The 72,089-nt window shown below is 39.2% G+C and overlaps 1 protein-coding gene across 1 annotated transcript; it reads left to right on the top strand.

The window, feature by feature from the left end:
• The first annotated feature begins 21,114 nt into the window (after positions 1-21,114).
• Positions 21,115-43,570, top strand: LOC128506667 (interferon-induced GTP-binding protein Mx1-like). The gene is made up of 12 exons (XM_053477231.1): positions 21,115-21,387; positions 28,919-29,053; positions 29,745-29,896; positions 30,056-30,194; positions 30,302-30,500; positions 30,713-30,791; positions 30,875-30,997; positions 31,718-31,859; positions 31,975-32,133; positions 36,457-36,533; positions 36,709-36,966; positions 43,147-43,570. Exons 1-12 carry the CDS (start codon positions 21,198-21,200, stop codon positions 43,360-43,362), a joined length of 1,869 nt encoding a protein of 622 aa, XP_053333206.1. The 5' UTR covers positions 21,115-21,197; the 3' UTR covers positions 43,363-43,570.
• The last annotated feature ends 28,519 nt before the right edge of the window (positions 43,571-72,089 follow it).

Raw genomic sequence — 72,089 nt, 5'->3', positions numbered from 1 at the left:
TAAGAGACAATTTTGTCATATGGCTTTCGTAAAGTTACGTGACACTTATTTGAAGCTTGAAATATGGTAAGAATGTGTATTTGTATCTGACAAACCGATTTGTAACATTTCGACTTTTATCTCATAACATTGAGTTTATTCTTGTAGATTTACATATTTTTTTATTTTTAACGTGGCACTAAAGCTCCATCGTACCGTCGTAGTTTTTATACATAGATATATAAATATATATTACTATATATATCACCATTTTTTTCATATTTAGCAGATGTTTTTATCCGAAGGGACTTATAAATGAGGACATTTAAAGGAATTAAAATCAACAAAAGAGCAAAGACATGCAATTGCTATGCCATGTCTCAGTTAGCTTATACACAGTGCTATTAGCAAATGCTGATGATAGAATAGAAAAAGAATAATACATGCTTATGGTGGGCCTCTGTTTTTATTTTTTTAATATATATAATAGCCTAAATAAAATAAAAAATATAGTAAACAAAAAGAACAGGAAAGCTTGTGTTACTGGTTAACATTAGTTTAGTTTTTTTAATGTCACAATTCCTACCCTCCTCCTTTACCCGGGCTTGGGACCGGCAAATGAGACACTTTGGCGGAGTTGTTTTTTTTTTGTTTTTGTTTTTCTGTTTTTTTTTTTTTTTGCTTTTTTTATCTTTATAATCTTATAATCCACTTAGAACCTTAAAACATGAACAGTTTAACCATAACATTGTAACATTTTTTAAATACCATCTACATTAATAATTTAACAGAGCAGTCCAAAATTTTTAGTTTTTGTTTTTTCCAGACCCCCCTCAACACTAACACTAGTTAACACTAGGGGGGGGGGGGACTCCTGCGAGAGAACAGGCCTGTCTGTGAGTGCTTTGGGATGGCGGAGGGGCCGGCGGCGGCAGCTGCTGTGGCAGCTGCTGTGGCAGCTGCTGTGGCAGCTGCTGTGGCAGCTGCTGTGGCAGCTGCTGTGGCAGCTGCTGTGGCAGCTGCTGTGGCAGCTGCTGTGGCAGCTGCTGTGGCAAGTTGAGAAGAGTCAGTACAGACACATCAGAGTCTCCAAAAGTCTCCAGTAACACAAGAAAAAGTCGCCAGATTTGTTGCTAGTCGCTTTTTTAAAAAATTGTCGCTAGGGGGTTTTGAAAAGTCGCCAAATATAGTGACAAAGTCGCTAAGTTGGCAACACTGAATCAGTTATGTGTTGATGAAAACATTCATGAATATCTAGAATTTGTTATTGAACACAATCAATTACAGTGGCAAAAAAATAAAAGGAAGCAGTACAACTTTACTTTACAATGAAGAGAACAGCAGGTCTCTAAACATACACATTTTTAAAAAAGATTGTAGAAACCACCTAAGAACAGGTGCAACCTGAGAAAACCTTACTCAAAAAGAGAACAATGCAGTACACAGAACATATGGAGTAAATTTCACATCATAAGTATTGTAGTCATAAAAATGAAAATGTCAATCATACAATTGAATAATAAATATACATTTAAAAAATATATTTTCATTTACGTTGCCCACTTTCCAAGTTCTTTGCTTCCAATTACAAGAATTACGAAGAGTTTCATCCTGCCTATGGACAGGATTAATGCGTTATTAAAAACTCTCACAGTTGATAAAGTAGCTGTCAGGTTAAAACCAGTGGAGCGAAAATGACTTAAACCTTATCCATGAACTGCATGAAACTCTTTGTAATTCTTCTAATCATAAGTAAAGAATTTTGAAATAAGGACAAATATTTTTTAATTATTGTAGTGTTTTACCGCCGGAAGGATCTTGGAGAGACGAGTTGGCTTGATTGCTTCCCAATGCAAATTGCTGGGAGTAATACTTCACAGCACAGTACAAATACAGCATGAGAAATACATTCATTCGAGAACCAGACCCAATTCAGCCTTAGCATGAACCTGCGTACATTTAACAAGTCACACACACACACACACACTCAACACACAACATGGCCGAAGCCACCAACCTAAATGACACCCAAAAGTAATCCAGCCCCGGCTTCGTGGGTAAATCCGGCTGGGGAAGATGCCCGAACACCAGGTCCACGGCGGTGCGCAGCTCACGTCCAAACATTAAAGCAGCTGGCATTAGCTGCGATGACTCCTGTACTGCTGTGCGGTATGCCCAGAGTATGAGAGGCAAATGTTCCTCTCAGTCCGATCGCTAGTAAGCACGGCGAGTTGTGTGGTGAGAGTCTGATTAAATAGTTCCATGAGGCTGTCACTTTGAGGATGAATGGGCGTGGTGCGGGTCTTTTTCACCCCGAGGCGCTCGCACACCGCCGCAAACATCTCTGCCTTGAAATTTTGCCCCTGGTCGCTGTGTAACTGCTCCGAGGCGCTGAATCGGCTGAACACCTCATCCACCAGCACTCGAGCCATGTGAAGTACTTCGTGAAGTAATCCACGACAACCATCACATAACGATTACCGCGATTGGAAACGGGAAACGGGCCCATATGCTCCATTGGTGCGCCCACCCGCAAGTCCTGCAGCGGTGCCCGCGAGCGCTGGGTGGGGCCCATCTTTGCCATGCAGAGGTGACATCGGTGGACAAAGAGTTCACTGTCTAAATGACAGCCCGGCCAGTAGAACCAAGCGTGCAACTGCCACAGGGTTTTAGTCACCCCGAAGTGTCCCAAACCGGAATGTCTATGCACCAAACCCAAACTTTGCGTCCGCAAAGCCCGTGGCACCAGCAGCTGAAAGCATTTGCCCGCGCCGCACGGCTGTTCCCAGCGGCGATAGAGTAAACCTCCGTGCAACGCTAGGCGAGTAAACTGGGAGTGGAGAGCCTTTACTTCTAGCCCTAGATGAGCGATTACGGTGTAATCCGATCTCAGGTCCGCTTTAACTTAACCCAGTACCTTATGCAGGCCCGGATCCTTCTCCTGCTCGGCAATAAGCTGATCATAGTCCAGCTGTGGCACAGGCGAAGCGACTACGGGTGATGCCTTAGACGACGCAGTAACACGCCTGCATGCCAACGACGTCGCAATCATTTACACACTCCTCAACCCGCACGCAGTAGACGTTAGCGTGTAATTTTCCCGCTTTGTGTTGAACAGTGAAATTGTAGTCCTGTAACCGCTTGAGCAAGCTCGCTAACTGCCCCTTGAGCTCTTTAAAACTGAGCAGCCAAACCAGCGAAGCGTGATCAGTCCGCAGCAAGAAGGGTTGCCCTTTTATATTTGTATAAATACGCTCGGAAATGTTTTAGAGCCGCGACGACCGCTAACAGCAGTAATTCCTCTCAGGTCCAGACAACGTGCGGCTAAAGTAGGCGATAGCACTACTTGCCTTCGAAAACCTGAGACAGGACAGCCCCCACTCCTACATCGCTTGCTTCCGTGTCGAGGATGAACGTGCGAGATGCATCCGGATACTCAAGATATTTTGGAGACGTGACCAAAGCTTCATGCAACCGGGCGAAAGCATGCGCATGCACAATGCCCAAGCAAAACGGCTGGTTCTTTTTTGTTATCCTGTGCAGGCGAAGTCCTTCACAAACCGGCGGTAGAGGCTAACCCGAGAAAGGTGCGTAGCTGCGACACATTTATCGGTTCGGGCCAATTCTGTACCGCAGCGATTTTGGCTGGATCGGTAGCAATCGCTTAAACACTAATTATGTGACCCAGAAAAACAGTCTCTTGCCGCAACAGCTGGCACTTTTTGGGATTTCGCCGGATAGCCAGAAATACCTCTCGTAGATTAGCTAGTGCGCCCTCAAACTCTTCCCCGTGCACCAATAAATCGTCCAGCACTAACTTTTGAGTTACCTTGTTTAACCGCCGGTAATCGACACAAAACTCAAATCGTCCTTTTTAGCATGAGCACAACCGGTGAAGACCATGGTTGTGACGCTGGCTCAATGACGCCCGAGTCGGCCATCTCACACAGCTTCTGCTGGTCCCGCCAACCTGATGTGCTCGCGGAGCTGCGGCGATCTGAGTCTTTGGAGAAATGCGCGACGAGCTAGCTCTTCTTGCTTTTCGTGCTCAAATTCTGGAAAGCCACGGCGCGCGAGGCATCTTAAGTCTATGTGCTCATACAAAAAAAGGACGATTCGAGTTTTGTGGCAAATGGACTGCTCACGGACTGCCAGCTCCTTGCACGCTGCCTCTTTACAGTCACCTGCGCCGAGCCGGAAATCAATCGACTCCCGTAGCTTTGACCAGTCCTTCCACTCATCGGCCCTAAGGTCTTCCAACGCCTGGAGTGTATCGCGCTTCGGCAAGAGTGCTACTCTGACGGCAGTTTCCGCTGGGGACCAGCCCACGAAGTTGGCGGCTTGCTCCACTTGCGCAAGAAATGCGTACGGTTCGGCGGCACCGTTGTAGGAGGAAAGGCGCAGCTGCAGCTCGCCTCGCTGGCACACGGAGCTGTAGCTTGCTCCTTGCTTCTTTTGCAACATGGTCGGAAGTACCTGGGTGGTCGGGGCGGCACGGTGGTGTAGTGGTTAGCGTTGTTGCTTTGCATCTTCAGGGTCTGGGTTCGATTCCCGGGCAGGCTCAATTTCCATCTCTGTGTGCATGGAGTTTGCATGTTCTCCCTGTGCTTGGTGGGTTTTCTCTGGTTTCCTTCCATAGTCCAAAGATATACAGCTTAGGCTAATTGGCATTCCAATTCCCAAATTGACCGTAATATGTGTGTGTGCCCTGCGATGGATTGGCACCCCTGTCCAGGGTGTACCTAAGCTTCACACACAGGCTTAGGTACACCCTAGATAAAGCACATAGAAGATGGATAAAGCGGGATAGAAGATGAGTGAGTGAGTGTATCTACGTACAGCGTCATTAAAAAGGCACCACAAAGTATGATGAGGTAGGATCCAAGGATCATACACAGGTAATGCTAGTCAGACTACTAAGTTCAAACCACTGATAACACTAACCTCTACAACATTTCCTGGCGATGGTTCCACATCACTAAAGATAAAAAACAAACAGATGTAATCAGATGTTTATCACACTTAAGCACTGATATACAGTATCCCATTGTTCTGTTATATTTGTTCTGTTTTAATAATGATCATAAATCATAACAAGATTAAAAACAGCTTACATTTTATTATTAATACATTAATTTGGTGTGCTTGTATGCTCAAATTCAAATTCTAATTTTATTTGTCACATACACAGTCATACACAGTACAATATGCACGAATTTGTTGTTTTAACCACAAATGCAGAGACATCAAAGCCAGCAGTAGTTTTCAAAAGTTTTTTCCAAGATGAGTCTGCATTGGGCGGATACATGTGTCTGGAGCTCAAATCTCCAAAAACACTGGGGCAATTTTTTAAATAGACGATATTATTAATAACTGATAGAGGTTTTAAGCTGTACACACATGCATTCTACAACCCAACAATGTGTTTTCAGAAACAACCCAGCATTTTTAGGGTGTACTGCATAAATATCATTTAATACAAAAAAAAATCTGAAAAAAATAAAATAATTTGAAACATTTACACAAATGTAAGACAATTAATTTTGAGTTATTCTTATATCCTATTCTGAAAGTCTATTTTTCCAGGTATTTTATATTTAAAGTTTGATGTCTTTAAATATTTTCTTTTAAAATAGTAACAATAAAAAGTTACAACCAGAGAAGGCTATATTCATTTATTTGTACAAACATAGTTCATTCTTTTTACAAATAATAATAATATTTTTAGCTAATGTGAAGCGCAGCCACATAAAAGGTTTATATATATATATATATATATATATATAGGAGTTTAAAGATTTTCAGATTGTCATCGGCGGATATCCTTTACAGTTGGATTATCACCCCTGGTTTGCTTTACCACTTTGCTCCTGCTCCAAGATTGTGCTGCCAGATTATTAACAACACTTCCCGTGAGGCTGATCCATCTCTTCCACCGCTCTGTACTACATTAAAAAAAAAAAAACGGATTTTGGACAATCATTTTAATCACTTACACACCATTGCTGTTTGTATATATTTTGTAAATATTGTAATTATTAGTTTTGTTGTTTTTTTGTGCACCTCTTTTGTTTATTTATTGTTTAATACACTTTGGGTTACTGGTTACATTGGCTGTGTGTGTCTTTTCTTGTCCTGAGCAGCTAACACTTCACCAAAGCGTAGATTAAAGTTCTCACATTAGTGTAACCAGGTTATTAAATAATTCGAGCATTACTCGAATAAACAAGTAAACTTGATTGTCTGTCTAAACAAAATTTAACCAATGTTAAACAATGTTTACGTTTTTTTTTGTTGTTTTTTTTACTCATTATTGTACAGTAAACATCAATAGCTCTGGTTCAGATTTTTCATGTTTGTTATATAAAGTACTCAGATGTGTAAATTACCATCGCTGTAGTATTTCTTCTATACAGCATGTTATTACTTTTTATGACTTAAGCTTTAAATCACATAAAAAATAAAAAAAAAATCACGAATTAATTTAAAATGTGACTGATTTATTTTGCCCACTGCCATTTTGCCAAATGGGCATTCTGGTTAATCACCAACTAAATACATGGCGCCCACAACAAACAGAACAATCAATGGCTAGAGATGCTCAGGTATGGCCTAGACCTGTGTTTCATAGGTTTTTTGTCTAACTCTACAGCGCAGCCTGTTAAACAGCATATACCAGACTTGACTACAAAAGCCAATTTTGGCCTACCATCAGCTCCTGTGCCCATCATAATCTACATGGATACCAGCAACAAGGGCCTTGTGCAGTTTTGGTCAAAGTACAAGAGGGCAAAGGGCATGTGATAACTTATGCCAGCCGAAGGTTGTGTGCCCAAGTTCTAGGTGCCAAGAGGTCTGGAAGAGCTGTCATGAAGCTGCTGCCCATGCTGGTGTGAAGACTTTAACATGAATTCGACGAAGATTCTACTAGCCAGGCATGGAGGAAGAAGTACGTCATTGTCAAAAGGGTTGTGTGTTTTATAGATTGCAGAGAGTTAAGCCTAAAGTCTCCTTGCACATTATTGCTGTATCACATTCCCCATGTAACGGGTTCGACCCTTGTGCACGGGTGGCACCACAGACACACTGACACAAAGTGAGGTCTTACAGAAAAAAGGGTAATTTTATTGAGGAAAAATAGGGCAGGAAATGATGGAAAGAAATGAGAGGAAAAAAGTGAAAGAGCGCACGTGCAGGTCTGGAGGCAGTGCCCAGCTGGCATGCAGGCACACGGCTAGCGAAAACTGGCAGTGGGCAGAGTGGCAACGCATGAAGCACGCAGAGGCAGCACTGTTCTCTTTGAGAGCAGACACAGATGGAAGTCTCTCCTGTATGTCTGTCCGCTGGACGGCTTTCCTGGCTTTTATCAGGAGCCTTAACGCAGTCCTCTTTAAAGACTTTTTCTTTTTCAGTGCCTGCACCATAAAAATGTACCCTGATGTGTTTATCTGTGCCTTGCCTGTGTTTGGTTCTGGATGGAATCTCGCGAGAGGAAACTGATCACGTGATCCCCTTTAAAAAGTGTATGCAGGGAGAAGAAAAAGTTAATAAAAAATATGGTTGATCAGCGCACTGTTTTTGTCACCAATAACAAACGGAGGATTAACTTGAAAGCTGTAACGACCTGTGAAGGCATTCACCCATAGCATTATATCTCTTTGGATTATCATCAACGGACTCCTTCACAGGACAGCACTCCCTCCGGTCTCGAGCTTTTGGATGTTGTTTACAAACTGATCAGGCCGAGTCTCAGGTGAGCATTTGTAAGCAGCAATATGGTTTTATGCCTAGAAAGAGTACATCAGATGCAGTATTTGCTTTGAGGATGCTGGCGGAGAAGTACAGACAAGGTAACAGGGAGTTGCATTGTGTCTTTGTAGATTTAGAGAAAGCGTATAAGAGGAGCTGTGGTATTGTATGAGAAGGTCTGGAGTGACAGAGAAGTATGTTAGAGTGGTGCAGGACATGTATGAGAGCTGTAAGACAGTGGTGAGATGTGCTGTAGAAGAGTTCAAGGTTGAAATGGGTCTGCATCAAGGATCGTCTCTAAGCCCCTTTTTGTTTGCTCTGGTGATGGACAGGATGACAGATGAGGTAAGATAGGAGTCTCCATGGACTATGATGTTTGCAGATGACATTGTGATTTGTAGCGAGAGCAGGGAACAGGTGGAGGAAAATTTGAAGAGGTGGAGGTATGCTCTGGAAAGCAGAGGAATGAAGTTTAGCCGCAGCAAGACAGAATACATGTGTGCAAATGAGAGGGAACCAAGAGGATCGGTGAGGCTACAGGAAGCAGAGGTAAAGAAGGTGCAGGATTTTAAGTACTTAGGGTCAACTGTCCAAAGCAACGGAGAGTGTTCAAAGGAGGTGAAGAGGTGGTGACAGGCAGGTTGGAATGGGTGGAGAAAAGTGTCAGGTTTGTTGTGCGATAAAAGAGTATCAGCGAGAATAAAAGGAAAGGTGTACAGGTCAGTGGTAAGACCAGCAATGTCTTAGAGACAGTGGTGCTGAAGAAAAGACAGGAGGCAAAGTTGGAGGTATTGAGGTTCTCTTTAGGAGTGACAAGGATGAATAGGATCAAGAATCAGTTTATCAGAGGGGAAACCCACATTAAATGTTTTGGAGATAAAGTCAGAATGGCCAGATTGAGGTGGTTTGGACATGTTTAGAGGAGAGATTGTGAATATATCGGTAGAAGGATGCTGAGGTTGGAACTGCCAGGCAGGAGGCCTAGAGGAAGACCAAAAAGGAGATTTATGGATGCAGTGAGAGAGGACATGAAGTTAGTTGGTGTGAGAGAAGAGAATGCAGAAGATAGGGTTAGATGGAGGCAAATGATTCGCTGTGGCGACCCCTGAAAGGGAACAGCCGAAAGACAAAGAAGAAGTGACTTGGGACTTGTATTTTGACTGGGATTTGCATGTTGAGTTGAACTTGACCTGTAGTTAGACACACCTGTCACTGTGCTAATTGGCTTGTTAATTCATAATGTGGCTGTACGAGGGAGAAGGGGCATGAAGAGTGTTATCAGCTGTACAGCGAGTATCTACAAGATAATGTGGGACACGCAAGAGGGGCACAAAGTAAAGTAAATAGAGAAGCTTGACTGTAAAGGGCGGAGACCCAAGGCAGTGAGTATTGGCATTGGAGGCTTGCCACGAAGGACCAAGGTTCTGTAGACTGTAAAAGCTTGCTATTCAACACAAGTGTCTTTATAAGTAAATTCCTGGCTGTAGAAATCTGGGAGGAGACGCTGGGATGGAATGCAACCAAACAGAATGCAATCCCAGTTCAAATTGGCAGGGCAGTGGGAAGGTTGTCAAATGTCAGTATCTTCCGAATATAGTGCTTTGGATTTGTGTGTGTGTGTGCTCCACGATTATTAGACTAGGGTTATTGATTCCCATGTTTCCCTGTGTTTCTTGGGTGTTGGACCAAGGGCCTTGCTGTGTTTTTTGTCCCCACCATTTTTCCTACTGCATTTTTTTTCCAATAACATAGTTGCAAGTAATAAAGAATCTGTTAAATACCTGTTCCCTTTCAAAGGCTACACTCGATGCTGCGTGAAAACGCTATGGGAACATCTTGTCATGTTGCCGGTTGTGAAGCATGTGTGTACCAAACACGCCAAATTTTTGGCTTTTATAACCTCGGTCAGGTGACGTCATCTGATAGGACGCACCTGCAGGTTATAAATAGGAGTGAACCGGAAACATTCCTCAGATTCTTGTCTTCACCTTGTCTAGTTGTGAGCGTGTTGTGTCTAACCAGCAAAAATAAGTGTTTAACTCACCGATAATGGCAGAGTTTAAACGAGATGTCCCTCCGTGTGTATAATCCATATCGGAGGGCGATCTCTACACTTTACTGCTTCGATTAAGTGCTACGCGCGCGCCTCGCATTCCTTGAGAATCTTCGAGCCGCCGCGCATTCCTGGGGCTTAAACTCGTGCATCCGGCAGAGCAGTGAGAGACGGATTTAAAACTCCTTTCTTTTGCGTTCTCATCGGATCAGGAAATCCCTCTGTCCGCTCGCAAGCGCGCGCCGCGCTTCTTGTGAATGGGCAAGGATAAACATTCTCTCTTGCTTCCGCGGAGATGGTAATAGGCTCTAAGCACTTAAAAATATTAATAAAAAAAAAAAAAAAAACATAGACGGCAGTCTCTGTCGGGTGGCCGGGGGCGGAGCCTCAACGACGCTCTCTCCCCTTTTCTTAGCAATCTCCATATAAGTTAACCCTTTCATGGAGTAAGCTGTATTCATCCCGTGTTTTCCTGCCATCAACTTATTTATTTATTTAAATATAATTGAGGTAGAAACGCGGAGTTATATGATGACACCCAGATAGAAGAGACGCTTCCAGGCTATCTCTCTTCTGGGACATCATCCTTCCTGAAAAGCTATTATTTCCTTTCAAGTTGTGTAGACTTTTTATCTTCCCTGGAGGAAAAAAGCGTTTTCAGGCAGCAGGTCAGGTTGGCGCATTGCACACCATGGCGGTTTTGCACGCCTACCAGGCTGACCTGCTGAGAGACTTGAGTACTGGCGGGGCTCTGCAAGGTAAGGCGTATTGGATTTAGTTTGTATAACAAGCCTTCGGGAAATTCCTTCCCCGCCTTGCTCAAGAGTCGGGACTGTCGGCCACCCAGTCTCGACCGGGTCTGACTGTTGCGAGGCATGAAACCCATATGGAAATGTTTATTAAAAAACACCTGTGATTCTTATATGTTTCAACAAAATATTGTAAGGGACATATATGTTGCAAAAACCACATATGCAAAATGCATAATATTTATGTATTTTCAGTCATATATGTTATCTATGTCCTACACATGACTAAAGCCTTATTGAATTTTATGATGCTAAACAGTGTGCTTTAGTTTTCTAAATTGGATTCTTCTCCACTGGTAAGAAACCTTCACTCTGTCTCTCCTTCCTCTGTGTCTTCCTGCACCCTATCACTCAAAAAAATGAAACATGGCATTTGTTGGTCCAAAGAATGTAATTATGTTTAAATTAATTAATCACATTTCGTTTGTGCATTAAAATTAAATGAGTTGTTTTGGTAGAAATTAAAAGAAGTAATTCTTCAAATTTACACTGCTCAGTTAATTAAAATGAATGCAACAGAGTTGTGTTGCTTCTGCAGTACCGCACATCAGTCAGTAGGGGGAGTAAAATCTGCACATGCGCAGTGGGAAAACACCATTAGAAGGAACGAAGGTGAGCACAACGATTACTTGGCGCCATTTTGAGAGAATTAAAGACGGAAAATTACACTGCAAAACAACAACGTGTTTTCCTCTACGTGAACAGACAGGTGAGATTTTCACTTTTAAAGCATTTATATTGAGACTATGACAACATTTGAATCATTACTTATTTGGAATACCATGTTGTGTATAGTATTGTCACGAGGTTACCATATGCCTCATGTCTTCTTTCACATTATAGTTAGATACGTTTTTGTTTTATGCACTTATGTGAAATTTTATACTTGTTGAACTTTTACATTTATTTTGAGTGATGTACATAAGTGATATTAAATTGCTAGTAAGGAATGGTTACTCCATATTAACCGATTGGTTTGTGCTTGTACAGTAGTTTAATCACCTTCTAATGTCAGTTTTACTAACTTAATTAGTAATCACCACTTTTCAGTTATTTATTTGTAAAAAAAATGTTTGGAATCATTTATGATTTTCGTTCCACTTCTTACGTGTACACCACTTTGTATTGGTCCTTCACGTTGAATTCCAATAAAATTGATTTATGTTTGTGGCTGTAATGTGACAAAATGTGGAAAAGTTAAGGGGGGAATACTTTTGCAAGCCACTGTAAGTGGTTTAAGGCAATGCTTTTCGATGTTGTTTTATGGTAAAGTCAACTATTGGGTTAAGAGTGTAGGTTTTAAAGCATAAGATCATGTCACACAGCCATAGTCTTATCTTTGTATGAGGTTTAAAAAATAAAATTCATTTAATATATTTTTTAAAATTTCTGTTTTATTGTAATTACTTAAAATTAGTCTGCTGACATTCTAGTAATATTTATTCCCTTCTCTCTTCCAGACAGCTGGTATACCAGACTTTGTTCATTTATAGTAAACTAGCCAAACTAATATTTTACCCAAATATGATTTTGTTATTTTTAACTCATCCTTCATTCAATCTTTTTCATACTAAAATTATGGATTAAAAGTTAAACGTGAATTTTAATTCTAAAGCTCCAAATATCATATTTTGTTTTGAAGCATCACTTTCTGCCTCTGTTATACTTTAACAGTGTTTCTTTTTGCAACTACTGTTAGAACAGCTCAGATGTTCAAGACAAATGTGTATCCCATGCAGTGCTTCTAATTTGGGACCAACTGACTTTTGTAAATTAAAGTAGTGGGATAATTTGCGTAATGCTATTTAAATTTAAGACAGCAAAAAGTACTAATTCTCATTTTATTTTGATTAGAGCATCACCATTGACAAAAAGCGTGAATGCATCCTGAAAGCCCTAGTGGTCTACCCAAATGAAGATCCTTCAAACCTAGTAAAGGAGTACATGGTAAGTTATGTACAATTATTATTATTTTTTTTTAAAGAAACCTTTCATATATTTTTTCCAAAACCAGTTCCTATTTTTACCCTTGATCTATTGGTTATTGCTTTATTTTGTACTTAATATTTGTACTTGTCTTTTGTTATTTTTAGGACACTGCACATGATGAAGCCCAAATTTTGATGAGCAAAACCACTCGTGGAATCTATGCCATTCAACGTGAAGGGGCAGATGTCGCAGACCTATACGATGATGTTGGTGTCAACATCAAAGGCATCCAAGTACTTGAAAACTTGGACAATGTAGCAAACTCCAGTTCTTGAAAAATAAACTCTTTTCATAGGCACTGTAACTTGAAACGAGGGTTAAGAGGCAGGACCTGTTTTGGTCAAATTGTTGCACTGGCTATTGTAGCACTTTTTTTTCACTGCTAACCAGGTGTTAATCTTCAATTGATTAACTGCAATGTTGTTTACTACCCCTTTTCATTTAAAGGGTGCATTTTACTTTATAATTTTATTAGTAATTTAATACTATTTTGTTAAGACGGCATGTAGATTTAAAAAAACATTTTTTTGTTGGGAAAACAGTAGTAAGTGTTCATTGTAAAATATGTAAAAAAAAAAAATAAATTTAATAAACAGTGAAACTGAAACTTTTTGCTTCTCATTTTTAACATAACGATATTAATTTGAGTAATTGAACTTAATTAACTAAGATCAATACAAAATAATGAATGTTACATTGATTAAACTAAACAAAATTACATAAAGTTTATGTAATTAACTTAAGTTCACTGAAATTAATATTCTTTCTTAAAGGCAACTTAACTTAGTTACGTGGAACCTGTTGACATAAAAAAGTTAAGTAATGCCAACGTACCATTTTTTTTATATATCATCCCTCCCAGACCCAGACTCCTTCTCCTCTCTACCACTAGAGACTGCGACTGAAACTTTTCTTTCCTCTCTCCTCATCAATAGATCTCCTTTGCCCACTGTCATCTAAACCAAGAAAGACATCTTGTCCTGCTCCTTGGCTATCTGATGTACTGCGCAACATCAGGGAAGAATTAAGAACTGCAGAGAGAAGATGGAAGAAATCGCAACTTCTCATCTCATCTCTTACCAGACTCTTCTCTCCAAATTCTCATATGATGTGACTTCTGCCAAAACCACCTTCTTCAGAGAAAAGCTGGAAGCCTCTGCACATGATCCTGAGAAACTCCACAACATTTTCTCCACACTACTTAACCCACCGACTCCTCCTGCCCCCTTCCTCTCTGACTGCTGACGATTTTGCCACATTCTACGATGGGAAGATTGCAGCAATCCGCCAGTCCTTCGCTCCCAACCAAACTCCTACAGCAGAACCTCAGGACCTTCCCTTCCCTCCCTTAGCAGAATTCTCCAACCTGTTATCTGATGAGGTTCAGCAGATCATCTCGTCATCTAACCCCACCACCTGTTCATTAGACCCAATCCCTTCCACAATGCTCCAGGCCATCTCACAAGACATCCTTCCCTTCACCACAACCATCATTAACCATTCCATATCATCTGGTCATGTTCCTGCTGCTTTTAAGAAGTCAAGGGTTATTCCCATCCTCAAGAAACCCTGCCTGGACCCATCAGAAATTAACAATTATTGCCCGGTATCACTTCTCTCTTTTATTTCCAAAATTCTTGAAAGAACTGTTTATAACCAAATGTCTCTTTATCTCTCACAGAACAACCTTAATGATCCCAACCAATCTGGATTCAAAGTGGCACATTCTACAGAGACTGCCCTTCTGTCAGTCACTGAGAAGCTCCATGCTGCTAGATCTGCTAAACTATCATCTGTCCTCATCCTCCTGGACGTGTCAGCTGCATTTGACACAATGAACCACAAGATTCTATTATCTATTCTTACAAGCCTTGGAATTTGTGAAACAGCGTGGCAATGGTTTGCTTCTTACCTAGAAGATAGGTCATATGAGGTAACATGGAGGGGATCTACATCTGCCCCACGTAGACTCTCTACTGGTGTCCCGCAGGGCTCAGTACTTGGTCCTCTCCCTCTATACCTCTTGGTAAGGTCATATCATCGCATGGATTTTCATACCATTGTTATGCAGATGACACCCAACTTACTCTCTCCTTTCCTCCCTCTGACACTCAGGTTTCCACCCGGATCTCAGCATGTCTGGCAGACATCTCATCCTGGATGGCTGCTCATCAGCTAAAGCTCAATCTCAGTAAAACAGAACTGTTGTTTATCCCTTATGACTCATCCCCATGTCAAGACCTTGTGATATCCCTGGACAACAACCAAATCACTCCTTTAACCACTGCCCGCAATCTTGGGGTAACCGTGGACAATCATCTGTCATTTTCCCCACACATCGCTAACCTTACTTGCTCTTGTAGATTTCTTCTTTACAATATCAGAAGAATTCGCCCATTTCTTTCTTCACAGGCTACTCAGGTGCTTGTTCAGTCCCTTGTTATTTCAAGACTGGACTACTGCAACTCACTCCTGGCAGGCCTGCCTCTGTCCACGATTCGTCCTCTGCAACTGATCCAGAATGCAGCAGCACGTCTCGTTTTTAACCTTCCCAAGTTGTCCCACACCACACCACTCCTCCGCTCCCTGCACTGGCTCTCTGTAGCTGCCCGCATTAAATTCAAAACACTGATGCTTGCCTACAAAGCTAAAAATGGCCCAGCACCCACTTACCTCTCTGCTCTAATCACACCACGCACTGCACCACGTTCCCTCCGATCCTCCAGCACTGCTCGCCTCATTCCACCATCTCTCAGGGATCGAGGGCGGCATTCATCCAGGCTCTTTTCTGTTCTGGCACCTAGGTGGTGGAATGAACTTCCTCTAGATGTTCGTACAGCTGAGACTTTGACTATCTTTAAACGACGACTCAAGACGCATCTGTTTCTCCAGGACTTAAATTAACCCCCCCAAAAAAACCTCTTCCCAGTTGTGTTGGACTAATGGCACTTAGTTATTAACCTAGTTAACCCAGTGTAAGTATGTATCCAATGATGTAAACTTTAAAGCACTTTTTGTACTGTAAGTCGCTCTGTATAAGAGCGTCTGCCAAATGCCTAAATGTAAATGTATTCAGGGTATTTTGTTTTTCCTGGGCAAAGTTCTGTTTGCTATCAAGTTGGAATTGTACTTATGAGGAGTATAAATTGATTGTATGTCACTTTGCTTGAGTTGAAATAAAAGTGGTCCATTGCAAATTTGTATAAGTCATTGACTGAAATCGTATAAAATTAGTATATGCAGACATATCTTAATATTGACTTAAATTATGTATAATAATTATATGTAGATTTATAGTAATTTAATTGCTGTAATATAAGGAATTAGGTGGAATCATATAAAGTTTGAAGAGCAGGCACACAATTTCCCTATTAAAACAATATGAAATCTGTATGAAACATAAACAAAATGTAAATAAATTCTATATGACTTTTATTAGATTAGCATACAATGCAGTATAAGAACTTTACATTATTTGTATATAAATATTAGTAATTTCCTTTATTTTTTACTAATACCATACATATTTGCACACTATTGTCATGTAAAACTCATATAAGACTTCATACAGTATTTATATAAATCCCCTACAAGTTGTATGTGTGCTTTTTAGTATGAAAGTGGCCATAATCGGTCTGATTTTGCATCAGACATGTATTGGGCTTACATGAAACATAGAATGTAATTCTGACCTGTTTAAGTAAGGAATATATATGATTGCTTTATATGAATCATGCAGGTTTTTTTCATATGGGAACACACAAGGAGAGTGTTTTTGAGCTGGGCACCCCGTCGCAAGATTGGGGTGCGTCACGCAATCCACCTCAAAAGAGGTCAGACTATATTGTCTTCACAAAGAAGCCCTGAGGTTCATGTGCCCAGGACCGTGGGGGGTGGCCCCCCAATGGGGAGAGGCACGCAGAATTCCTTTTAAAGAATGAAGTGTTCTCCCTGGCACCCCCAGGAGGTTGGTGTTCTTGCTCCGCCACCACTGGTGTTTCGGGCAACTCCAGTCTCCAATAAAATGTTAGTTCTTCGGGTTTTTCCTGCCGTGTTTCAGGATGCCGAACATCTAACATCCCCCCCCCCCCGTTTAACCAAGCCGCTGAGCTTTGCCCCTTTCTGAGAAACTGGCAGCGTGGAAGCTACTGCCAAGTATATCTCCTTGGGCACTAAGCACTGTACAGAGAAACTACAGGATTCAGTTCTCACATCACCCTCCGCGTTTCAATGGCGTGGTCTCCACTTCCATGAAACCGGAAAGTGCAAGAGGAACGGGGGGCTGCGTCCAATTTTTTAGATTTTGCGGGCTTTACCGCTATCTAAAAATAAATCAATGGAAATATTGCCACAACACAGGAGGTTCCTGAGGTTCGCTTTCGGGGGCGAAGCTTACCAGTATCGGGTCCTTCCATTTGGTCTAGCTTTTTCACCCGCACATACACAAAATACATGGATGTATTTCTGGCTCTTACGACTCCAGAGCATCCGTATTGAATTACATGACTGGCCGGCCCAGTCTCAGTAGCTAGCGCTTCGACATCAGCATGTCGTTCTAGCTAATCTTTGTTTCCTAGGATTGAGATCCAATGCCATGAAAGCATGCTCTTTCCTGTTTAGAGGACAACATTTTTGGGTGTCACATGGAATTTGAGCGTAAGCGGGCACAGCTGTCTCCCGCTCGTGTCGAATCCATTCTCAACACCATCAAGGAAATCAAGCTAGACCAGAAAGTGACCATCACTTTCAGAGATCTTAGCTCTCATGGCAGCTGTATCCACGGTGACACCTTTAGACCTTCTGCACATGAGAGCATTTCAGTTGTGGCTAAGAACCAGGGGATTTTACTCTAGGGCCAATCCCCAATAAGGGCTACGCGCCAGGTGCTTCGTACCCTTCCTATGTGGTTCAGACCCCGGTTTCTGACTCTGGGTCCCACTCTAAGTTCGTCTTGTCGTCGCAGATGCTAATGATAGACGCTTCCCTCATGGGCTGGGGTGCGGTCTTAAATGACCGTCCAGCCCAAGGGAGCTGGAGAGGCCATCTTTTTGCGCGGCACTCAATTGCCTCAAAATCATGGCTCTATTTCAGGCCCTAAAGCACTTCCTCCAGCAGTTGAGACTACCATGTCCTAGTGCGGGTGGACAACACTATGGCAGTCTCGTATATTAATCGCCAGGGCGGACTGTGCTCACGCCGCTAAATAGCTAGCGCACCAGATTCCTGTCCCTCAGGGCGATTTACATTCTTGGAAAATTTCATGTAGCGTAGGTGGACCTCTTTGCCTCGCAAGATCAGCAAATGTCCCCTTTACTACTCTCTGACTCTAAGTCAAGCTGGTCTTCCAGCCAGCGTAATTAAGACTATTCTAAGTGGTGTTACCTCTCTAAGAGGATCGGACAACTATTGCCCTCTCCTATGAGGCGCGTGGGCTCACTTTGCCTCTAGGAATCAGGGCTCATTCAACCAGGGGAATCGCCCCATCAATTGCATTAGCAAGAGGTATTCCCTTGCAGCAAGTATGTGACACGGAGGGTTGGTCCTCTCCACACACATTTGCCAACATGCATCCTATTGTTTTTAAGCCTTCTGTCCTCCGCCTTTACAGCTTCGGAGCAGGAGAGACATCACTTACTGTGTCCAGTACGTGCTCTTCAGATTTACATCCACCGCATTAGCCAGTGGCGTAAGTCAGAGCAGCTTTTACATGTTTGAAGCCGCAAGCTGCGTGAGAGATGCTATTGCCCTCTCCTATGAGGCGCGTGGGTTCACTTCGCCTCTAGGAATCAGGGTTCATTCAACCACGGGAATCGCCTCATCAATTGCACTAGCAAGAGGTATTCCTTTGCAGCAAGTCTGTGATGCGGAGAGTTGGTCCTCTCCGCACACATTTGCCAATATGCATCCTATTGTTTTGAAGCCTTTTGTCCTCGCCTTTACAGCTTCGGAGCAGGAGAGACTTCACTTACTGTGTCCAGTACGTGCTCTTCAGATTTACGTCCACCGCATTAGCCAGTGGCGTAAGTCAGAGCAGTTTTTACATGTTTTGAAGCCGCAAGCTACGTGAGAGATGCTATTGCCCTCTCCTATGAGGCGCGTGGGTTCACTTCGCCTCTAGGAATCAGGGTTCATTCAACCAGGGGAATCGCCTCATTAATTGCACTAGCAAGAGGTATTCCTTTGCAGCAAGTCTGTAATGCGGAGAGTTGGTCCTCTCCGCACACATTTGCCAATATGCATCCTATTGTTTTGAAGCTTTCTGTCCTCCGCCTTTACAGCTTCGGAGCAGGAGAGACTTCACTTACTGTGTCCAGTACGTGCTCTTCAGATTTACGTCCACCGCATTAGCCAGTGGCGTAAGTCAGAGCAGTTTTTACATGTTTTGAAGCCGCAAGCTACGTGAGAGATGCTATTGCCCTCTCTTATGAGGCGCGTGGGTTCACTTCGCCTCTAGGAATCAGGGTTCATTCAACCAGGGGAATCGCCTCATTAATTGCACTAGCAAGAGGTATTCCTTTGCAGCAAGTCTGTAATGCGGAGGGTTGGTCCTCTCCGCACACATTTGCCAATATGCATCCTATTGTTTTGAAGCCTTCTGTCCTCCGCCTTTACAGCTTCGGAGCAGGAGAGACTTCACTTACTGTGCCCAGTACGTGCTCTTCAGATTTATTTCCACCGCATTAGCCAGTGGCGTAAGTCAGAGCAGCTTTTACATGTTTTGAAGCCGCAAGCGGCGTGAGAGATGCTATTGCCCTCTCCTATGAGGCGCGTGGGCTTACTTCGCCTCTAGGAATCAGGGTTCATTCAACCAGGGGAATCGCCTCATCAATTGCACTAGCAAGAGGTATTCCCTTGCAGCAAGACTTCACTTACTTTGTCCAGTACGTGCTCTTTAGATTTACGTCCACCGCATCAGCTAGTGGCGTAAGTCAAAGCAGCTTTTACATGGTCTGGGGCCGCAACGGGGGGTGGCCCCCACTACACTGGGCTTATTGCCCTCTCCTATGAGGCGCGTGGGCTCACTTCGCCTCTAGGAATCAGGGCTCATTCAACCAGGGGGATCACCTCATCTATTGCACTAGCAAGAGGTATTCCCCTGCAGCAAGTGTGTGACACGGAGGGTTGTCCTCTCCGCACACATTAATTACATTTATAGTTTGGATGTTCATGGTACTCCGGGCTCACGGGTCCTCGAGTCAGCTACCCAGTTCTGAGACCTTCTCGGCCTTGTGCGCACACGCTACACAACCTTGGAGTCCAGACACTCGCAGTGCGGCGGCGTTGGCAATCTCGTTCCCATAGCGTTTTCACGCAGCATCGAGTGTAGCCTTTGAAAGGGAACGTCTCGGGTTACTTTGCTGTAACCCTGTTCCCTGAAAAGGCGGGAACGGGATGCTGCGTCCCAATGCCGCACTGCCTAAGTGACCGGACGTCCGTTCAGACAAATCAATCTGAGGAATGTTTCCGGTTCACTCCTATTTATAACCTGCAGGTGCGTCCTATCAGATGACGTCACCTGACCGAGGTTATAAAAGCCAAAAATTTGGCGTGTTTGGTACACACATGCTTCACAACCGGCAACATGACAAGATGTTCCCATAGCGTTTTCACGCAGCATCTCGTTCCCGCCTTTTCAGGGAACAGGGTTACAGCAAAGTAACCCGAGACGTTCTTTTTATTAAAATAGAACTAAATCCTGGAGGTGCAAGGTGACAGTGCTAACCACTAAGCCACCTAAGATACTATTATATAAGTAAAATGGGTGCATGAAGTGCTTGATATTTTCCACACAATGTAAACAATGAAGGCAAAACCCTTTCAACAAGTACTGTATGTCTTTGCTAAAAAAAATCCTCGTAATAAAATCACTATGCAAAGTAAAAACTAGTAGTAAAAAATGCTGAACTGGGTTGCTATGGCTTTAGCAAATTGACATTACAAAAAAAACTTAAAATATACATTTATTAAACTAGACTGTAGTTTACAAGAAGAAAAAATTTAAATGATTGGAATGAAAGGGGAAAGTGGGCCTTGCTACTGATTAAATACTTTCTTGCTCTGTCCTTCCTCTGGGTTAACATTCAATTTCTTAATTAAAAATTGTTGGGTTCAGGGAACAATTCTTTTTTAAATTAGTGTGAATGAAAAATACAATTGTTAGTCCTTGTAAAGTCTACTACTAGATTTATTATTATTATTATTATTATTATTATTATTATTATCATCATCCACATTTTTAAATACATACAATACTTGTATGTAATATAATATGTAATATATTATTTAAAGTTTGTCAAATTTCTAAACTTTGATATTTTGTAAAAGAAACATATTGATGCTTACTTAAGTTTTACTCTTACTGTATATATGAGCTGGCAACATTTTTTTTTCTTTTGTTCGTTTGTGCTTGCCGCTCTTGTGATTGGCTAATCCAAGGAACTATTTGTTAAGAATTTGCATGATGTGTAAAGCATCCTGGTGCACAGGTTTACCTTTTTCAAAAAACACACACAGTAGAAATAATCGAAGCTTCGTAAAGCCACCCTTTAAACGAAAAAATATATATATTACATATTAATAATTGAAGATATATTCGCTGAGTTTATCATCTGTCAGAGATGAGTACTAGGCTAAATGAGCACTATGAGAAGAAGGTGCGTCCGCACATCGACCTTACTGACTCCCTGCACGCTCTTGGTGTGGAGACGGATCTCAAGTTGCCTGCCATTGTGGTAATTGGAGACCAGAGTTCGGGGAAGAGCTCGGTGCTGGAGGCCCTCTCTGGGGTCCCACTGCCATGTGGGAGTGGTGAGTCACCATTCATCAACAATAAAGCAATGTTGATTTATTCCTTACTCCTATATCTTAACTTGTCTCTTTCTCAAATGTTAAAATTCATAAATGAAGAATGAAAGCAGTGTTGTGAAGTTTAGTCCAAGCACAATCAGTTAAAAAAAATACTTACTCGTTGTTCGTGAAGGGTTAAATAACGAAAGAATCGAATGAGAAATATGGTTATAGAGTATTTATTTATTTAGGTTTTTTTTTGGTTTGTTTAAAAATGACACTTTGAAAAAATATTTATGAAATAATTAGTATAATTATAAGTGTAAAAAAAAAAAAAAAAAGTATTATATATTATGATGGTCCACATGTAGAAACAGTTTTTTTTAGGCTGCTGGTTCTCGATTGAATGCCTTTGAAGCATCTGTATGTTGGCAGTCTGGACAGCATTCTGTGTACTGGGTAATTTTAAAGGGGGTCAAGTTTAATGTGTGTGGCTAGCTACAGGGGCAAACATCTATGTTGTCTAGAGAAATCATTTGTTAAGGATTTTCATAATAGGTTAAGCATCCTGGTGCATCCAAGTTTCTGTTTTCCAAAAAACACACAGAGTGGAAACAGTCAAAGTGTGATTGTGACATGCTGTAGTCTGTAGTATACCTGTAGTCATATTTCATTAGTTTTGCTAATCGTTTTTGTAGTTTTAATTGTAATTTACCAGTCCTGTAAATAAACCTAATTATTGTAATTTGTGAGTGTTTTTTTTTGTCTTTGATAACATAGTTGCACCCACCTCATAAATGACCTGTCCTTTTTTTTTTTTTTTGTAGGGTAATTGGCAAATTGCATGTTAAATAAAAATGATTTGATTAAAATATATAATTCAAAGTCTCCCACCTTCATGGCAGTGTCTCACATTGCCTCTTATTTATTAAAAACAATTATTTTTGATGAATAATTTTATATAGATGCTTTTCTTATCTAAATATGTAAAATCATTAAAGCAATAGCATCATCCACTGACTTATTTTAATAACTTGCAAATTAGAGAAGAGAAGAGAAAAAACAGATCGGAGCCAGAGGGTGATAGTCATCATTGTGATGATGTAAATCGTTAAAAGCGCTATACAAATAAAATCGAATTGAATTGAATTCCACGGGCTGCAGACATCTTAGGGACAAATTGTGGTCTACATGCAGCATGTAGATTAATTTTGGGGACAAATTAAATGAGTCTGTAAAAACTTACTCTAGCTGCCTGGCAAATGCTTTAAGTCATGGATGGGTTAACTATCATGAAATAGAAGCACACCAGGCACAAATTGCAATCCACAGGTTGTTTCACTGCAGGGAAGTGGTTGCTTGACTCAGACTGAGCATAGAAAATTTTCTTCACATTGGGTAGTGAGGCAAATAAGCCTCCATTGCAGATTTTCCCACCTTTGTAATCTATGAAAAAAATTACAAAACTTGAGATCAGGTCCTTGGTAGTTCCTCACAACCTCTGATGGTCTAAAGCTATGCCTGTATGCTGCCAGGTTCCAAACTAACAGTATAGGCTGAATTTAAAGCTCTGCATTTATATTAACTTTAACTCAGGATGTGTGGTTCAAAAAGGATATGATACAGATTTTTGTAATAATGTGTTCAGTGCATATAATGTATTTGTGATAAAGTTAAAACATTTATTAATGTCTTTGTTTGCTATTTTCCAGAAAATCTGCCAGTCAGTGGATTGGAAATAGTCCTGGAGTGTGCCTCCTAATTATATTATATACTTCTGAGGATTTTTTTAAAATTTATTTATATTTTTATATATGTCATAAAAACAAATTTAAATTCAAAATAACTTTGGGACCCAGGTTTTATAGGAAAAAAAAGGCTGCATGCTTCCTGCCAATTAATCTGAACAATTAATCTGCACTGTAAGCCCAGACAAGTTGAGTTTACTTTAAAAAAAATTAAGGAAACTGGTTGACCTTAAAATATTAAGTAAGTCAATGTTTAATGAAAACTTAAGTAAGTTTAACTTAAATGCTAAGTTGACTTAACTTAAAAATGTTTGTCATATCAATTGCTTTACCCAATCACACCACTTAATATCTTAAGTTGAAGTGAGAATTTTTTTTCCCATTAAACTTAAATTAGAGCTTCAAACATGAAATTCAAGAACAGGTCATGTCTTATAAACCATTTTTTTCTTTATTATTTAAACAGAGGTTTAATCATAGTCAAGGTGCAGAGCATACATCAGTCCAAAAAGGCCTGAGGCATGTTGGCCAATTTATCCATCACCACACTCCCTTCCAAGATGATGTCCACTCTTGATGGGTTAAGCTGAGGCTTTTCTTGAGGACTCACACTAGTGTTTTACTGTACAAGTCCATATTAGTTATATCCTAACTGAGAAAAAACATTAACAAAGAGAAGATATTGTCATGATGCTGTAGATTTAAAGGACGCAAACGCAGGAATGGTGAAGATACAGCTTTTCAGCTCTCTGTTTATTTTCAAAATATCTCTTCTCTTTAAAGTCAAAGTTTTCAACAAAAAACACACAAAAAGATGAAATCAAAACAAACTAAACAAACGTGCTTCTCCAGAACCTCCCCAGGCTGGGTCTGCAGACGGATACATGCATAAACACAAGAGATTAGTTCCCAAACGGAAATTGACAATCACAAGGGCTTCTTGTGAACATGTGAACATAATTAGTGCTGGGGAGACATACCAACAGTCACACACTAGGGGGGGACAAAGCTGCGGCTCAGTAGTCTGGAGACCCAGATCTTATTCCCCCGGACTGTGGAGGTACAGGCGTGACAGATATACAGTACTGTAATTAAGCAGTTACATAATGCAGTCTTGTCCAACAAAAAGTACCTCTATTTACCTCCACCTATTTATATTTTTCATGTGCATAAAATTAACCATTCTGTAAACCATTAAAGTAAAAGTTAAATACCAAGCAATCCTTAAAAAAATAACCGATTAAAGCGATTAAACTTAAAATTATTAACTTATTTTATTACTATCAAATTGCAAGTACTCTCTATTGTATTACAAATTAGTACAATATACTTACCTATAATAGTAATGCAATCAAACTTAAAATTATTTAGTACATTGTAATCGATTGTTTAATTAGATATTAAATCCGGATTTACAGTGTGTTTACCAGATTTACAATGTCTTTACTTTCAAAACAAGACCATGTGGTCAGGCAAATGTTAGCGTGTTGCGTATATAGACAGCATGTGCAGTTTTAGACAGGCTCTAAAAGCTGCTAGGACTGAGCATTTGCGCCAACTGATAGCAAGAAACAATCCCAGGTTCTTATTTAGTACAGTGGCTCGCCTAACAAAATCTAAGATGCCTGCAGAAAGTATCCCATCACAGTTTAGAAGTAAAGACTTCTTCAATGAAAAAAAACGATAGTATCAGGAAGAGGTTCAACCTCTAATAGTTGCTCATGATCGAGATCAGTCTAAAGCTTTACATTTAGATTTTCAGTGCTTTACAGGTATAGGACAGAAAGAGCTGTATAAATTTATCTCCTTGTCTAAATCAACAACGTGCCTGTTAGATCCAATCCCAACCAGATTTTTGTAAGAAGTGATGCATACTGTTGGAGAGCCACTTCTAAACATTATTAATTCCTCATTATAACTAGGTCATGTCCCTAAACCTTTCAAGTTGGCAGTTATTAAGCCTCTTCCTAAAAAATCAAATATATTAAAAATATTATAAAAAGTAGTATCAGCTAAAATATGCACATTCTTGCAGGAAAACAACATCCTCAAAGAATTTCAGTCAGGTTTTAGGCCCCATCATAGTACAGAAACTGCACTTTTTAATATTGCAAATGATTTGTTTTTAACTTCGGACCATGGCTGCATCTCAATAATAGTCTTAATTGATCTTAGTGCTGCATTCGACACTATAGATCATAATATTCTCATAGATCGCTTACAAAATCACTTAGGTATTCAGGGACAGGCATTAAAATGGTTTAGATCATACCTGTCTGATGAATACCATTTTGTAGATGTCACAGTACGCCAGGTCACGCCCATATCTCAGTCAAGTTCATGATCACCTGCACACTCCTGCTCCACGATCCATCCCGCTCCTTGACTTTCACCACCTCATCCACCGCTCCAAACACACCTGTTCTCATATCCTAATCATCACAGCTCTCTATTAAACATGCCTTCAGACACAGCTCTCTGCCAGATTATTGTGTGCTACCCATGCCCAGTATTCCAGCGTTTCTCCCTGCTTTGAACCTCCGGATCATGACCACGTCTTTGTCTCACGCTACAGATCTTTTGCCCTCACGGATTTACTGTTGCTGAACCTCGGATTTCGACCACAATCTCTGATCACGGACTTTTTGGCTCCTCGTTTTGGACCTCTGCCTTTTTATGGACCTTGAGCTATCATTTCGAATCTAGCGTCCTGCGCGATTCTTCTGCCTCGCTCAGCGGGAGTGTCATCGCCTGCAAACTGCGTGTGTATTTTCCATGTGCGCCAGCTCTGCACTTCCGCATTCCTGCCGCTGAACTCATTGACTCTAAGCGCTGCACATCAGAAATGTGAAGGGGGCATAATGTGTACACATCATGTTCGAGCACTGTTTTTTTTTCCCCTGTGCTTATAGTAACAGTATTGTCCTTGCTGAATTGTGTTGTTAGCTGCATCCAAAGCCTGGAGAAGTGGAATGCACTTTGTCAGACCTCTACTTTCAGACCTGTCCAACTTGGGTGTCCCACTTGAAGACTAAGCTCCTGCTGGTATAGCTCTTAAGGTTACTGAGGCACGCAAACTCCCTGACCACAGTAAGGTGGCAATCCCTCAGGGGGGCAACTGAAAAATAAAAATTAAATAAATAAAACAAAATAAAATAAAATATCCTTAATCCAGATTTTATCAAGCAATGACATAATATTTATTTTAGCTGGATGGTCTAATTCTCAAAAAGTTTAACCTAAAGTCAGACTTTACACCTACCATAACTAGAATATTTACAAAACTGAAAAGTTGAAGCAGATGGGCTATAGAACAGATCATATTATAGTTTTTTTTATTATACTTTTTTGCTATTTTTTATAGTAAATGAACAGCTCTCTTCCCTCCAATCCACTCTACAACAACAGTCTCCTACACGACACTACTTTAGGCTACGTCTTGATTATTTGCAAACGGACAGTGATTGGATGTTTACCGATGACTCAGAGGAGGAGTGTGTGTGTGTGTGTGTGCTTTGTGTGTGTGTGTGTGCGTGCGCTGCAGCCTGTGAATGAATTTTCCGCTCCCGCAGATCATTTTATCAACTTGTAACATATTAATTTTGTGAGCATAAATGTGCTTTCTCAACATTGAACAATCTGAAACATGAAAAATCTGAACCAGAGCTATTAAAATGTACTGTACGATAATGAGTAAAAAAAAAAAAAAACATTGGTTAAATGTTGTTTAGATCAAGTTCACTAGCTTACAATTTTATTTGTACAAAGTATAAATATAGCGTACCTCTGTATCTTTTTATTGTTATTTAAGTTCTGGCTTTAAACAAATTGTTGGGTTGCTTATGTTGGGTAATATGAGATGTAGTGGGTCATTTACAAATGAACACCTGGTTGGGTTATTTTGACCCAACAACTGGTTTATTCATTATTCTTTTGTTTCTCCAAATGGCAGCCTGCAAACTGTTCCAAATATTACTGTTATTGTGTCACAGGTGTAGTTTTAAAAGTTGTTTAGGCAAGAATCCGTGTGTATACATGTACACATATAGCAGTGGATGCACCAAAAATCCCCCTTTTTTTTTTCAACAGTTTTTTCAGCCTGTCACGGCGTGCGCCCAAATCAATATCGCTCCTTGTTTAATAGATTCGTGCACATTTCTTCCTTGTCATCCTCACTTCTTTAAGCTTTTCCTTTCCATTTTTTCCCCGTAAGACCTTGCCTCGAGTCCGTGCAAGCTCGTGCATTACACAGTCCAAATGTGGTCAGCAATATTTAAAAAATGTTTATAACCTGCATTATAGGTAAATTTTTTTATAGTCTAAATAAAAATCCTCTTCTTTAATTTTCTACGTAGTCTAATCAGCGCTTAACCGCATGCAAAATGTTTTCCAGAGCGTGATTTTGTTGTACTAAATAATATTTATGCCGTATAATCAGGGGCTCTTATTCCTATTTATCCTGGGTTGTTGTTCTTTTAGTGTTACTGTGTGTGCTTTACAATGCCAGACAACAAATGCAAATGATTCACCCTCTCCAGGTGTGAATCAGCTGTTCTTACCTATACATTCAGAGAAACTTAAATGCACCTCTCCCCACTTTAAAAACCTCTTGGATCTGAGGCTTTACTTGCATCTGAACTGATCAATATCGCATCATATCAATTTATTCCTACAGATGTACCTGTTTTACATGGAAATTTACAGGCTTGTTACTGAATGATTTACCCTGACCAAGGCGTAAGAACAATGGCAGCTGGAACCCCTAAAACAAATGCAGGATTATTTTTATAATCTAAATAAAAATGCTTTTTTAAACATGGGCTATTGTTATTTCTTTTAAATAATATTTGTTAATTTAATTTAAATGGGGTTTGGGCTCTGGGATGTTGAGCATTGTGATCCTCCTCTTTACTTTCCTACGTAGTCTCAGTGCTTAACCGCACGCATAAAGTTTTGTAAATTCGTTTAATGTTTAACTTGTATTTCATAGGGTTTTGCCAGCAGTGGTACAGCGCAACTGGGTTTAATTATTTACTATTAAAGAAAATTATGATGATCTGTCAAGGCGTGTGCCTGTAATGGGCGTGCGCTCAAATCTACTATCGCTACTCGCTGACTCCGTAGGTTCCCTGAATAAGCGGGAAAGTGACGGAGCCGCCTCTTTTTGCCGGCTGGCGATAATTCCAGAGATGGACCAGCTTCAGCTGGATTCTGCTTTATGATGGTTGGAGCTAACATGCTGCTCCTGTGCTCCCAGTGATCCAGACCCAATCTGCCCTCTGCACCTGCTGACTCGTCCCTGTACTGAACTGGACTTCATGTTAATTTAAAGAAATTCTGTTATATTGCACTTTCACCTGCATAACACAAATGATGTTATATAATTTCTATCTGCTATCACCCAAATGAGAATGGGTTTCCTGTTTAAGTCTGGTTCCTCTCAAAATTTCTTCCTATTGCCATCTCAGGGAGTTTTTCCTTGCCACTGTCGCCGTCACCCTTGGCTTGATCATCAGAGACATTTCATTCATCATTTATTCATTCATCTGATTATTTTCTAAACACATTTTTTTCACACATACATTTAAATTTCTTTCATTTTTGTGAAACTGCTTTGAGACAATGACCGTTGTTAAAAGTTTATTTAATTGAAGAGAAATATACTGTATAAATGCAATTCAGTTCATTCTCAGAAAATCAATACAATTATAGATTTTTAACAACAGAGAGAAAAGTAATTATTTGTTTTTATATTTGTCACCTCATAGGAGTGTCCCTTTATTTCTCTGATATTAACTATGCAGGTATGGTGACAAGATGTCCACTCAAACTCAAGATGAAAAAGAGCAAAAATGAAAGATCGCATGGAAAAATTAGTTACAAGGATATTAAAGAAGAAATACAAAATTCAACAGATGTGGATAAAATAATCAGAAAAGGTGTGTACAGCACCCAAATCACCCTTACAATCATGCTGTTTATCAGGATGGCTCTGATTACATCTCTGCTCTATAAGTACACTATAAAGATAGTAATATCACACAAAATCACATTTCAGACAAAATTTGGGCAATTTTTTTTTTCTTGGTGAATAAACTTCACCAAGTCAAATCTTAGGATTATGCTTGTCCAGGCATTTTATTATTATTATTATTATTATTATTGTTATTATTATTATTATTATTACATTGTGTTATTATTATTATTATTATTATTATTATTATTATCATAAGTAGTAGTAGCAGTAGAAATAGTCTTATTGTTTACAGCATGATTAAGCTAATTTTAATGAGGTCTTGGGTATGTTAAAAAGTACAAAAAAGTTTCCAGCATTCCTTGTCTCTTGACCTGCAGGAACGTTTTATAGTATAACAATATAAAATATAAAAATGAATATAGTTATGACTATATGTAATTTATTTACCTAAGGTAGTCCATAATGTTGAACACGGGGCATTTGTGATAGTATTGAAGTTTGAGTATTCCATTTCATTACTGGGTTATGTTAGCCAAATAGCTTTTAATGCATATATTTTTTAGTCTTTTTTAATGCTTAATTAGCATTGTACAATTTGTATGTAACAGTTATTTTTCAATGTTTTATTTATTATCGCCTGCATGTCATTTTAGCTCAGAATGAAATAGCTGGGGCTGTGGACATCAGTCATGAGCTTATTAGCCTGGAGGTAACATCACCCAACGTTCCTGACCTCACACTCATTGATTTGCCTGGTATTGCCCATGTGCCAATGAAAGGTCAACGAGAGGACATCAGAGAACAGGTCAATTACTTTTACTGATCATTTAATAAATCATATTTGGTATGTGGTTTACTGATTAAATATGACATTATTTATAACACTGTAAACCTAACACAGATATAATATAAACTGACAAAACAAAAACAGCTGATAAAATAAACAGTTCTGGTTTTATTTTAGAGTAAGAGCCTGATTCGAAAGTTCATCACAAATCAAGACACCATCATTCTAGTGGTGATGCCATGTAACCTGGACATTGCCACTACCGAAGCACTAAAGATGGCTCAGGAAGTTGATCCACATGGCACGAGAACCCTTGGTCTGTATTTTAATGTGGAGTAAATTGCAAAATGTAGGTTTTTTATGTTGTCTAGCTTTAACACATGCATAATATGTCTTCCATTACCTCTTGTCTGTTTTAAACAGTCATCCTAACAAAGGCTGACCTGGTGGATAGAGACATGGAGGAGACAGTGATGTCCAACATCAATAATAAGTTACTTTCCCTCAAAAAAGGATACATGATTGTCAGGTACCGAGGACAGCAAGAGATCAACAAAAACATCCCACTACATGAAGCTGTTGAGAAGGAGAAGGACTTCTTTATAAACCACCCACATTTTCGGTGCATATTTTAGCTTAGCTTCATTTTTTTAATTAATTTATTCGGCAGAAATTAGCTAATTTCTTTACTTTTACATTTTAATAAAAAAAAGTGCAGTATGCAGAATTTATATTTTAATACACCAATATTAACTATATTCACTGGTATAAGAGGTTATATTAATCTTTTTGTTGTTGTTTTAAAGTGTAAAATGCAGTTAATATTTTCAACAGGACATTGTATAATGAGGGAAAAGCCACCATTCCTAACTTGGCTGAGAAACTCACGCTCAATCTTGTTGATCACATCAAGGTAAAGTTAGTTCTTTCAGGAAGTCTACACACTGTGTAATAAACTAACGTCCCTACTTAAGTTAAAATGTGTGTTTTTTTTAGCAATCTCTACCACAAATAGATGAGCAAATCCAGATTAAGTTGGTTGAAACTCAGGAGGCAATAGATCGCTATGGGTTAGAATGTCCTACAGATCCAACAGACAAGATGATCTTCTTGACTGATGTAAGTTGCACACAAAAATGAACTAACACCAACTATAAGTATACCGTAGTTCCTGAAATTTAAAATTATATAATTTTACATGACATGGTACAATCATTTTCTAATAATGTTTCTAGATTTGTTCAACAATAGATTTGTTCAATATTGTTCAATTAGTTTGATGATAACCTGCATGTCCAGAATACTCGATGTATTGCTGTAAATATTGCCCACTCTACCTTTAAAAGCGAGTGACATTTACAGAACACTTCAAGCCCAAAACAGTGATGAGATTCTTAGCTTTAGAAAAACATTTGAACAGAGCAAACACCACTAGCACATTATGAGAGCTCAGCAGGGAGTTATTGTCACATCCTCTGTACAGTCCTAAACTATCCATCTGATTATTTTTTTTTATATAATTTTGGTACACATTTACTACAGTTGCCACTCCTGCCATTTATAATACTCAAGTGACAAAGTTTCAATAGCTTTCGTTTACTAAAACACTACATATATTACACTAAGATAACAAAAAAACATTTCATCTAAATTTCAGCAAAATGTTCTGTATAACTCTTTTGTAAATTTATATACTACAAGTAACCATGATAAGACTATAATCTTATCATGGTTACTTGTAGCATATAAATTTACAATTATTTGTTTTATATATAATTATATATAAATAATTGATTGAAGATTTTTTTTAGATTTTAAAGAACATTGTTTCTTTATTAGAAAATAACAGCATTTATTCAAGATGCTATCAGCCTTACAACTGGAGAGGAGCTGAAAAGTCTGCGGCATGTCAACATCTTCTCACGTCTGAGGAAACACTTTGATGAGTGGAAGAAAGAGCTAGATACATCAGGCATGAAATGTTATTATTAAATTTAAATATTTAACAAGGAAATTAATATAGAGGGAGGGAAAAAGGCCCACACTGAAGGTTATGTCATTTGCCTTTATCCTGATACTTTGGTGAAAATATCTAGTTAAGGAGGTCATTGATGAGGAACTACAATTGTATGAGAAAAAATACAGAGGCAGAGAGCTTCCAGGCTTCATCAACTACAACACCTTTGAGATGATGTTTAGAACCCGGATAAAGCAGCTGGAGGAACCTGCTGTTTTGAAGATGAGGGAAATCTCAGGTATATAGCATGGATTTGTTTAAGGATACTACTACTAATAGTACTAAAACTAATACTAATGTTTTTTTTTTTTTTTGAAAGATAAAATCTAAGAGATTCTATATTTTCTGAGAAAAATTCTGCAGGAGCAGTTAATAGCATTGTAGAGGCAGTAGCACTTTTCCTACAAACAAAGTGCAACCCAAAGTGCTTTATAGCATGATAATATACATACAGTTGGTGGACAGGCAGTATGTGACTTTTACCGTCGCGCGCACGCCAACTGCATTTGGGTTTGTGCATTTGCTGGATTTTACCACTAAGTGGCGCTATATAACTACAGACTGACACCTTAGGCCTTTCTCTTTCTCTTCCATTCTCTCCAGGATTTATGAGTCACAGCTCGGCTAGAGTCGCATGTAGTTGCAGATAAAATCAAGGAAACATTGTAATTAAATGGATTCATAATCACAGTATTAACATAACAGTACAAATTTATAATTAAAATTAATTAAAATATTTTTAGGATCGAATTTAAGCAACATAAACGTTAACACTGAGCCTTTAGATTTTATGTGTAATTAGAAAAGTTACACGTGTAGGGTCTTGCGTCATCTTTTATTTTGTGTTCTTTAAATTTGTAGTAGATTTATTAACTGAAATAAATGAAACTAAACGCCCATAAAATTAAAACACTGTCAGATTAATGTGCAAAAACTATATAGTAAAACTGTATAAGTTACATAGCCTTTATAAGACTCAAATTTTATTTAGGTGCGCTCACAATGACGAAAATGATTGTGTATAGAGTGATTACAACCAATACAATTTATGTTATGATAAATAAAATCTCCATTTCTTTTATTCCAGTAAAACAGTAATAATGTCAATTTTAGAATCTAGAAATTTGCAAAAATTTTAAAAAAGGCCTGAATCACTGCAGGTCTTTAAAATCCAGGTCTTAAAGTGGGGATGGGTGCATTTCAGTTTATCAGAATGTAAATGGTGAGAACAACTGATTCACACCTGGGGAGGGTGAATAATTTGTATTTGAATGTTGCCTGCCATTGTAAAGCACACACAGTAACACTGAAATAACAATATCCCAGGACAAATAGGAATAAAACAACAATAGCCCACGTTAAAAAAAGCAATTTTATTTAGACTATATAAAATAATCCTGCATCTATTTTTAAGCGTCACAATTACGAAAAAACTTTATGATTTTGTAAAATAATTAAAAGCAAACGCTATTCTGTATTGTTTTCGGTGAACTTGAGCGCGTCAGAAAATTAACCAGAACTCCGTGTTTAAGTGAATTATTAAAATGGTCAGAGTTAGTCTCTTTGCTATTTTTCCCCAACGCATTTTTTTTTTTTACTTTATGCGTGCAGATGAGCGCTATCGCTCCTCGCTTCCACCATAGGCTCCCTAGATAGGTGGCAGGTATGCAAAGGGACGGAGCCGCCTATTCGGGCCGGCTGATATGGCCGGATGATAACCTGCATGTCCAGAATACTCGATGTATTGCTGTAAATATTGCCCACTCTACCTTTAAACAGTACATACAAAAAGACCTTACAGAACAGACAAGATGTGTTTCACATTAACATTTCTTAAAATGAACAAAAATGCAAAAAAGAGGAAAAATATGGGAAGAATCATGTAAAACTAGAATAGAGTTTACAACAAGAGTGTTTTGAGGGATGCCAAAAAGGTGTGGTAATGATAATGAAACTGTAGAAAGATGCAAATGCGAATAAAATAGATGTTTAAATATGCACACTATGCAAATAAGTAACAAAAGCATTAAAAGCGAGTGACATTTACAGAACACTTCAAGCCCAAAACAGTGATGAGATTCTTAGCTTTAGAAAAACATTTGAACAGAGCAAACACCACTAGCACATTATGAGAGCTCAGCAGGGAGTTATTGTCACATCCTCTGTACAGTCCTAAACTATCCATCTGATTATTTTTTTTTATATAATTTTGGTACACATTTACTACAGTTGCCACTCCTGCCATTTATAATACTCAAGTGACAAAGTTTCAATAGCTTTCGTTTACTAAAACACTACATATATTACACTAAGATAACAAAAAAACATTTCATTACAACCAATACAATTTATGTTATGATAAATAAAATCTCCATTTCTTTTATTCCAGTAAAACAGTAATAATGTCAATTTTAGAATCTAGAAATTTGCAAAAATTTTAAAAAAGGCCTGAATCACTGCAGGTCTTTAAAATCCAGGTCTTAAAGTGGGGATGGGTGCATTTCAGTTTATCAGAATGTAAATGGTGAGAACAACTGATTCACACCTGGGGAGGGTGAATAATTTGTATTTAAATGTTGCCTGCCATTGTAAAGCACACACAGTAACACTGAAATAACAATATTCCAGGACAAATAGGAATAAAACAACAATAGCCCACGTTTAAAAAAAGCAGTTTTATTCAGACTATATAAAATAATCCTGCATCTATTTTTAAGCGTCACAATAACGAAAAAACTTTATGATTTTGTAAAATAATTAAAAGCAAACGCTATTCTGTTTTGTTTTCGGTGAACTTGAGCGCGTCAGAAAATTAACCAGAACTCCGTGTATAAGTGAATTATTAAAATGGTCAGAGTTAGTCTCCTTGCTGTTTTTCCCCCACACATTTTTTTTTTACTTTATGCGTGCAGCTGAGCGCCATCGCTCCTCGCTCCCACCGTAGGCTCCCTAGATAGGCGCCAGGTATGTAAAGGGACGGAGCCACCTATTCGGGCCGGCTGGCGATAGTTAACATTAGGCTTTCAGGCTCCGCATTATAAAAGCAAGGCGCGGAGTTTATTCCGGGAAGTACGTGATGCGGTGGAGCAGGACAGTGTGGCATGTGAGTGGGGCGATGTGATGCGCCCCAGGGACTTTAAACAGGACACTGGAATTCCACCCTTTAATCCTCGCGCTCACCGGCGCCTTCACTTCGTGCAGGCGCGCTGCCTCCACATGCTTCGTTCTGCCACTCTGCCCACTGCCACCTTTCGCCAGCTGTGTGCCCGCATGCCACATGGCACAGCCCCCGGATCTGCACGTGCACTTCATCCCTTCCCCTTTCTTTCCGTCCTCCCTCCTTTAACCCTTTCCTTCCCTATTTTACCTAAATAAATTATCCTTTTTCCTTTAAGACCTTATCTCGTGTTCGTGCTTTATGGTGCCGCCCGTGCAAATAGGCTCGAACCCGTTACAGATACCAAATCCCGAGCGGAACCTCATTTAAATTAAATTAACGGTGTTATGCAGAGCGCCGGGAGATGTACTGAAGCTCAAATTTCCGAAAACCTTACCTGTGACACAATAACAGTAATATTTAAAACAGTTTGCAGGCTGCCGTTTGGAGAAATCAGAGAATAAAGAATAAACCAGTTGTTGGCTCAAAATAACCCAACCAGGTGTTTATTTGTAAATGACTCACTACATCTGACCCAACATGAGCAACACAACAATGTGTTTAAAGTACCCGAAATAACCCAGAATTTTGGCCCAGCATAAACCACCCAACGATGTGTTTACAGAAACAACACAGCATTTTTAGTGCGTCTTTTTTGAGTTATTGTAATGTTTCATTCTGAAAGTCTATTTTACTAGTTATTTCTATATTTAAAGTTTGATGTTAATTTGAATTTATTTTTTAACATGACAATAAACAGATACAAACAGAGATAGGCTATATAACAGTTCATTCTTTGTACAAATAAAATGATCAGCTAGTGAACTTGATCGTCTGTCAAAACAACATTTAACCAATGTTTTTTTTTTATTTATTTATTATTATACAATAAATATCAATATCTCTGGTTCAGATTTTTTTATTTTTGTTGTATAAAGTTCTCAGATGTGGAAATTACAATCACTGTAGTATTTCTTTGATATAACATATTGTTAAGACCTTTTTATTGACTCAATTATATTTTAAACTGCGTAGAGTGAAAAATGTCACTTTGAGCCACCTGGCGGTCATTTCACGAATGACTTTAAAATGCAACTGATTTATTTTGGCTGCTGCCCTTTTTCCACGGCGGTGAGCGCGACGGTAATAAGCATTCTGGTTGTCCACCCACTGTAGAATAAACATAAAAGTAATTATAAATAACACAATTGAACAGAATAAAAATTATTACAATAACAAATTAATGGACTGTTCTCTCACCATGTGGTAGCATGTAGAGTGAGAATAATAGTGCACCAAGGCAGCAATAGCAAAACATATGTCATGCTTCTCAGACACATGATCTCCATTTTTTAATTGTTGGTCGCACGTGTTATTTACACAGCTCTACCAATCTGTCTTTAGATTTCATTATGGAGGAGTTCATTCAGCTAGCTGAAGCCAGCTTTTTAAAATTCCCAAATCTTCTTAAAATTACAAGGGTAAGTCTTCATATTTTATATACCAACATTACAGGCAACCTCTGCCACAGATTGTTGTCCAAAATGACAAGATTCAGTATAATAAACACAAAGCTAAGGCCTAAGAGGCTCTTTAAGCTGTCAGGGATAAATAATTTTCAACATCTGTTGGTGAGATGGTTCTTTGACCCTCTAGAACAAGATTATTAAAATAAAGAAGAAAAAGGAGTTGGAGGCAGAATCAATGCTGCGGACTCAATTTAAAATGGAGCTGATGATCTACACCCAGGATAGCATATATAGTGAAATCCTGAAGATGCTGAAAGAGAAGTTGCAGGAGGACGAGAGAAAAGCTCATGGCGTGCCTCGCTCTCATAGTTATTGTATGTACAACCTCTCAGACATTGAAGACGCCCTAGAAGAACTGACAACAAACCTCATGGCCTACTACAGCGTAAGTAATTGTTTCTTGAAATTTTCATTGGTATTACTGATTATTTTCAATGTTATATTAAACTACAATGAAGCCGACAATAATCTGGCATAATCATGATAAATACTGCATGCTACTATGAAATCTTAATTTAAAGTAATACCTGCTTTGATTTTGGACAGATTATTACAGTTCAAGAACAAGTTTAATTTAAATCATGTTAAAATCTTACGGTTGCCTACAGATCTGGTCTTTAAAAACGCACGTTTTCGGAAAAGGGATCCCACGACTTTCCGCGAGTGCGCGCGGCAAGCTGTGAAAGTGCCCTTCAATATCTGTAGGGGGTAGTCGTGTTTCAGTCTAAAGTATTGTGTGTCTACTGAAGCCGAAAAATGTTATGTCTCTTAGGCGCCCATTGACGGCAAGCGATAGAGCTCATAAACGTGTCAAGCTCAAACTGATATGTATTTATTCTTCATTTTCATTCAGAATTATTATTATTATTAGTAGTAGTTCTCCAAATTTATTATTATTATTGTAAAGCACCCGCGCGTGTGCAAAAGGACTACAAAGATGTATGATGTTAGCCTATAACAGTATTGTTTTATTGTTTTTATGCGCTTTAAACGCAGACGGGTACTCGTGGCTCAGTGGTAGGTGATTCGCCCGCCATGCGGGAGACCCGGGTTCAATTCCCAGCCAGTGCTCAAAGTTCCGGTGCTATTCGCTAAAATACCACGATATAGCCATTACATTATCAGTTTATGCTTCAGTACTAAATGCATGTTTGCAATTGAGAATTTTTTTTTCTTAAGCTATGAAACATATTAGCACTCACCTCACAGTTGCTATAATTTAATGATTATCATAAGCAAAAAGTGTAAAACAAAGGATTCACATTTATTACATTTTCACCCAGAGCGGGATTCGAACCAGGGTCTGAACGATTTTATAGGATATACGGATATTATACGGATATTATTAAAGCAACGCCACACCACGTGGAAAGCAACAAAAATGCTTCAATTTCATTGGCTGTCACTGAGTGTCAGCTATTCACGACTGGCCCCCGCGAAACACAGAATCCCCGGGCTTTGACTGCGCTTTCTCCATTCGTTATTACAGGGGCGGACTGGGACCAAAAAGTGTCCCTGGACTTCCTGGCCCACAGCAGCCCACACTATAATACATTGGCTCATTAATGTAGAGATACATTTTTAACACCAGTTACTAGTATAAAAATATAACACAATACAGAAATCAATGCTATTTAAACATGTTATTTGAAGTATCACTGAACATATATTGGGTCAAAGAAACGAAAGAAAGAACATCAAGACAAACAACATATATAAATCTATAAAGACAATATTTTAAAAGGAATGGCAATTAAACTAAACAGGTAAGCTGAAATAAAATCAGTAGCAGCCGTAGCTCACGCTAGTAAACTAGTTACTTATTTTAATTATTAGGGTGGTCAATATTAACACAAAATAATGCTGAGAAACATTATTTCAATTAATATTGACCACCATCATAATAACTAGCACAAGTTAGTGCTGCTACTAATTTTATTCTGTTTAATTGCCATTCTTTTTACTTGGCTCTGGTAGATCAGGGGAGACGTGTTGGTCATCATCAGCATGTATTATGATGTGGGATGTGGCGCACTGCTGGGTCCAGCCTCACTGTCCCTGACCTGTTATAGGCAGAATCTGTTCATTTGAAGCATTTCACAGCATTTACCTCTAAAGCTTTTTCTTATTTTCGCGTAACCTTTTCTTCTTCCTCCTTTTCATTCATGGAAATTATTATTAATTTGCTCAGAAAATTCGCTGCATCGAGAAAGGATCAATATCTAAAAATTTAAAGATGCCCACGTGTGTGGACAAAGAATACAAAAGTGTATAATCTTTAATAAAGTTAGCCTAATACAATATTGTTTCCAATGCTGAAGCAAACATGATTTTGTTTTAGTCTATTCATTGAATACAACGCGACAGCGCGCTCCGAGGTGAAGCGCACCCACAGTTACTGTAATCCCCCATCTCACCTTTACAACAGGTGTGAAGTCATCAAACCGGTTTCGCTGCTGGGGGAATTCACAGAATTGGGGGTTTTAAAAAAATTAACAAGACCGAGCAGCCTTCAGACAGGGGGTTTGGTTGGTTAGAAGCGGCGCTGACGGGTGGTGGTGGTGGGGGGGTGGTAGGGGGGGCGGGAGCGAGTCTCGCCCGCGGAGCAATTCAGTGTAGAACCGCCACTGCCTATTTTCCACCACATCATTAGCTTTTATAATGTGGAGCAAGCCCGAGATCATATTAACGTACCATTCATCATTCAAGGTTATTCATATCAGTGTATAGTAAGTGTGATTTGAAAAGTGCTATAACTCCACCTGCCACAGTTTCAGCCCAGTGGAACAATCTGACTACACGTGAAGTGCCATGAAAAAGTATTTGCCCCTTCCTATTTTTTTTCTTTGCATATTTGTCACACTTATATAGGTGGAATTTTACCTAAACACTTTAGGTGAGAACGTATAGGTTAATATGTATAGGTGAGAACAGCTGATTCACACTTGGGGAGAGTGAATAATTTGCATTTAAATGTTGTCTGGCATTGTAAGCACACGCAGTGACACTAAAAGAACAATAGGATTAATAGGAATAGAAGGCACTAAAGAGGAGGATTTTAATTTAGGCTATAAAAAAATTAACCTGCGTCTATTTTTAGACGTGCCAGCTGCCACTTTTTAGTCTTATAATGCCCACATGACATGCTGGTACAGAGCTGGACATGCCAATGATCCCGGGTTTGCACCCTGCGCTATAAAATACGAGTACGACGGCCATCCGCGGACAGCAGCTCCTGCCTCCGTCCGCTCGCGCTTGCTCTTCTTTGAAGTCTCTGGAGCGCGTTCCATTTGTCCCGTTTGCATGCCGCACTTCCGCGTTGTGTGCGCGCGTCTTACTCACACCGCGTAGTAAAATCCACTGTAAACCAACAAACCCTGAGTATTTTATAGCGCGGATGAACCCAGGATCATTAGCAAGGAGAGCTCTTCACTATTCCTGCTTAATTCCGCAGCCCCGCTTCTTCGCATATCTGAAGGAGAGGCCGCCTAACTAGTGAGCGAGGAGCGATATTGATTTGGGCGCACGCCGTGACAGGCTGAAAAAAAAAAAACTATTGTCCTCAAAAATGTAACAGATGAGGACTCTGATTAATGTGCAAAAACTATATAATAAAACTATATAAGACTACATGCCTTAATAAGACTCAACTTTTATTTAAGCGCACTCACAATAACGAAAAAACGTGATTTTATAAATGTTTGAAAGCAAATAAGCTGCGCTGTTCTGTATTGTTTTTGGTGAACTTGAGCACGTCAGAAAATGAACGCAAACGTTTTTTTAAATGGTCAGAGTCAGTCTGCTTGCTGTTTTCCCAACGCGTTCATAATCATTAGTCTACTTCTGCCGGTGCGCTCTGGAAAACTCCATGCATGCGGCTGAGCGCTGATTAAGACTATGGAGTAAATTAAAGAGGAGAATCACGATGCCGAATCAAAGTCCTGAGCCCAAACCTCATTTAAATTAAATTAACAAATACTATAAGTAAAAAAAAACAATAGCCCACGTTTAGAAACCGTTTATAAATTCTTTCCGACATGAGTTGGCCCAGTGTTATGCGCAGAGCGCCAGGAGATTTCCTAAAGCTCCGAAATCACTGAGGCATTTTTTCTTAATAACTGATGGAGGTTTTGAGCTGTATACACACGCATTTTTAAGGGGTTTAAAACGAATTAGTCCGAGCAGACCTACATGAAAGGTGAGAAGTGAGTAACTGCGCGCGCTGTCGCGGTGTATATACTGTACAACACGCGTTTATCATCCTTTTGATAAAAACGCTGCCTTTTGTAAAGTGAAAGTACGTTACAAAAGACAAACTGCTTTATTTCAGTCATGAATTCACAATCACATCACATTCCAGCTATTATTTCCAGCCGTGGTTAAATAATGTATGAAATAATTATTAAATGCTGGACACAAACAGCAAATATGATGATTATTATAAAAAGCTTGAAGAAGTTCGTGGTCATAAAATAATATTTACTTAATAATATAATATATATAGTTCATTCATGTCTTCTGATGATGTCGACACATTTTTTACGTTTTAAATAAGATGTTGGCATATTCACGAATCAGGACATTCGCATAGTTAAGACTATCAGATAGCCTACTATCAGGAAATTAATTTCAACACCATGTAAACCAAGACATTGCCATGTCTTTCACTGTTTTGTCCCTGTTAAAACATTACAAAAAATATATAAGAAACTTATTAAGAATTTTAAAGCACGAATTTGGGCATCTCATTTCATCATTATAAAAAAAAAAAAAAAATGAAGCACATATACACACATTTATCATGAAATATTTGTTGTAAAGCAAAATAAAATTCATGTTTGCTTCAGCATTGGGAACAATATTGTTTTAGACTAAGTAATTATACACAATTCTTCGTTGTACAGTACTTGGTCCGGCGTTTAAATAAAGTCCTTCCATGCGCCATCTGGCGGATATTCAGTGAAGCACAACACATTTATTTAAATTCCCGAATGTTGCTTACGGCAAGTCGCGGCGCGCCGCGCGCTAAATTGAGGCATCCCGCGGGAAAACACGCGCAGTCTTAATGACCACATCTGTATAGACTTATGGGTCCAGTATCAGTTTATTAATACATGTGGATCCTTGGATTGCGAACATAATTCGGGCTTGTATTTCAAAACATTTCGTAAATCAAAGAAAATTTTCCCATAAGAAATAATGGAAACAAAAAAATAAATACATACAAATAATTAGTGCAAAATATAAAGTAAAAATAAAACAAATTAACCTGCACTTTACCTTTAAAAAAAGTAAAAATAAATCCTGAAAGATAAGTGTTTCCGCATATGCGCGCAGGTGCTGTGTGTGTGTGTAGCTAAAGTTAGAGGAGAGGAGGATTCAGCCCCTTCTCGTCTTACACTGTAACCCCTCCTCCTCTCCTATTTGTGTTTGTCTCTTTCTCTCTCTCTCTCTCACACACATACTAATAAAAGAGCCTGTTTTATCAGTAAAATAAACAATTCAATTCATTTTTTTGTATAGTGATTTTAACAATTGTCATTGTCGCCAAGCAGCTTTACACAATCAGAAGAAGAAATCTTTCTGACCCTCTAATGAGTGCACACAAAATCACTGCTGTAAAGTAAAAATAAAAATAAATATCCTGCACTCTACCTTTGATAAGAATTGCGACAGAGCAGTGTTTCCATTAGAGAGAGAGAAAGAGAGAGAAAGAAGACGAGAAGAAGAGGGGAGGATGGGTGTTTGTGTGAAGGCGAGAGGAGGAGAGGTGTGTGTGAAGAGGCACAGTGTCAACTGCAAACTTTGTTTGTCCATGCAAACAAAGTGCAGGCTGACACAAAGAGAGAGAAAATGGATCTTTAACCTCTCTAATAAGACATTCTTTCGCTTTATACACGTGCTGTACACACGCATAATAACACAAAATAAAATATGTTTTATGCACACACACATGGTCACAGTATTATTGTAAACAGTACACGCGTGCACGGATGTTGATTATACCAGTGAGAGACGAGCACTAAGACCCAGCAGGGGAGAGGATTACCCACAATTCTGCAGTGCAAGAGAGAGGAAAACCGTTAGCTCAGTTGTGATCACATGACACTCGGCGTCAAAACAAGAAGCGCATGTGTGATATGATACTCGGCACTCGTAAACCAAGACATGCTAACTTTCAAGTCAAAATTTATTAAAATTTTTTGCTCAACTTGCGGAACACTCACAAACCACGTTACTCACAATCTGAGGTTCCATTGTACCTAATTACAAAAAAGAAATAAAACTTAAATTGGTATGAAATATAAATTCTAAATAACATATCTATCTAAATGCTAGGATATAATAAAATCTTTATTACGGGTTATTATGGTTTAAAGCTAATCTTTGTTGTTATTGTTATTGCCAAACATTCATTATATTCTTCTCATTGGTACACCACTTATACTTGTGTACCTTTTTTTATGTTTTCTGTACTAAATTTGAGTTACTGGCATTAGCATTTGGATTTAGTACAGGGCTCCATCCATAACACTGAATTGTTCTTTACTAAATATGTGTTTAGATTGTGAATAGACGTCTGGCTGACCAGGTGCCACTGGTGATCAGGTACATGGTGCTTCAGGAATCAGCCGCACAGCTGCAGAGAGAAATGATACAGCTCACACGGGACAATGACGTTAATTTTCTGCTGGAAGAAATTGATGACAACAAGATCAAACTAGACAACCTAAAAAGACTCCAGAATTCTCTGAAAGAGGCTCTAAAAAAAAGGGATTAAGTGATAGTCTTAATTGTCAGTGCAAATCTATAATCAATAATGGGGCATTTTGATTTGGGACAAAGGGTATAACTGTCAATCACAATTAAAAATACATACTATTATGATAAGAAAAAAAACCTTTATGCATTTATTTACTTTAAAACTTGTTTTTATTATTTTAACTATAAATATTTTAGTTAACATAGCTAATTAAAACATTTTTGTTTGTTTGTTTGTTTGGACATTATTCATATTAACATAACCAAAGATTCTGTTGTTTTCTATGGTACTGTGTTGTGTGTTGTGAGTGTACTTTTTGAATTTTATGTCTTTCGTTCTTAAACATGCTTGGGATTCGGTATTTCTTTTCACTTGAATTAAAATGGATTTCTTGGTGGCCAATAAATCAAGCTTTAATTGTTTTGTTATAAATATTTTAATTCCATTTAACATGTGCTATTAGAATGGTGATAAGTTAAAATTTCTTTTCCGGATCTTTAAAGCCTTTTTACATGACACATATACACGCTCATTGCCTATTGCTCAATGAATAAATCTACAAGAATAAGTGCTACTAGAGGGCCTTTAGATCAAATCAAATCAAGTCAAATGGGCGTATGTTAATCTTTAAGTTGACATGGTTAGTTTTTACAATTTGTACTAAAACACTTTTTTTTCTTTTTCTGCTAACAAAATCAAATGTAGTCTGTTCACGGATTATATGGATAATGAACACCAGAAATGCATGTGCAACACTGACCTCCTACTCCTACTGTGTGTTTCAAAACCAAAAATGTCAAAATATTGCGCAAATGTCTGAGAAAAAAATAATTTGCCAAAATTTGTGAATGTTTGAAAATGGCATTTATCTAATTTGCCATCAAACTGTTTATGTGAAGCACCTACAATGGGATTTGCAATTCATGACTTAAATACATAAAGCCTATTGATACTTATGATGTGAAGGTAAAACTTTAAACATGATGTCAGCATTTAAATGACTGCTTTTCTCACTCTTTATTAAATCTATTTGTGCATTAACTAGCTAAAGCCTAGTAACACGTGTGTGAGAGAGAGCATATGTTTCAGTAAATGTAAGGTTTTATAATATTGTAAGACATTACAATCTAATAGATTCCTGTGCCGAGAACAGACCTCTCACTGTGCTTCCTTGTGCCTTTGTAACCGGTCACTCCAGTTAGACTTTACTCTGCGTTGTGTGAATCAGACACGGGACACAGATGGTGGTTCACTGGAAGCATTTAATCTCTTCTCTCTGACACAAAGGAACAAACAGCCTTTGAGTGAGAATTGCCCTTGTTCTCTCTTCCATACAGTTCCATTAGGAAAAAGGAAGAATTACAGCATAAATAATTCAACGTATGTAAATAAACTTAAAAATTAAATATTAAGAAACATACCTGACACAAAGGAACAAACAGCCTTCGAGTGAGAATTGCCCTTGTTCTCTATAAAATAAATATGATGTACATCATGTGCTTGATTTCCACATGTTTAAGCCAAAATTGGTAATATAACCCAAAAAAATGAAAAATGCCATAAAATAATCATGCAAATATATTTTATAACATTATACACACAAATTGGAGTAAAAATATAGAAATAAAATAATTAATAAAACTAAAGATTTAATTGGATTACAGGGAGTCAGAAACAACATACCTCTTCCATACAGTTCCATCAGGAAAAGGGAAGAGGAGGGGACAAAACAGGAAATTGTATTGGCTTTAGATGACATCACAGGATTTAAAGGGGAAAGGGCTTATCTCGAACATGCATTTACATCAGGTATATGAAATGAACAATTTTGTGTAAATTCTAACAATTTAACAGGTTTATTTCTATACCTGTTACACCTTATGTGGTAACACCTTCTTTATCCTGTACCCAGATGAATATACATACAAATGGCTCTTGTCTGGTAGAACCCTTTAGTTTAATCAGGAGAATGTAAATGCATCTCCTCTCTCCTGTCTGTCTCCGGATCCCTCTATAACTGACATGTTAATGACTTTCTAAGTTCTTTTGATGTTCGGGACGTAGCACAGTTTAAATGTGCTCTCTTTGCTGAGAATTAAGAGTGATCTTCAGACATCATGCCTGTATGTGTGTGTGTGTGTGTGTGTTTGTCGATCTGGCCTGGACCGGTTAGTGTATCAAGGTGCAGCGGACACAACAAGAAATAACTCTTCTTCTCTTAGCGTAAAACTTAGCTCAGACTCACTTCTTCTTCATTTAAACCTAACAGTAAATGTAAGTAAAAAATGCTGAAATTTACATGTGATCATGTGATTCACAGCAAGTGTTAGATAACAGGGATAGACAAGAGGCATCTGCATTTTACAATTTTGATTACATTATTGGTAATCGTACATGGCTGTTAAAGCAACGACATACATACTGTATTCTGCATAAGGATTTGGCATAAACTCCTACAGAAGAATAATTAAAACTTACTTAAGTTTTTGTTTGTATTGAAGGACCAGAGAGGCATGATATTCGGCATTGTGTTGGCTACCAAAAGATTTTATTCATTAAGCACAATGGTGGCATTTATACCTCTTTCCCAGCATTGTGTGTCTGAAGAATCAGAGAGTAGATTGATGAATGTTCTTCTTTCTTCTTCAGGCCTTCTTCATAGTTGTGACCCCACTTTGAAACATAATCTCGTTTATCAACTCAATGGATATAACCAATGTAAATTCCAAGTTTTACAGCTTTTATCTCATTTAACAGATAAAAAAAAATGTTGCACATTGAGGGGGGATGTGGTGTACGGATTCCTTTTTCTCTTACTTGCAGGTATATGCTTCATTCCCAGTCAATCATACAGTCATTAGCCAGTTGTGTGTATCTATGAACTTATAAAGAGACAATGAGGCAGATGCATTCAAAATTTTGGACACATCTAATTGAACGGTATTTCGGTTGTAAAACATTTCTGTGTAATATGCAATAACTTGTTCCTTTAAACAGTCGATATTGATCATAACAGCTCTAATCTGAGGTACTGTAAATTGGTGATTTCTGAGGCTGGTCATTCTAAATGAACTTCTCCTCTGCAGAAGAGGTAAGTTTTAGTCTTTTTTTTCCTGGGAAGGTCTTCATAGAGGCAGTTTCATCATGGAGCTTGATGGCTTTTGCAAGTACATGTGACAATACCGTTCTTGTAAGAACTATTCCAGAACAGCTGATTGATATTCTTGTCTTAAAATAACTACTAACTGCTGTTGTTGTTCTTGATTGCCTAATTCCATATGTGTTATTTCAGAGTTTTAAATCCTCTCATACAAAAAAAAAAAAAAAAATCACCCTGTTTCTTTATGTCATGTAATTAAATATTTATAAATTATAAATCATTTGAAAATAAATATTTGCTGAAAAAAAAAAAACTTCTGTGAATGAACTAAATGATTTTGATGTACTGGTGGAGAATGCTGAAGCCAAGAATAAAGTTAAAAGTCTGTTGTCTACCACTGCAGTTATCCTAGCAGTCATGAAGGCATAGTTGTCAACTAACATTGTGGTAGATGTGTTGATTATGACAATGCTGATTATAATGTTTTGTTTTATTTTTTAAATGTTTCTCATGACCTTTAACCATCTTTGTAATTGAAAAGGTTTTGTGTGCATTAAAAAGTAAGACTTTTTTTAAATGTTTTTGTTTTGCTGCCAGTAACTTTAGTATCACTAAGAAAACAAAAAACATGAGCAATAAAAAAATAAAATAAAAACCATGCCAACATATAATTAATACAGAATCATACTAAATATTACTGATATTAAACTGTTGTTGCATATTAATATATAAATTGCAAAATAGTGTATGTTTCAATATACACTGGCACAGAGACAACTGTAGACAATTGTATTTTACTTGTGAAAAAATATGGGAGGTGGATTTGTAGTGTTTTTGCAAATTGTACATAATTCACACTGATATAAACACGTGTTGTTATGTATTGTACATGTTATGTATTGACATAATATTTGGCATTAGTGAATTTATGTTAATCTAAAAATAATTTATTATTATTAATGTCAAAAAATGTACTAAGTGTGAATTCCACATCAATATGGGAATCGGCATTGTTGAGTTGCCTACAGACATTGAAGATTACAGTTCCCAGAACCCCGAGCAGCCCGTTAACCTGATTATAAACACCTGGATTCACTTCCACAATCATGTCAACAGTATAAAATGATACTGTTTCTTACCTGTTAATACCAAACAATTATCATGACATAGCCTTTATGATGTTGTTTGGGGTTCTTTGATTTATGTATTTTGTCCTGGCTACTCTGATTGCACATCACCTTTCCCTTTCCTGTATTTTGATTTTAATCTTGCTTTTACAGACTACATACATGGACTGTATACTCATCTTACCTATAAAGTACTGAGTAATTTGGTGATTGTATATATGAACACCAGACAAATAGTTTCAGTGTCTACTGACCTAGACATTCCAACTATTCTTACACAAGCAATGATCTTGACTCCAAAGACAAGTACCCTGTTAGAATCCACAGTAGAACTACAGTATATTATAATATTATTATAAAACAATGAAAAAAAGGTTAAGTGCCTTGTGCCTCGTGGACATTTCTGAAAGCGATAAAGGGGAGAGTATATTTACACTGTCCAGGGGATTTGGAAATATCCAACTATAAATGCTGGAATCACAGTTTACATATCTGGCCAATAAGAACGCACGTTTCGAGAAAATGAATCTTGTGAGCTGCCGTGGCAGCGCATGACATGCTGTGAAAATGCCATTCATTACCTGTAGGGGGCAGTTGTGTTTCAATCTAAAGTATTGTGTGTATACTTAACACAAAAAATGTGTTCTCTCTTAGGTGCTCATTGACAGCAAGCGACAGAGCTCATAGATGTCTCAAGCTCAAACTGTAAATACTGATATGTATTTATTCTTCATTTTCTTCTCTCCTCCGAAGATAATACTTCTTTGACTGCGCTTTCTTCATTCAGTATTATTATTATTGCTATTAGTAGTAATGCTCCTAATTTACTGCTAAAACTGCGGACATACTCCCCCAGAAATGCAACAAACACAAAAAATACACTCAACCTAAAGTATTGTGGCGTGGGCGGGGTTTCGACTGGCAACCATCATGCTTTGCGGGAGGGGTTGTTGTGTGTTTACCCTGTTGGGGAAGGGTGTTTGGGTTGGTCATTTGCATTGGGCAGCAAGGAAGCTCACATGTCTCTCCACGTTCCTTCGTAGCGGGGAAACGCAGCTCCTGTTCGGCTACATCCGAGACGCCGAGAAGCTGCGTGAGATGGCCGACTCTGCATCATAGAGCCAGAGTCCGGACCGTGGTCTTCACCGGTTGTGCTTGTGCATAAAAAGGATGAATCGTGGCGGTTTTGTGTTGACTACCGGCGGGTGACGCGCAAAGATCCGTTACCACGAATAGATGATGCGCTGAAACACGTTGCGGGCTCGGCGTGGTTTAACTCGTTGGATCTCCGTAGCGGGTAGAGCTTGTCCCGGAAGCACGACCTAAAACCGTGTTCTCGATCGGGCAAGGGCTATGGCAATTTCGGCGCATGCCGTTCGGCCTATGTAACGCTCCAGCTACATTTGAACGGTTGATGGAGAAAGTGTTGGCAGATCTCTTAACCGTTGTCTTGTCTACCTAGACTACTACCTAGATTTACTGGTGAACGGCAAGAAGTTTGAGGTCGCGCTAGCTAACCTACGGGAGGTATTTCTGGCTATTTGGCGGGCAAATTTGCTCAATCCCAAAAAGTGCTAGCTGTTGTGGCAAGAGACCTCTTTTCTGGAACACATAATTAGCGCTTAAGGGATTGCCACCGATCCAGCCAAAATTGCTGCGGTACAGAATTGGCCTGAACCATTAAATTCTCGGGTTAGCCTCTTACTATCGCTGGTTCGTAAAGGATTTTGCCACGATCGCCAGCCCGCTACACGGGCTCACGAGAAAGAACCAGCCGTTTTGCTGGGACAGGGTGCACGCGCGTGCGTTCACTTAGTTACGGGAAGCTCTGGTCACGTCGCCCGTTCTCGAATATCCTGACGCATCTCGTATGTTCATCCTCAACACGGACGCATGCGATGTAGGGCTGGGGGCTGTACTGTCTCAGGTTTCCGAGAGCAAAGAGCGTGCTATTGCCTACTTCAGTCGCGCGTTGTCTGGACCGGACTGCGTCATGCGGCGCAAGCTGCTAGCGGTTGTCGTGGCCCTTAAACATTTTAGGCCGTATTTATATGGGCAATCCTTCTTGCTGCGGACCGATCATGCTTTATTATTGTGGCTGCTTTGTTTTAAAGAGCATGAGGGGCAGTTAGCACGCTGGCTCGAGCGGTTGCAGGACTACAATTTTACCGTTCAGCACCGAGCGGGAAAATTGCATGCTAACGCCGATGCTTTATCCCGCCGGCCGCAGGAGAAGGATCCGGCGTTGCAGCAGGTACTAGGTTGGGTTAAAGCAGGCTGGAGACCGGATTATACCGCGGTCGCTCACCTGGGCCTACAGGTAAAAGCTCTCCACTCGCAGTTTAACCGAATAGCGTTGCGGGAGGGTTTACTCTACCACCACTGGGAACGGCCGTGCGGCACTGGCGAATATTTTCAGCTGCTGGTGCCACGGACTCTGTGGGCACGTGTGTTAGGGATGGTTCACGGGCATGCGGGTGCGGGACACTTCGGCATAACGAAAACTCTGTGGTGGTTGCGCGCTCGCTTTTACTGGCTTCATACTGATAGCGAACTCTTTGTGCACAGATGCGACGTCTGCTCAGCAAAGAAGGGCCCTACCCAGCGCTCGCGAGCACCCCTGCAAGACTTTCGGGTGGGGGCACCTATGGAGCATATGGGCGTGGACATTCTCGGGCCGTTTCCCATCTCCGATCGCGGGAACCGGTATGTGCTGGTGGCCATGGACTATTTCACCAAGTGGCTCGAGGCGTTTGCTGTTCCTGACCAGAGAGCTTCCACCCAGGCTCGAGGGCTGGTGGATGAGGTGTTCAGCCAATTCTGCGCCCCAGAGCAGTAGCACAGCGATCAGAGGCTTAACTTTGAGGGGGAGGTGTTTGCGGCGGTGTGCGAGCGCCTTGGGGTAAAAAAAAAAAGACCCGCACCATGCCCCTCCGTCCGCAAAGTAACGGCCTCATGCAACGTTTCAATCGCTGGTAAGCACGTCCCAACTCGCCGTGCTTAACAGCGACTGGCAGAAGGATTGGGACAAACATTTGCCTCTTGTGCTTTGGGCCTATCGCACAGCAGTGCAGGAGTCCTCACAGCTAACGCCAGCTGCGTTAATGTTCGGTCGCGAGTTGCGCACACCCGTGGACCTTGGATTATTTTTATTAGCTGAAAGACAAACTGTTCTGTGTCCACAAGTTGGCGCGTAGACACTTGGCGGATGCTGGTGTTAAGCAGCGCCGCGTGTATGATACTCGAAGCCAGGGGTAAGACTTTGCTACTGGGGAGCAGGTTTGTGTGTATTCCCCCGGAAGGAATAGGGGGATCTCGTCTAAGTCTCACTGGGTGGGCCCCTGCACGGTAATTGCCCAGCTCTCCGATGTAGTCTACCGGATGTGGTTGACGGGGTGGTCGCGAGTGGTCGTGCTGCACCGGGACCGTCTCGCTCCCCATCAGGCCAACGCCAGCGAAACATCGAACTCGGTGGAGGCCGGTCCGCCTCAGGAAGAGGGCTGCACCCCTCCTTTCCCCGCACAAAGACTCTGGCGTTCACAGCACCAGCGCCGACCACTATCACGCCTCCTAGACTGAGTTCGCCAGATAAAACAGATAATTTGTTAAATGAAAGTCAGGGTGTTTTATTATTTAAAAAGATTTTGTAAAGGTATGTATGAAAATAAATGCACTTTGATACAGTCTATTATGAGTTGCAAAAAATGACAAATTAACAAAATTCAATAACTTTTTTGCTATGGAAATTTGAAATATAAAACCAACTGTACTATAATCCATTCTATCCTCGCCAATAACTACAACCATTCCCTTTACAATATTCAGTTTAATCATTTTTTAATATAAAAATTTTAGCGCAAAACACCGGTAAGCAGCGTTTCTGAAACAAACGGTAATGCAAAGTTTAAAATTTCATTTAAAATATCACACTTTATGCGTCCACATATGGGAAACATATGTGAAAGAATTTGCAACACTTTTTGAAAAATGGGATATTACTCTATATTATGTGTATGTCTATGTTTGTAAATTTTATCAATGAGTCATTTTTATCAATGACAATATAAGGTCAAACATGGTACAAAACTCTCTAAGCATGCAGGACATTTTAAAGAATGGCATAAATATGGAAAAACAGTATGACAACAGCCTATTTTAAAACAAAATGATCATTAATGCATTAATAGGATAATGTTGAAACCTAATTGGTATACCAAATCTTGGATGGATCACTTGCTTAGGTAGTTAATTTAGACTGATTATTAGCCAATGTGAATGATTATTAGCCACCTTGATGAATCAACAGCAGATGTACTAAGAACTATCCTAATAAAAGCAGCATGCATATGTCCTTCAGGTCATCAACAATGGCAGCTTTACAAAGATTTCTACAGCTTGAGCATAGAAGACTGCCTACATGCCTACATAAGGACACATTTTACTCACCTTGATTCACTATCTGATGATGCGATCTTGAGAAAATTCCGGCTTTCAAGGAACAAGATCCTTGACTTACTGGAGATACTGGTGAAACCACACTTTCGGAGGGCCACAAGAAAAAACTATGCCCTAAGTCCAGAGGTGCAGCTACTCTGCGTTTTTATGCTGTTGGAAGTTTTATGGAGGTGGTGGTTAATGGCCTAGGTCTCAGCAAGTGTTTAGTCAGCAAAACTGTGACAGCAGTAACACCTTTGCTGTTACAGCTTATGAAGGACAGCCTGATTTTTTCCCCAAACACCAGAAGAAATCCAGCAGGCCAATCAACGCTTTTACAGCATTGCCAGCATGCCCAGAGTGATTGGCATCATTAAAGGCACCCTAATTCCAGTGGCTAGGCCTGTTGCAAATGAGCCATTATATATTTGCAGGAAGGGCTATCCAGCTATTAATGTGCAATCACCAGGGGATGTTTGCTGACATTGTTGCAAAATGGCCTGGGAGCACACATGACTCTTTTGTTTGGACCAATTCTGCAACTTGCCAGGTGGCTGAAGAGGGTGGCTTTGGTGATAGCTGGCTGTTGGGAGACGGCGGATATCCTCTTCGCCCATACCTCATAACACCTGTGCAGCATCCACCAATGCAGAGGAAATGTTTAATCAGGCCCACGTAAGGACACGCTCTACAGTGGAGAGGGCTATAGGTCTGTGGAAACAGCGATTTCGCTGCATCATCAAGTCCAGTGGTGGCCAGAAACTGAACCCCTCCAAATGCTGCTCTGTAATTGTAGTCACTGCATTCTCCCCAACATTGCAGTCAAGGAAAATGTCCCGCATTTTGATGACCAAGAGAGGGGTCTTTCTGGTGCTGCTGAGGATGAGGAAGATGACACTTCTGATGAGGATGATGATGATGATAATGATGATCCTTTGAACACCCATCAGGGTAGAATGCATCCTGCAGGAGCAGAAGTCAGACAAATGTTAATTTAGAATATGTTTGATTAGTTATTTTGTTTAAATGAATGAACTTGTGTTAATTAATATTTTGTTTATTTGCCTACATGGTTCCCCCCCTGCAGACGTACTTTAAATACTTTTGCGAACAAGTAGGATATATATATTAACCTATGCTTATTTATACCATTGTTGTTGATTTATTTGGGTACATTCATTGAATATATATTGAGTGATATTTTAAACAGGCTTACACTATGGTAATGTATAATTTTTTTTTAAATTTTCTTAGTGCTTAACACTTAGTGCACTGTATATGTTGAATACGTAAACAGTACAGATAACATTCATTATAAGTGAAAACCTCTAACATACTACTACAAATATTGTTATGAGAAATTTCTCTTCGGGTATGTTTTAACAAAGATACTCACTTGAAAACTCACCTTTTCTTCGCACAAACCACGGCTGAAACCACGGCTGCGTTCCAACTGGCATAAATAATGCTTCCGTAGGGCACCTCGAAGGGAGAAAAATTGTGATGGTACTGCTGTTATATCGTTTTAATGTGAAATTGTAATCAAAATAACCAAAAAATGAATAACCTCATATCTGAGCACCAAAACATTAAGTTTTCCAAATCGCTCAAAGCAGTTGGGAAAAATTTTAGAAACTGAGCTTAGGGTTGTTAACTATAAATAGAACACACCCAGCTGCGGCAAGGAACTATGCTTCTAACCACAGGTCGAAGGCTGTAGTTCCAACCACGTTTGCGACGCTGTTTGCGAATGTTCGTTTGAACTATGGTTACACGAAACACCGAATTGTTGAACTACTGTATGTTGGTAACTACGAAACTTGCTACCACAGTTGGCTAACGATGCTTTGGATAGCGCAGAGATGATCTGGTTTATTTGCGCAGCTCAGTGGATCGCGGAGTGTGGACCAATTTAGCAGTGCTGCTTGAATCACAAACCTGCACTTCGTGGAATTACACGAGTTTCTACTTGTAAAAGAAGGAGCTGTTCAAAGCAGAAATTTTAATGACCTACAATACAGTCGTCTTCATGTTGTGGAACAAGTTTTGTGCAAGTTTTGTCAAGTGGTTCTCGCTGCAGAGCCAAATGGGAGGAGCTGCAGCTCCAGCTCCCCCTCGCTAGAGCTCTAGCTCCCCCTCGCTAGATCTAGTGGGCGGGGCTTGAGACATCATTGGGCCAGGTAGATCGCCACACAGTTAGAGTCTGTTCGATCTAGATGTACCTGTATCGCACGGTAAGAACACTGTACTTTAAAGATAAACTTTACATTAAAATGTACATAAAATGTATATCTTACATTTATCGCTGTCTCGACATGATTATGGTTGCTATGTTTTCACACCCTTGAACAGAAACCTTAATCAGTTTTTTTTTTTTTGCGTAACTAATGCTAGCATTCTCCCATCTCCCATGCTACATTTTAGCATGTGTAGTGTTTATATACAATCATTGTTTTTTTTTTTTTTAGATTAACCTGTACAGATGCATCAGACAATACTTTTGCGAGGACAGGATCCCCTGCTGTCTATCCAGAGATGCACAGTGTGCTGCCAAAAATACCACAGTACCTACTGTAAATCGGTTTACAACCTTTTGCATGAGCTTCGGAATCATGTAGCCAATCACATGCGAAATGCAGTTCAAGAAGAAGGTATGTGTGTTGTGAATAATTTTAATTGTAGTACTGTGCGTGTGAGAAACACATCATGCTTGTTGAACCTTTAAGTTTTTGCATTGTCATTTCTTCCTAGCATTTAAATCTTAAATATATTGTTCATTTAATATGTTCTTCTGTTGTGAAACTTTTTGGAATTTTGAATTTCAGATACTTAAGTTTTTTTAATTTTTTAATAGATTTTCTGTATTACATTACTTAATTTCAATCATTAGAAATATTAATAACATGTATATAAATACTCTTTATGTGGCAATCAGCCTGAGAGACAACCCACGTTAGATGTTTTAGAGATAAAGTCAGAGAGACCAGATTGAGGTTGTTTGGACATGTTCAGAGGAGAGATTGTGAGATATAATCGGTAGAATATATACCGAAGGATGCTTAGGTTGGAACTGCCAGGCAGGAGGTCTAGAGGAAGACCAAAACCTCAGCATAGGCAATGCATTGTATTAAACATGTAAATGTAACAATTGTACTAATTTTATTCTTTCTATGTTTTAGATTTTTTCATCATCAAGTGTGGTGTAAAGTGCAGGCAATCACCACATTTTCACTGCTGTTACTGTACATCAACAGTAATTAGATGTGACAGTCTTATTACACATTTTAAAATATGTAAAAATTTTGCATCTGGACAACCACCATTCCTAGCATTAGCAGCACCATTACCATCCCCAGCGTCAGCAGCACCATTACCATCCCCAGCGTCAGCGGCAGCACCTCCATCCCCAGCATCAGCGGCACCACCTCCATCCCCAGCATCAGCGGCACCACCTCCATCCCCAGCATCAGCGGCAGCACCTCCATCCCCAGCATCAGCGGCACCATCACCATCCCCAGCATCAGCGGCACCATCACCATCCCCAGCATCAGCGGCACCATCACCATCCCCAGCATCAGCGGCACCATCACCATCCCCAGCATCAGCGGTAGCACCTCCATCCCCAGCATCAGCGGCAGCACCTCCATCCAGCAAAAAGAGTACGCATCCGGCAGCAAGTCAGGGTGACTTGCACACACTGTGGCATTAAAATAAGTCAAAGGAACTTGCTGGTTCATATCAACCGAAGACATAGGCAAAGGGTAGACGTTATAACAGCAAAGCGGCATCTATCATGCCAATGCATTGATGCCAAAAATGGTATCTTTGCTATTGATAAGTAATTTTTTAAGCCATGCTCTCCTATACATGTTCAAAAAAACACATGGGGTGCAAGCCAAAAAATAACCTGTGAATTGGATGAATGCAACACAAATGCTGAATTTGCAGTGAGGAGGGAATTGTTCTTTATGTGTGCATTCATCTTAAGTCATTGCTCTTCTGTCCCCACTCAGATACAACACCCATCATTTTAGATGAGGATGTACTGACAGAGATGGTTGCTTGTAGGTTTTTTGGGGATGCAAGGAAACAAAGCTGCTTAAACCAACGAAAGGCAGCTACTGATGCAGGTGTTCCACTTTCTGTTGAGGTGATTGTTGGAGGACCTCCAATCCAAAAAGTTCATTTCAGTATATGAGCCAGAAGTGTCATACCACAGCAGTCTGGGTAGGCTAATAGCAGCAAATGATTCAAAAAAGAAGTCCTGGCACTGTCCCTGTGCCAAAGCAAGACAGTCATGTCTTCATAAATCAATCGCAAAATGGCATATTTTTAGTACTGACCGATATCTGTTCATGACTGCAGTAAGTGACATCAGGCCAGATCCAGCTGTGAATAATCAAGAGACAGATTGTGCATTCAAGGCAAAGCCAGGTAAAGATGAAAGACATGCATATCCTCCTGATGATGCAGGCCTTCGAAGGATGGTTCACTATTTAATGGAAAAAAAAAAGCTCTTCCTGCCCAACTACCCCATCATTTGGTCACTGGTTCCAAACATTTGCAGGATTTTCCAAGGCAGTTAATACCAAAAGAAACATCATGCATGGACTGTGCAGGGAAACTTACTGAACCACTGCTCATAACAGCAGATGCCAAACTTATCACTTACTGTATAATGGTGTTGTAAATGGTGAGACATGTCAAAATATATAATCCGTATCATCTTACCAATTTAAGTTATGATTGACTTCTTAGGCTTTTCTACATACTGCAAGGCATGTCCTGACTGTGGGCTAATGTACAGATATCAAGAATGGAATAATGAAATTCACAATTTCAACGACCATATTCTCATCTCCCTTCATCTATGTATTGTACTACGCGAATCACTTCAGGTAACAACACATTTACTGTTTTACTGTTCTTATTTTTTGAATGTGTGCCTTACTATGTTTTATGCTTTCTTAGACTCACCATTCTGTAAGCCGCACAATTGAAGTCCTTGAGCAAACAGAAAATAAGACCTTCCCTATAAAAGCCACAATACTCCATGCCTACATGCACTTTGAAGCCATGACCTCACACAACTACTTGTATTCTTGTTACAAGTGTGGATACTATCCATCAGTGGTGGTCATGGACCTTCACAGAAAGGGTGTATTCAATATGCCTGGTAAGTAACAGAACAAACAGTTTTTGGCATGAATAAAATAAAAATGACAATAGTTTTTTAATACCTTGCTTAAATCTGCAGTAAGTGACATGGAGGCTTCACCAGCACACTTTGATGGCACTGTTGATATCAAGCTATTTTGGGACTCTGTGATGTCTGAAACAGTTTGCAGTGGCTTACTTCCCTGTAAGTGAGCCACTTACTTTCATGTGTCTGTTCACTTAAAATATAGGGCTTGTCTGTTCCACCACAAGAATACGGTGATAGTATTGTGATATAGACTTTGCATGTTAATATTATTGTTTAATCACAATTGTGAACTATAGCAGGATTCTTAATTGAAGTAAATTTGAGCTGCTTTTTTTTAAATTATTATTTATATATATTTTTTTCATTTCCAAGGTGGCCGAAGGAATCCTTTTGTGGTTGTTCCATGCTATAACAACTAGGCTCTTTGGATTGGACCAAAAACTAAAAGGAATGACAGTTTTTAACACAGAACATGAAAAGTTTCATGCACCAAGACAGGCTACTGAAATGGCAGATCTACAAATGACAGAGGAGAGGCTCCAAGATGCACTAATTAATCCCAAGGTAATGTTACACTGATTATTAATTCATTGTGTTTGCATTAAGCTAAATATTATTTCTTGTTAAAATAATAGGTGGACATGGTTAGAAAACTGTGTAAGCAATGTGGCCTGGACTCAAAAGGCTCAAAAATGGACCTTATCCTAAGACTGCGGGATGAAATGAAGAACAGGTCATCTTATGACAAGATCTTTGAGAAGGTCTGGGGAGCTTCTGGTAAGCTGCATCTTTCATTCTACATTTAGATCTGTAGTTGCATCTGTTTACTCCACAGTGTTAAAAAGTTGCTGTTTTTTTTTTTCTGCCAGGAGAATGTAATGTTTGTAGGTCAAGCATACAAGGTCATCTGTAGCAGTTATTAAACATTGTTTATGTACGTTAATATTACATCAATTATGCGTTTTCCATAGGTGGTTGGGCAGTTGTTATGTGCCCCTGTGCAGTGGTGTACTTAATTAAATTTAATTTAAGAGCAGAGAGTCCCAGAGACTATGCTGACATTTTGCTTAGCTGGAATCACTTTCCAAACATAGCCATATATGATTTTGCAAGAGGACTGGTAACACATACTAACTCGAGAGAGCCTGAAAAATTGCCATGTAGTCCACCTGAGGGGCGGCTGGCTGAAGCAACCACAGAGAATGTGCAGAGGGAGGGAAAGCTAAAAGTCAATTTACCTTGGCTCAAAACAAAGAAAACAGGTACGGACGTTAACTGCCACCCAATCACTGGGTCATTTGACCACTACACTGTGTATGATATTTTCCATGAGAGGAATACAAAGGATACTAGAGATGCCCTTTGGAGGATTGGACTTGTCCCAGAACTGGCTGGCTGGGTTAACAGCCAGCGTGCAGAACAATTATTTGCAGACATCAGGAAGAACAATTATTTTTTGAATACCCTCACACCCTTTCAGCACATCTTCATGATACGGAACATACTACACCACTACAACACAAAATACAATATTAAAACTAAAGCCAGCATACAGAAAGTAGTGGGCAAAGATGTTCAACTGCAGTTGGATCACAACGGTCAGATAGTAATGGGTAAATGAAGGAAGCTATTTATTTTGTCAGTTGTTTAAGATTGAGTGCTCATCTGTATTATCTTCTAATCGGTACTGTTGCGGTTTTGTTATCTTTGTTTGCTACAGCCACAGCTGCACAGATACCAGATGAAGCAGAGGAAAGAGTACAATCCAGTGAGTGACAGAAAACTAGGTCTAAGTAAAAAAAGCAATAATACATCTAAATTTAACAGTATGGATATTTTTTTATTTTGTGGAATATTTTATGATGCTTCATGTTTTCTTCTGCTCCTGTTTTCACATTAGGAGTTTAAATAAAAAAAAAATTACACTTGTGATTGTACACTTTTCCAACCTTCTTTTGCTACTGTACAAACAAGCTTTATTAAGACCATAAAAATTCACTTACAAATATGGATTTTCTCTTAAGACTGCCCTAGCCCCTCTCACCTAGTTCAAAGTGTAACAACAAGCCAGACAGATGAACAAGCAGACAGGAGGATATAGGATGTTGAGTATCTCTCAGCACAACAGAATTTGGTAATTTATTTATATTGCAATGGTTGTCTTGGGTATTTTTTATCTGGATTACTGTTCATATTTGTAGGAATGATATAACAATCTTTATTTCATTTTATCAGATGGCTTATGTCTTGGATAGAGCCAAAGATACAAGTGAGGATATACTTCAGCTAAGCCCAGCCCAAACATTAAACAGAATCGACTTTTGGTCTTTGGCTTTTGATGAGTTAGAGGCAATGGTAAATGTCCATTCATGGGCATTATTTTGCTGTTCACAGGGTTGATATGAATGCAACTTTACTAATATTCATTCATTCTTTTTATCAGATTGCTAATCAGTGCTTTCAGCTCATAGCTGCACTTGCAGCTTCACAGGTCAGTTTGATGGCTTTTTTTCTGTTCAGTATTTCAGGGGATATGAAAAATGTTTAACGTCACACTGCATCTTTTTAGGGCAAAGATGTGTTTGCTGTCAACAGTTGGTCACATGGTTGCCCCCATATAACAATGATCCTCGGCCAACTTTACCTATTAGTATCCTAGTACATTTTAATGATTTGCTTATTTTGCAATATGAATAGTTAGTGCAAGAAATCAATAATCATATATAGGATATTAATCATCACAACTGTGGTTTACCATGATTTTCACAAGATGATGCTGCAACCAAGGACTTTATTTTACTTGCCTCACTGGAGTCAGGGCACTGGATTAAATGTATTAAGTTACATTTTTCCATATGTTAGCCTGCTATGCATAATGTAATTTTGTAATTTTTGGTTGTTACATGGTCATAATTACACAAGTGTGCATTACAAGAAACAAACCAGACATTTCATGTTGTAGAGTGTATGTTTGTTGGTAGCCTATTATCCAAACTTTGAAAGTAATTTTGAGGTCAGGTTTGCTGCACATCATCATACTTTGTTTTAAAACAAGATGTTAAGTTACATTAATGGAAGGACGGTATTTTTTTTACAACAGTAAAGTATTTTAAGATGAATAGAATCAATTTTAGCTCAGTGTGTCCAGTATCATCAGTTTTGCTTTGGCCAAGAATTTTATGCTGTCCTTCCCAGTTTCTAATGTCATTTTCTTTTACAGATCCTTAAGCCAAAGTCAAGGGAGATTTTATTTTTTGACTCCATGAACCCTGGAGACTTTGGACATGGGAGTTACATTCAGATTTTCAGGTTTTTACCAGAGGATAGCACATTTCAAGTTCTATGTTCTGTGTTCAAACTAATAACATGCATGTGTTTGGAGTTCATACTAAAACAAATGAATGTCTGTGTTCTTATACAAACCAGTTTTTTATTATGTAATAGTCTTTTCCACATTTTAAATGAACTAGCTATAAATCTATGTACTTTCACAATTGGTATAGTGGAATAGTACTTTCATTCGACTTCATGAACTGAAATGTGTAGTACATTATGAAATGTATGGTGGATTTGTTTGAGCTCATATTTTTATGTTTCAGCCAGTTATGGCTTTCAGGATTATCTAATTATAATTGAATCATGGTAAAACACAACCCCTGGCTTTAACATAAAGCTCCAACATTTTTATTGCAATATGGTCAAATACATCTTTGTCTACATGTAACTGCCTGTAATTCCTTCAGAAAACTGGCAAGTCACATTTCCCCTGGCCACTGGAACATGTCTGTACTAGCAGATTTTGAGGTACAGCTTTTTAACTTCTTTGCTTGTGAACTTTTCATATCTGTAGTTGAGTGTTAAAAAAGAATGCAGTGCACAGATGTCACAAATAACCCGCTATGGGTGAACGGAGTTCAAAGTGCACTTTAACAAAACTATAAACAAAGACAAAACAAAAACATTTACCGGACATGACAGCTATATAATGTATTCATTGAATATGGTCTAATTGTAAATTGTCTAAAATTTACAGGGTGCCCCTCTTCAGCTTGGAGGAATTGATTGTGGGGGATTCATGTTGATGGTAAGTGGTCTTATAATTGCTAGGCAGCTGTGTTTGTGTGCTAAACACCACACAATTTTTAAATTTGTTAATTAAGTTTTTTTTTTTAGTTTGCACTCCATGTTACGCTCTCAAAGCCATTTGATTTTGCTGCGGTGAGTTTGCATCAATTTATGGTTATTTTTAAAGCTGCAACCAAGAACATAAAAAAAAGACTAAGCCTTTCAATTGCTATCTTTTATCAGTCTGACATGCCTATAATCAGGAAGTGGTGGTGCTATCAGTTAATTCAGACATTTCCTCTGACAAGGTATGGTACTGATAATCATACTTTTGATTTAAACATCCATATTGTGGATTTCCAGTGTGCAGACAATATATAAACAATTCATGCCTAAAACCATGCCTAATGTTTGTCACTTGCCACAGTCAAGTCCAACAACTAGTCACCCAGGAACAACTACCAAATTCAGATGACATGATGGAAGTCACTCCAGCTGACTCCAACCTCAACAACAGGAATCTATGTATGTAGACACAATGTTTATGTATTGCTTGAATCGTTTATGCATTTACCTTTTCTGTTTTATATAGGTGTTTATAAGCAGAACTTTACTAATTACATTATTATTGGAATCCTTATATTGCACACAGGACTCAGCAGCGATGAAAAACATTTTGCTGGCCTGTAAGTGGGTAGAGGAGAACCAACACCAATTTGCTGGGAAGATTGAACTGCCAAAGATCCTGAAGATGAAAGAGGAAGATGCATTGTTGGCTATCACAATGTGAGACTTGTTCCTAAACACCATGTTTTATGAAGGTGAAAGGGATGAAGAAGAAATTTGGGCTCCCTTTCTTTTGAATTTTCAGAGAGTAGAGGACATGGACATTTTTTTTTGCAGAAAATACGAGACAAAAGAGACATCTGTGTGTCTTGTTTACACAACCCTCACTTGTGAATGTACTAGTGGGGTACTGTAATGTAAATATTGATTTTTGTTTTGTAAAATTTCTTTAATATTTTGTGTGAAAAATTAGTGTTGTGTTCTTGAAATATATTTATTTATTTAAATATAGTTAGACCATAAAAATTGTGTGAAAAGAAGTGTTATGTTTTTGAAATATATTTATTTATTTTAATATATTATTATACCTCATTATATCTAGGTCACGTCCCTAAAACTTTCAAGTTGGCAGTTATTAAGCCGCTTCTTAAATAATCTAATTTGGACGCGAATGAAATACGTAATTATAGACCGATTTCAAACCTCCCTTTTATATAAAAAATATTAGAAAAAGTAGTATCAGCTCAAATATGCACATTCTTGCAGGAAAACAACATCCTTGAAGAATTTTAGTCAGGTTTCAGACCCCATCATAGTACAGAAACTGCACTAGTTAAGATTAAAAACAAGTCGTTTGCAGTTTCGGACCAAGGCTGCATCTCAATACTAGTCTTGCTTGATCTTAGTGCTGCATTCGACACTATAAATCATAATATTCTCATAGATCGCTTACAAAATCACATAGGTATTCAGGGACAGGCATTAAAATGGTTTAGACCTGTCTGATCGATACCATTTTGTAGATCTAAATGGAGAACTGTCTGGTGTGTAATGCCAGTGAAATATGGGGTCCCACAAGGGTCAGTTTTAAGACCTCTGCTGTTCTCAATATACATGCTTCCCTTGAGTAACATCATTAGAAGACATGGGAATAGTTTCCAATGTTATGCTGATGATACACAATTATATATCGCGACAAAACCAGACGAAATACCTAAATTGTCTAGATTAACCAAGTGTGTCCAGGACATAAAAGATTAGGTGACCAATACCTTTTTTTTACTAAACTCAGCCAAGACAGAGATATTACTCATCGGCCCAAAAACCAGCACACAACAGCTTTCACAATTCAGCCTGCGTTTAGAAGGATGTACTGTTACTTCTAGCTTAACAGTAAAAGACCTGGGCGTAATATTGGACAGTAACTTGTCCTTTGAAAATCATATTTCCAATATCACAAAAACAGCCTTTTTCTATCTTAAAAATATTGCCAAACTTAGGAGCATCTTATCCGCATCTGTTGCAGAAAAGCTAGTTCATGCATTCATGACCTCCAGACTGGACTATTGTAATGCATTACTAGGTGGTTGTCCTGCATCCTAAATAAACAAGCTTCAGTTAGTCCAAAATGCAGCCGCCAGGGTTCTCACTAGATCCAGAAAATATGATCATATAACCCCAATATTATCATCCCTGCACTGGCTACTTGTTCAGTTTAGAAATAATTACAAAATAGTATTACTTGCATACAAGGCTTTAAATGGTTTAGCTCCCACATACCTAAGCAGTCTTTTGATACGCTATAATCCATCACGCTCCTTAAAATCGCAAAACTCCCATAACTTCATAGTTCAGTACATCTATCCTGAATGGCAACTACGCTAATTCTCTCCATTTGTTCTGTACTTTTCTACCCATCCCGAGGCATCTGGAGATTGTACCAGCTTCAGTAGACAAAGGCCAACCCTGCGAGGATCCTGAGGCATCCAAAGAAGGACCACCTCCAGCTGGATTCTGATTTATGATGGTTGGAGCTACACATCCTGCTTCTGTGCTCCCAGTGATCCAGACCCCATCTGCCCTCTGCACCTACTGACTCATCCCTATGCTGAACTGGACTTCATGTTAATTTAAAGAATTTCTGTTATATTGTACTTTCAGCTGCATAACACATGATGTTATATCATCTCTATCTGTTATCACCCAAATGAGGATGGGTTCCCTGTTGAGTCTGGTTCCTCTCAAGGTTTCTACCTGTTGCCATCTCTGGGAGTTTTTCCTTGCCACTCTGGGAGTTTTTCCTTGCCACTTTTATTATTATTATTATTTTATGAATTTCTTTCATTTTTGTGAAGCTGCTTTGAGACAATGACCATTGTTAAAAGTGCTATATAAATAAAATTAAAATTATACCATTAAAATCTTGTGTGAAAAGAAGTGTTGTGTTCTTAAAATATATTTATAATTTTATGACTTCTTATTATGACATTTTATCTAAATTAAAGATTTAAATCAAATTCAAATTTTATTTGTCACATACACAATCATACAGAGTACAATATGCAGTGAAATGATTTTGTGCGACCACAGAGTCGCAACAGCAGCCACCTAACCGGCGCCATCATAGAAGATAAGGAATAGATACATTAGGATAACGAGGGTAAAAAATCCCCTCCCAGACTATCCTTCGAAAAGGGCAGTGTGCGATCAGGGGTACAAAAATACCTCAGCAAGAAGCACATAAAAACATGTAAACACAGGACATAAACATTGCAACAATTAGGGTACAGGGGATAGGAAATGTCCAGTGTAGGCAAACAGCTCCAGTCCCTGCAGCTAGAAAGCGCTGGTCCCGATTCCGCCTGCCCACACTGAAGGGAATAAGCACACGAAGGCGTTGGATATGGGGAAGGTAGAGTGTCTATCTGTAGCTGTTATGTGTGTGCGTGAGTGCGTGCGTATCAGTTTGTAAGCCTGTAACATCCCGTAATAGTCTGCGCCAGGTGTCCTTGAAGGGGGGGGGAGTAAGATAGTAAGATTCCAGAGCGTCTCGTTATCTTGGTCTACGGGGAGTTTGTTATGACTCCAGCCACGGCCTTGAATGCAGTAGCTGGAAGAAAAAAGGGGCAGCCGAAAAAGAAAATCATATTTTCCAGGTTTCGAACAATATCTGCCAATTTCACAGATATTTAATGTCCATCACTGGTCTGCAGGTCTGTCCAAATCACGTTGCATAGCTGCTAGTCTCTCCAAGATATTATCCAATTTGCGGTCCAGAACCACAGTCTGATTACCGACAGCTCTCGTCACCACTATTTCCCAGCCAGCCAGTCTCTTGGGGTTGAGACTGACTGCTTTTAAGATTTTTCGATATCCAAGTATCCCACCTAATCCAATCAGCAGAATCCCAGTTGTCAGAGTTCCGAATAGGTAGATATCTTCAGAGACAGTGTGGCCAGGCACACAATGCGCCACTTCTCCCAACTGTCCATCGTGTATCCAGCAGCAAACGTCCCAGCAGGACAAGTAGGTTCCCCAGAACCCACACTTCTCGTCGAGAAGATCGTGTCAATTGCATTCAGAGACCAGTTGATCAAATCCATATTCCTTTTTAATTTTCAAGAGCAAGACGAGGAGAGTCTCTGAATAATATTCACAAGACAGACAAGAGAAGCAAGCGGGGAGAGATAAGGGAGGGAGAGCAGATGCGACCGCCTTCGTCAAGAGCCAAGAGGGAAAATTTATTTTGTGTTTAGATGCACATTTTTCTGTTTTAGGTTAACAGAAACGAATAAATCAAGACAGAGATATTACTCATCGGCCCAAAAACCAGCACACAACAGCTTTCACAATTCAGCCTGCGTTTAGAAGGATGTACTGTTACTTCTAGCTTAACAGTAAAAGACCTGGGCGTAATATTGGACAGTAACTTGTCCTTTGAAAATCATATTTCCAATATCACAAAAACAGCCTTTTTCTATCTTAAAAATATTGCCAAACTTAGGAGCATCTTATCCGCATCTGTTGCAGAAAAGCTAGTTCATGCATTCATGACCTCCAGACTGGACTATTGTAATGCATTACTAGGTGGTTGTCCTGCATCCTAAATAAACAAGCTTCAGTTAGTCCAAAATGCAGCCGCCAGGGTTCTCACTAGATCCAGAAAATATGATCATATAACCCCAATATTATCATCCCTGCACTGGCTACTTGTTCAGTTTAGAAATAATTACAAAATAGTATTACTTGCATACAAGGCTTTAAATGGTTTAGCTCCCACATACCTAAGCAGTCTTCTGATACGCTATAATCCATCACGCTCCTTAAAATCGCAAAACTCCCATAACTTCATACTTCAGTACATCTATCCTGAATGGCAACTACGCTAATTCTCTCCATTTGTTCTGTACTTTTCTACCCATCCCGAGGCATCTGGAGATTGTACCAGCTTCAGTAGACAAAGGCCAACCCTGCGAGGATCCTGAGGCATCCAAAGAAGGACCACCTCCAGCTGGATTCTGATTTATGATGGTTGGAGCTACACATCCTGCTTCTGTGCTCCCAGTGATCCAGACCCCATCTGCCCTCTGCACCTACTGACTCATCCCTATGCTGAACTGGACTTCATGTTAATTTAAAGAATTTCTGTTATATTGTACTTTCAGCTGCATAACACATGATGTTATATCATCTCTATCTGTTATCACCCAAATGAGGATGGGTTCCCTGTTGAGTCTGGTTCCTCTCAAGGTTTCTACCTGTTGCCATCTCTGGGAGTTTTTCCTTGCCACTCTGGGAGTTTTTCCTTGCCACTTTTATTATTATTATTATTTTATGAATTTCTTTCATTTTTGTGAAGCTGCTTTGAGACAATGACCATTGTTAAAAGTGCTATATAAATAAAATTAAAATTATACCATTAAAATCTTGTGTGAAAAGAAGTGTTGTGTTCTTAAAATATATTTATAATTTTATGACTTCTTATTATGACATTTTATCTAAATTAAAGATTTAAATCAAATTCAAATTTTATTTGTCACATACACAATCATACAGAGTACAATATGCAGTGAAATGATTTTGTGCGACCACAGAGTCGCAACAGCAGCCACCTAACCGGCGCCATCATAGAAGATAAGGAATAGATACATTAGGATAACGAGGGTAAAAAATCCCCTCCCAGACTATCCTTCGAAAAGGGCAGTGTGCGATCAGGGGTACAAAAATACCTCAGCAAGAAGCACATAAAAACATGTAAACACAGGACATAAACATTGCAACAATTAGGGTACAGGGGATAGGAAATGTCCAGTGTAGGCAAACAGCTCCAGTCCCTGCAGCTAGAAAGCGCTGGTCCCGATTCCGCCTGCCCACACTGAAGGGAATAAGCACACGAAGGCGTTGGATATGGGGAAGGTAGAGTGTCTATCTGTAGCTGTTATGTGTGTGCGTGAGTGCGTGCGTATCAGTTTGTAAGCCTGTAACATCCCGTAATAGTCTGCGCCAGGTGTCCTTGAAGGGGGGGGGAGTAAGATAGTAAGATTCCAGAGCGTCTCGTTATCTTGGTCTACGGGGAGTTTGTTATGACTCCAGCCACGGCCTTGAATGCAGTAGCTGGAAGAAAAAAGGGGCAGCCGAAAAAGAAAATCATATTTTCCAGGTTTCGAACAATATCTGCCAATTTCACAGATATTTAATGTCCATCACTGGTCTGCAGGTCTGTCCAAATCACGTTGCATAGCTGCTAGTCTCTCCAAGATATTATCCAATTTGCGGTCCAGAACCACAGTCTGATTACCGACAGCTCTCGTCACCACTATTTCCCAGCCAGCCAGTCTCTTGGGGTTGAGACTGACTGCTTTTAAGATTTTTCGATATCCAAGTATCCCACCTAATCCAATCAGCAGAATCCCATTGTCAGAGTTCCGAATAGGTAGATATCTTCAGAGACAGTGTGGCCAGGCACACAATGCGCCACTTCTCCCAACTGTCCATCGTGTATCCAGCAGCAAACGTCCCAGCAGGACAAGTAGGTTCCCCAGAACCCACACTTCTCGTCGAGAAGATCGTGTCAATTGCATTCAGAGACCAGTTGATCAAATCCATATTCCTTTTTAATTTTCAAGAGCAAGACGAGGAGAGTCTCTGAATAATATTCACAAGACAGACAAGAGAAGCAAGCGGGGAGAGATAAGGGAGGGAGAGCAGATGCGACCGCCTTCGTCAAGAGCCAAGAGGGAAAATTTATTTTGTGTTTAGATGCACATTTTTCTGTTTTAGGTTAACAGAAACGAATAAATCCAGCAAAAAACTTGTAGGACAGTGGAGTATGTGACCATTAAATGAAGTTGCATGGCTGGTTTTAGGCTACTGGACTGGTCACTTATTTCCATTTAAAATAATAATACTAAAACATAAAAAATAGCATAATGTGTAGCCTATCACATGAAGGTGGAGTCTGTCTAAAAGTATAGTCAAAATTCAATTTAAATAAACTTCATTATTTATTACATTATTAAATCAGATGCTTTAGAATAGTTGAATTAAAGAGGGGTGCACAGATAGTTAGCAAACGTTTTTATTCAAAGCGACTTAAAAAGTGAGGAAACTATTCATCCTTATAAGTACTAAATAAGACAAGCTTACATAAATACAACATTTAAAAAGGTATTAGAAACACACACACACAGTGTGAGTAATGTTCTTATAAAGTATTTGGGTAAACCTACACTATTTGTGGGCAATAAAGCATTATTAAAATAAAGTTTTTATGTAATGCCATTAGTCACAAAAATGGTACTGGCCATGCTAAAAATAATAAATCATAATCATGACATGAATTTCCCCATGAGGATGAATAAAGTATCTATAGTATCTCTTACATCTTTCATATTCTTTAGAACCATGGTGAACACTATCAAATTAAGTGAACTTTATGAGGCTTTAAGAGATGTATGCCTACTGGTTAAGAACATAATTAACCTTCCTGGAACCCAGTCTTTGGTACAAACAAGGGGACGGCCAAGGTTCTGTAATTTTGACATTTTATTTTAAGGACTTGGTATTTGGCCAATTGTGTTAGCTTTACCTACAAGAAAACCTAAAATGTAACTCTTGCATTATATTGCTTTTTGTATTTAACTCTTGTATTGGAACCGATACAATTACTGATTTTTAGGTAGAAGAACTGTTGGACAGCTTGCCCAGTTAAGGGCAACTGGAATGTCGCAGATTTCCATCACAGACATCCTTGGTATCAGTTTGTCAACTTTTTCTCGGAAAAGACATTTGTTTGTATTAGTTGAAAATTATGATGCCATCACAAACATTCAGCTGGATGAAATCAGAGATATTACTGCACACTGCAAATGCTGGTTTAAGGCAAGTTACATATTACTGCATAGGCTAAATAAGAGGTCACATTATTTCATTCAGATTGATGCTAAAAATTTGCATCAATCTGTCATGAACGGGGTGTTACTGGCGGATGTTGTCGCCATGGGCGGAAAGAGCAGGCACACACAGAGGGGATGTTGTAAACAAAAAGGGCCTTTTAATAATATTAATAGACACAAAACAAACAAAGGAACTACAAACTTCAACAATAACCAAAAGCATATGGCAAAAAACTGGCTTTATGGCAAGACAGACTTAATGACATTTACAGGCTCTAATACCTGTTACACGAAAGATAAGCACTATGGCGAAACACAGGCTAAAGGAATTATACAAACACTACGCCAGGAGCTGAAACGGAACATGACAAGAGACACAGAGAGATGAGGGAGACAAAGGGACTATGGCTAGAGGCATGATAGTTAGCTAAACATGATAATTAGCTAAACATATCAATTAGCTCCACATGGCTATTAGCTAAACATGCTTCTAGACAAACACACACTTAGCTAAACCTACCAACTAGCTAAACACAGGGCACAAAACAAAAAAACTTTTAAAATAAACATTAAACACACATCACACTTCACAAGACCGAGTCAGCTCCACAAACAGACACACACTGAACATCTAGACATTGCCAGCACTAGAGCCTTTTTTATCTAAACAAAACTTAGGAGCATCAAAATACAAACTTAACTAAACAAAATGCCCACATAAATGACAGTAGTACAAACTAACAATGCTTGATCGAGTTTCCCAGACTAAACTAAGCTATTTATAGAGGATCTAATAAGCTGCGGCTCAGGTGTGCACCCACATCATCTGACCGAGGTGCCTTCTGGGAAACTGAGTCTGCAAACAAAAACTACAAAAAACAAAACAGTGACCTCTAGTGGTGGTCCCTTAGATAATCTGGATGGTATTATAATTTAAAACGTATAAGGGTTCATTTTTAGTTTTTAATCTTTCAGTTAGCCCAATGGTAACATTAAAAGAAAGAAAATATGTAGCCATTTATTAAATACATATAAATTACATTGCAGAAATGTTTTGTAATTATTTTATTTTTATTGGTTCTTTTCAAGGTAGTATTAGAGAAAGGGGATACAGAGTTCAAAGACAAAGGGTCAGGGAGATAGATTCATTTGTTCAATGTTCAAATAACTTTATTAATCCCAGAGGGAAATTGCTTATGCTCGGTTACAGGTGCTCACAGTTGTTAACTAAGAAAGGTAATAAAGAATGAAGGTAATAAATAATAATAATAATAATCTTAATTAAAAAAAAAAAAGTCTTAAAACAGTAAGTACCATAAGAATATGACTCAGGGCCACTTGTAAGTATTGCACAGTAATCTAGTATTGTTTATGTAATATTGTATTATTGTGTGTGATCTTGTGTTACATATTTTCTCGGGAAGTAGTATTGCAGTAGTTATATTTTTAATATGGTATGTGATAATGTCCTGTTGTGTAACAGTTAGTGAAAAATCCACATACATGTGTGTATGAGTTACAGGGAGGAGTTGTAAATTTTTATGGCTGTTGGGAGAAAGGATCTTCTGTGGCGCTCTGTGGAACACTTGATAGTAACCAGTCTCTGGCTGAAACTGCTCCTCTGTTCAGCAAGGACACTGTGTAGCAGGTGAGAAGGATTGTTCAAAATGAATTGTACTTTGGCTAGAATCCTCCTCTTTGCTACTACATCCACAGAGTCAAGCTCCATGCCTAGTACCGATCCGGCCTTTTTGATTGACTTGTCCAGTTTGTTCTTATTAGACACTCTAATGTTACCACCCCAACAGACCACAGCATAAAAAATGACACTCGCCACAACGGTTTCATAGAACATCCGCAGAATGGTGTTACAGACGTTAAAAGACCTGAGCCTTCGAAGAAAATACAACCGATTCTGTCCTTTCTTGTAGAGTGCCATTGTGTTGAGTGACCAGTCAAGTTTGTTGTCCAGATGGACTCCGAGATATTTGTATTCAGAGACCATGTCCACTGTCTCTCCCTTTACAGATATAGGAGTCACAGGGGTCTTGCTTCTCCTAAAGTCTACAACCATCTCCTTTGTTTTCCTGATGTTTAGTTGTAGGTGGTTACGCTCACACCAGGAAACGAAGTCATCCACCACAGACTGGTACTCAGAGGTGTCACCCTCCTTTACACACCCAACAACCACAGAGTCGTCAGAGAACTTCTGCAGGTGGCATGACTCTGAGTTATATCTAAAGTCAGATGTATATAGGGTGAAAAGAAAAGGAGACAGTACCGTCCCCTGTGGAGCTCCAGTGCTGCAGATCAAAGTCTCGGACACACAGTTCTGTAGTCGGACATACTGGGGACGGCAGGTCAGATAGTCCATGATCCAGGAAACCAAGCAGGTGTCAATGTTTATGTTCATTAATTTCTCCCCCAGTACTGCCGGTTGGATGGTGTTGAAGGCACTGGAGAAGTCAAAGAACATCATCCTTACTGTGGTCCTAGGCTTGTCAAGGTGAGAGTAGGTACGATGTAGCAAGTGTATTATGGCGTCATCGACTCCCATGAACGGCTGATAGGCAAACTGAAGAGGGTCCAGAGAGGACTTCACCAGGGGATGTAGTGTATCCAGGATCAGTCTCTCGAACACCTTCATAATGTGCGATGTCAAAGCAATAGGCCTGAAATCGTTCTGGGCACAAGGACGTGGTGTTTTGGGTACCGGCACAATGCATGATGTTTTCCACAGTGCAGGGACTTTTTGCAGAGACAGGCTCAGGCTAAAGAGCTACTGGAGGACACCACATAGTTGGGGAGCACAAGATTTCAGGACCCTCGGATTGATCTTATCGGGACCCACA

Source organism: Clarias gariepinus, chromosome 18 (genome assembly GCF_024256425.1).
Source record: "Clarias gariepinus isolate MV-2021 ecotype Netherlands chromosome 18, CGAR_prim_01v2, whole genome shotgun sequence".
NCBI classification, from domain to species: Eukaryota; Metazoa; Chordata; class Actinopteri; order Siluriformes; family Clariidae; genus Clarias; species Clarias gariepinus.
Note: the sequence above shows the minus strand (reverse complement) of the source record. Positions and strands in the feature narration are given on the sequence as shown.

Bases quoted from the DNA above. Each gene is read 5' to 3' on its own strand.
- LOC128506667 (XM_053477231.1), top strand. From the start codon at position 21,198: ATGAGTACTAGGCTAAATGAGCACTATGAGAAGAAGGTGCGTCCGCAC. The intron at 21,388-28,918 runs GTGAGTCACCAT...TTAACTATGCAG, and splicing joins CCCACTGCCATGTGGGAGTG to GTATGGTGACAAGATGTCCA. The intron at 36,534-36,708 runs GTAAGTCTTCAT...TTGACCCTCTAG, and splicing joins ATCTTCTTAAAATTACAAGG to AACAAGATTATTAAAATAAA.